This window comes from Sturnira hondurensis, unplaced genomic scaffold (assembly GCF_014824575.4).
Source record: "Sturnira hondurensis isolate 20B ecotype Veracruz unplaced genomic scaffold, ASM1482457v3 Scaffold0020787, whole genome shotgun sequence".
Classification (NCBI taxonomy): domain Eukaryota; kingdom Metazoa; phylum Chordata; class Mammalia; order Chiroptera; family Phyllostomidae; genus Sturnira; species Sturnira hondurensis.
The window spans coordinates 2,773,995-2,843,051 of NW_028093418.1; the positions used below are offsets into that span (position 1 = coordinate 2,773,995).

General features: G+C 54.5%; 3 protein-coding genes across 4 annotated transcripts in view; 2 read left to right on the plus strand and 1 right to left on the minus strand.

The window, feature by feature from the left end:
- Window positions 1-8,247, plus strand: part of ACKR2 (atypical chemokine receptor 2) — a 15,438-nt gene extending 7,191 nt beyond the window's left edge. Inside the window, exons 2-3 of one of the 2 annotated variants that reach the window (XM_037030626.1) lie at window positions 689-798; window positions 6,955-8,247. In XM_037030626.1, coding sequence (XP_036886521.1) covers window positions 6,984-8,234 — 1,251 coding nt within the window. In that variant the 5' untranslated portion in view covers window positions 689-798; window positions 6,955-6,983 and the 3' untranslated portion in view covers window positions 8,235-8,247. Of the gene's footprint in view, window positions 1-688; window positions 799-6,951 lie in introns of those variants that run through there. The other variant, XM_037030624.1, reaches the window with a different exon arrangement.
- A 5,955-nt stretch (window positions 8,248-14,202) lies between these two features.
- On the minus strand, window positions 14,203-16,040 carry CYP8B1 (cytochrome P450 family 8 subfamily B member 1). Its single transcript, XM_037030627.1, has one exon. The coding sequence runs from the start codon at window positions 15,939-15,941 to the stop codon at window positions 14,436-14,438; it is 1,506 nt and encodes a 501-aa protein (XP_036886522.1). The 5' UTR covers window positions 15,942-16,040; the 3' UTR covers window positions 14,203-14,435.
- Window positions 16,041-26,994: 10,954 nt separating this feature from the next.
- On the plus strand, window positions 26,995-58,188 carry GASK1A (golgi associated kinase 1A). Its single transcript, XM_037030606.1, has 5 exons — window positions 26,995-27,336; window positions 48,077-49,321; window positions 54,308-54,430; window positions 56,946-57,049; window positions 57,684-58,188. Exons 1-5 carry the CDS (start codon window positions 27,295-27,297, stop codon window positions 57,892-57,894), a joined length of 1,725 nt encoding a protein of 574 aa, XP_036886501.1. The 5' UTR covers window positions 26,995-27,294; the 3' UTR covers window positions 57,895-58,188.
- The last annotated feature ends 10,869 nt before the right edge of the window (window positions 58,189-69,057 follow it).

The following is a 69,057-nucleotide window of genomic DNA, read 5'->3' on the forward strand; positions in this document are numbered from 1 at the left end:
TCCCTTGGGGCCTTTTGAAAGCCTCCCACTGTAGTCTGCACACAGTTCTTTGGATTCCCCAAAAGTTCAACTACCGAGCTTCATCAGGGGTTGCCTTACTACCTGCTAATTCATACTAGGATGTGAATAACTGATACCTCCATTTGTTCCACCTAAGGTGTTGCTGGGTAAACTTAATGAGTTCAGGCAATTGGAAAAGTGAAAACAAAGCAAAGGAAAAAACCAGAATGGGGCTAGAAGAGCAATTCGGTGTTGGGTGGGGGGTGGGGTGGGTAACAGAGACCTAAGGGCAGGCAGGACCATGGGTTCATGGCTCAGTCCAGCCACTGACTACTCACTGTATGCTTTACATAAGTTGTTCCCCTTCTTTGAGGCTCAGTTTCCTCACATGTCAGTAGAAGGAGGTGGACACTTCCTTGGTCTGAGATGCTTAGGGCACAAAAGGTCACAGCAAGTATATATTACCCATTGCCACTGTATCAAATACCACAAAATCGGTGCCTTAAAACAACCCAAACTGATCATCTTAATGTTCTAGATGTCAGAAGTCTAAAATGGGTCAGCAGGGCTGCATTCCCCTCGAGGGTCAGGGGAAAATCTGTGCCTTGCCTCTCCCAGCTCCTAGAGAACCGTCGTCTTTGACTGCGTTACTCTGACTTCTGTCTCCCTTGTCCCATCTTCGATTCAGGTGTTCCTGCCTCCTTCCCACGAGGTCATCTGTGATTACATTGGACCATCTAGGACACCCTCCCCATCTCAAGGCCATTAACACATCTGTGAAGTCGCTGTTGACACAAGGTAACATGTTCTCAGGTTGCAGGGATTAGGATGTGGACATCTTTGGGAGGCCGTTACCTGTGGACCACAGAGAGGCTGCATTTTGCTTTGCTCAGTAAAGCCTTTGAGGCATTAATGGTGAACTCTATGGAGGCTAGACCAGCCGAGGAGGGCAATGTCCTGGCCAGCTGAGACCTCCTGAGCCCAAACCACACCTCTCTCAGGTGGCCCCTTTCTGTAAGCTGGATGGGTCAGAGCAGAGGCCAAGGATGAGATGAAGGGGAGGGAGGGGACACTGTTCCTGGAGTCTTCAGACCCAAGATTCACCTGGAGCTCAGCCAGTGACTTCCTATGAGGTCATGAAAAAGTCGCTTTGCTCCTGGGTTCAATGGTGCTGCCTATTCCTCCCTGGTTTGCCTTGCAGGGCTGCCATAGTGGGTATGAAGGTGCCTGGCCAGATCCCGGGTCTGCGTGGGGGTGTGGCTGCTGTTGCTGATGAGCATGATGGGAGGGGCTGGTGGCCTCTGTCCCCGAGTGAAAAATCAGGAGGCCCTGAGAGGAAAGGGAGCAGCATGTTCTAGGTGGTATGGTCTAACCTGGGGCCTGCTGCCCTGACAGCCAGCGTTGATCAAAGCAATCATCAAGCTTGGTTGTTTGTTAAAGAAAAAGTCAAAGACTTTGAGAACCCATGTCAGGTTCAAGTTCAGTGCTGACAGACCAGGACTGCCGCTGTTTAATTAGGGACAACTCCTGACTAAGAAATCCTAATCAGGCCCAAGTGCAGAAGAGCAAACCCCAGCAGCTCACAGACTCCCAGCCATATGTTGGGGGTGTCTTTCCTGCTGCTCAGAAAAGGGAGAGGCTTGGGGACAGGAGACCCCGAGGTGCACAGGCAGAATGGAAGACCAAGAAAAGAAGGTATAGAACCAAGTTCCTGAGGCCAGTCAAGAGCACGGCCTGGCCCTGGAGAAAGCCACCCACTCTGAGCTCCTGGGGTGGTGACAGGGTGTGTGTGTGGCTTTCACAAATATCCGGCCCGGGTGCCATGCCAGGAGCCCAGGGTGGGACAAGGAGCGGGAGGGCGTCAGGGTTCCCCTGGGAGAGGCCCCGCCTCCGCAGCATTGCCATCAGCTCTGAGATCACAGTGTCAAGAAAAGTAGAAGCATCAACACTTATTTCAAAATACCACCTGGAAAAAAATAGACAAAACTTCTATCAGGAAGGACTGGGGAAAATGTGAACAACATCTGCGTAAAAAGCTAAAAGTGTTACTGTATAAAACCTTTTGTAAAATGCGAATTCCACTCATTAAAACACTAAATCATTCACAAAAGGAATATAAACTGGCATTGAATGTACTAGATAATTCCATCCTGAGGACTTCTGGCCAAGACGGAGGTGTAGGTAGCTACCCTTTGTTTCCTCACACAGACAAAAGAAAGACAAGGACAAATTTAAAAACAAAAAAAAATAAAAATAACCAGAACTGCCAGAAAATTGAACTGTATGAAAGTCCGACAACCTAGGAGTTAAAGAAGAAACACGAGACCGGTGGGAGGGGTGGAGACGGGCAGCCAGGGAGGAGAGGACGGGTGGCAAGGCGACTGGAGGACCCGGTGGCTGAGGTGGTGGCTGAGGTGGTGGCTGGCAGAGCAGGGAGTCCTACACTTGCGTGTGGATAAACTGGGAGGAACAACTGGGGAGTGAGAGAGACCGTGGAACCCAGGGTCCCAGTGTGGGGAAATGAAGCCTCAGAATGTCTGACTGTGAAAACCTGTGGGGGTTGGGGCGGCAGTGGGGGAAACTCCCAGCCTCTCAGGAGAATGTGCTGGAGAGACCCTAGAATGTCCCACCCACCCAGGAATCAGCACCAGAAGGTGCAAGTTTGCTAGTGGGTAGTGGGATAAGTGACTGAAAGCCAGCCGAGAGCCAAGCAACCGGCATTGTTTCCTCTCTGACCACTTTCCTACATACAGTGCCCCAAGGCAGTGACATGGGTTGCCCCACCCTGGTGAATATCTAAGGCTCCACCCATTACAGCCTAACAGGGGAGCTGAGACAAAAAAATATAGCCCAAATGAAAGAACACATCAAAGCTCCAAAAATAGAACTAAGCAATGAAGAGGTAGCCAACCTATCAGATGCAGAGTTCAAAACACTGGTAATCAGGATGCTCACAGAAATGGTTGAGTAGGGTTGCAAAAGAGAAGAAAAAGTGAAGGCTATGCAAAGTGAAATAAAGAAAAATATACAGGGAACCAACAGTGAAGGGAAGGAAACTGGGACACAAATCAACAGTTTGGAACAGAAGGAGGAAATAAGCCACAGCCCTCTCCTTAGGGACCCAACCAGAATGTGTCCCGCAACATGAGCAGTGCGGGAACTCCCGAGCCTCTCCTGCACCTTATCCTGTTGCTCACTGCTATTATTATAACTGTCCTTGTCCTTTTAGAAGCTCTCTGCATGCCCCAAATGCCCCAAATGATCCACACCTCTCACTTTCCCAGGAGCAGCAAGGATTCCAGGCTAACTGAGCTTCTAAGACCTCTGTCACCTTCTATGGCTTCTATGACCAGGCTAACTGACCTTCTATGACCTCTGTGTAAGCATTCCAGCTGAGGTAGCACCGCAGCACTCCACCGAACAGGACGTACTCCCAGTACGATGGGATGCCTTCCTCCCGGGGGATGTCCAGGACTCTTCCTGGGAACTAGTTTTCACGTGGCTAGAATTAGATCCACCCTAGCTGGCATTTTCTTACTCCTACTCCCTCCTCTCTCTTATTCACCCTTAGCAGACCCCTCTTTCAACACAGCGGTCCATATAGCCCACTGTCTAAAGTTAAGTTACTGCTGCTGGCCTTGCCTCTTCCCCCGCAGCTGGGGGTATGTCCAGCCCCTGCTTCCAGGCCAGTAGGGCAGTGTCTCTTGCAGTCCGGACTCCACAACCACCCACACCGACGTCGGGGGCCTCAGGTTACCAAACGCTACCAAAGTAAGTTACCAGACACCTTTCTGCCCACGACTGGCACTCTCCCAAGGGTCCCCTACTCTTGCGTGTCATCGGTCACTTGCACGCCACCTTTCCCCTCTGCATCATAAGTCAAAGGAGTGAGGGAACCCCGGTCGGCCCACTTAACCCAAACCAGTGCCAACAGAGCTTCATAATCCCACAACTCCCTCTCAGAAACGTCTCCAGGCTCTCCCTAACCTGGGTACCAAACCCTGGGGTCGTTGGAATCCAGAATCCTGGAGATGAAGCTGCTTTCTCACATATTCGCTTTCCAAGACCCGCGACTCTCACTGGCATGATTCCAACACAGACATCCACCTACTGCAACGGCAGGCCAGCCAGAAAAGTTAGCTTCCTCAACCTTCTTTCCCAAGAGGACCAGGACTGTCCTCTCCCCCCCTACTGAGATTGCACTGTGGCGGTTCATTATGGGAAAAAGTAGGGCTCTGTCTGCTCTGCATTTATAGACCAACCCTCCTAAAACCCCACCATTGACCCCTTAGTCACAGCATCCCTAGTTGTACAAGGACTTGAATACTGGGACACCAAATACTCCAGGACTAGGACCCTGGTTAGTGGTAGATGTTTCTATAGAAACCCAGCCCATTCTGCGGACAGGATGCAGAGTTTCTGCAGAAATCCACCTCTGCAGAGTATCCTGGAGAAATGCTCTTCAGGGGTATATTGGGTTTGTGGATCATGGGCCTATTGGACTCTGCCCCCCAAAACGGACAGGGGTCTGCTTCCTGGAGTACCTTCTTCCTGACATATCAATTGAGTGGGAAAATGCCTCACTCCCCTTTCCCCTCACGGGTCAGGGCCACTCATTCAGAAAGGCCGGCCTGTTGATCCCCGTAACAGCGTTGCCAGGAGTCCTCTCCGGGGCTGGGGCTGTGGCGGGTGGCGCCTCCCTAGGTATTCATCACCAATTATCTCTAGAAACAGCAGAGGCACCGACCAAGATGGGGGAACCCTAGCTGCACTCCAGGAACACCTAGACTCCCTAACAGGGGTAGCCCTTCTGAGCCGAAGAGCCCTGGACCCTCTCACAGCATCAGAAGGAGGGACATGTCTATACCTCAGAGATGAGTGCTGTTTCTATGTTACCAAATCAGGTCAGGTCCAGCAAAGCATTCAGGGTACACTGGCGTCTGCTTCTAAAATCAAGAATCTGAGTCCCTCCATAAATCCTGGCTCCCCAGCATGACCTGGGGAAGAGGGGAGCCCCTCCTGGGAAGCCCCTCCTGACTTCCCCGGGGCCCCTCTTCTCAATACTCCTCTCCTGATGCTCAGACCTGTATCTTCAACCTGCTTGTAAAGTTTATATCCTCCGGGCTGGAGCAGTTCAAAAACAAACCGGGGCGGTACTTGTCTGGTAACATTACCAACCAGGGCAAGTGCAAGCACAGCTCATGGAGGTGGCTTAGGGACAGCTCTACATCCCTTCCCAGCGGGAAGCAGTTCCAGAAGACAGACCTTCACCCATTTACCCCCAGCTTTGAAAACATAAGCAAGAGCAGCCTGGGATGAAAGGGTCAGGCCAGTTCCCCAGCCCGCCAGAGTGCTCCTGACCCAGTCAGGCCAGTTTCCAACCCTCGGGGAAACTAGCCTGACCCTTCACCCCAGGCTGCTCGTGACTCAGTTGTCCTGCCTGTGACTCAGTTGTCCTGACTCACTCGGTCGCCGGCGGCTTAATCCAAACTGTCTCCCACTGTGCTCAATAGACACCTGGCGCCAGCCACAACAGCCTGTGACCAACTGACCCTCCTGTACCTGGGAACAGCCTGCCCTTTGCCTAACTTGTTCCAACTCACATCCTGAAACCCTGAGGCACCCGTCTGGAAGAACGAGAGGCTAACCCTCCCCCCCACCCACCGCCACATGCAAACCCCACGCTTTTTCTTTTAAAAACCCCACTCTTGCCTTCTTCCGGTGCTGAAGTCGACCCTGACTCCGCCCGCCTCTCAGCACAGCATCAAATAAAGGCACTTGGATCAGATCAGGCGGTTCCTCCCGCCTCTTTCTCACCCGGGTCCAACCCCTCTCGCTTCTGCCCAGACAGCTGCCATCTTGACTCCTGCGCCTGTCACTCCCTGGCTTTTTCCCTCTCATCTCTTTCGACTCCCGTGTGTATAGTACATTTGTCTTAATTTTATTAAAAGAATATCATGTCCCTATTTTTACAGGACTTTGAGAGACTGGACATTTTCCAGAAGTAGTCAGGGGGCGTGGAGGGTGGTGAGGAAGGAACCTGGGCTGCCACTCACATTTTGGTCGTAGGTGCCTGAGGAGCTGGTGATGCCATTCAGTTAGACCGGCACAGGCGAGGAGGGGAGGCTGGTGGGAAGGTGGTCGACCTGGGTCTGAGTAAAGCAGTAATGCAGACTAGCATGCACTGAGCACCTACTATGTTCTGGGCATTCTTTGTAGCACATGAAGTGCTTCACGTGAAACTTCAGTCCCACAAGAACCCACGAGTAGGCGCGGGTATTGTTATCATTTTGAAGATGGGAAAACGAGGGATGAAAAGTTTAGCTGTTCTGAGTCTGTCAACATAACAGATCACAACTTTCTGCTACAAACCTAAACATGCTGGTTAAAATAAAATGTAAAACGTAGAAGAAAATGTTGATATGAAACAACATTTATAACTAGAAGTCTTTAAATAAAAGCAAGGGAAATTCTCAGGGGAGGGAAGTAAGGAAGGTTCAAAGCCAGAGCGGGCACACCAGACGTTTATAGAGAAAACAAGCCCCAGTGGAGAGAAGCTCTCATTTAAAAAACAAACGTAAGCTACACAAGGAATAATTAAAAGCCACAGGTGAGGAAGAGTATGGAGACAGGATAAATAGGTGAATCGGTAGCCCTACATAATAAGGAAAAATAGGAAAGACAGTGCCAGTCTTTCTAAACGATGAAGGAGAAAAGTTAACCGTAACGAAAGAAGTGGGTACTAAGAGAACCCCTGAGGCCAAGTCGCTTACCCAAGGTGGCACAGAGAGTCAGTGACAGACTCAGCTCCCCGCACTTGTGTTGGTGTTTGCTGGGCTGCAGGTGCGGAGGTGAGGAGCCTATGGGACATCCCAGAGCGGTAGAAATGGGGTTAGGAGAGGTGGGATTGCCCGGCTTCGCCGTCTGTCTCTCACACTCCTCTCTGGTTGGCAGAGCTCCAGGGCTGGGCGTATCCTCCCGGCATGGCCACCACCGCCCCCCCTCAGCCGCTGCTCACCACCAAGGTCGCCAGTTCTGAGAACAGCAGCTCCTTCTATGACTATGAGGACTACCCGGACCTGGAGGCCTTCCTGCTCTGCAGGAAGGACGAGGTGCTGTACTTCAGCAGAGTCTTCCTGCCAGTCTTCTACAGCCTGGTCTTCGTGCTGGGCCTGGGCGGGAACCTCCTCCTTCTAGTGGTCTTGCTCCGGTATGTGCCTCGCAGGCGGATGACAGAGGTCTATCTGTTGAACCTGGCTATCTCCAACCTCCTGTTCGTGGTGACCCTGCCCTTCTGGGTCATCTCCGTGGCCTGGCATTGGGTCTTTGGGAGTTTTTTGTGCAAGGCGGTAAGCATTCTCTATACCATCAACCTCTACAGTGGCATCTTCTTTATTAGCTGCATGAGCCTGGACAAGTATCTGGAGATTGTCCACGCTCAGGCCCACCACAGGCTGAGGACCCACGTCAAGCGCTGGGTCCTTGTTGTCGTGGTCTGGGCTGTGGCCCTGGCTGTCTCCATCCCCGACATGATCTTTGTGCAGATGCATGAAAACCCCAAGGGTGTGTGGAACTGCTATCCAGATTTCGGGGGGCACGGGACCTTCTGGAAGCTCTTTCTGCGCTTCCAGCAGAACATTCTGGGGTTTCTCCTTCCACTCCTTGCCATGATCTTCTTCTATTCCCGCATTGTCTCGGTCCTGGTCAGGCTGAGGCCCCCAGGCCGGGGCCGGGCTCTGAAGATAGCCATCGCCCTGGTGGTGGCTTTCTTCGTGCTGTGGTTCCCGTACAACCTGGTCTTGTTTCTGCACTCGCTGATGGACCTGAAAGTCTTATGGAACTGCAAGGTCAGCCAGTACCTGGATTACGCACTGCAGGTAACAGAGACCATTGCCTTCTTTCACTGCTGCTTCACGCCTGTCCTCTACGCCTTCTCCGTCCGCTGCTTTGGCCAGTACCTGAAGGCTTCCCTGGCCACTGTGTGTGGGCGGCACCACGTACCTTGCCCTCCCCAGGTCCCACTGTCCAGCAGTTGTGAGAGTGGCAACCTCACTGGCCAAGAAGAAATGACCAGCGTGAATGACCTTGGGGAAAGGCAAGCTGAGGACTTCCCCAGCAAGGAGGGTGTGAGGGAAAAGGAAACCCAAGTGGCCATGACACAGTCTGATGAGAGCAGATGGGACCCAGCTCAGTTGGGCATCCACCCAGATTCTTCTCTCCAAGGGCCTTACTGATGGTGTTGCTAAACCCAGCGGTCAGTTTTCAGTTCTCAACCATCACCAGCATCCGCTCACTCCTTCCAGGACATCACTGAACATTACTGACATCACTGACATCACTGACATCACTCCTTCAGGACTCCCTGAACTGCTGCAACAGTTGCCCAGCTGACCTCTGTTTCCTATCGTCATGTCCTCCTATCACTGATTGCGGTGGTCCCCAACCTTTGTGGAACCAGGGACCAGTTTCTGTAACTACCTCTTTTGTACTTCTCGATCCCCTCACCTCTTCATTCATTCCCCCACGCCCACCTTCCATCAAGGAACCATCAAAACGCTCCCTGGGCCCTGGCTGGTGCGGCTCAGTGGATTGAGTGCTGGTCTGCAAACCAAATGGTGGCTGGTTCGATCCCAGCCAGGGCACGTGGCTGGGCTGCAGGCCAGGTCCCCAGTACCGGGCGCATGAGAAGCAACCACACATTGGTGTTTCTCTCCCTCTCTTTCTCCTTCCCTTCCCCTCTCTCTAAAAATAAATAAATTAAATCTTGGAAAAAAAAATGTTCTCTGGGTCCGTGATTTTATTTCTGTTCTTCCTGTTTGCTTAGTCTGATTTTGAGATTCAATTGTTGATACATATGTACTTTTTGCCATTTTATTGTTCATAGTTTTTATCTTCTTTTTTAAAAATAAGTCCCTTTAACATTTCATACAATAATGGTACGATGATGATTAACTCCTTTAGTTTTTTTCTTGTCTAGGAAGCTCTTTCTCTGCCCTTTGATTCTAAATGATAGCTTTGCTGGGTAGAGTAATCTTGGCTGTAGGTCCCTGCTTTTTTCTTACTTTGAATATTTCTTGCCAATCTTGTCTAGCCTGATTTCTTTGGAGAAATCCGCTGACAGTCTGATGGGAACTCCCCTGTGGGTCACTAACTACTTTTCTTCTTGCTGTATTTAAGATTTTCTCTTTATCTTTAACCTGTGGCATTTTAATGATGATGTGTCTTGGAGTGGGCCTCTTTGCATCCATCTTGTTCGGGACTCTCTGTGCTTCCTCAATTGCATGTGAAGTTCCTCCACCACGTTAGGGAAGTTTTCTTTCATTAGTCTTTCAAATAGGTTTCCTTTTATCTTGTTCTTTCTCTTCCCCTTCTGGCATCCCTAGACTGTGAATGTGGGACCTCTCAAGGTTGTCCCAGACGCTGCTTACACTACCCTCATTTTTTTCGGATTCTTGTTTCTTCTCGTTCTTCTGACTGGTTGTTTTTTGTTTCCTTATGTTCCAAATCATTGATTTGATTCTCAGCTTCATCCACTCTACTGTTGTTTCCTTACAAACTGTTCTTTATTTCAATTAGTGTACCCTTTGTTTCTGATTGGATCTTTTTTTATGTGGCTGAGGTCCTCACTAAGTTCCTGGGCATCCTTATAGCCAGCGTTTTGAACTCTGCATGTGACAGATTGCTTATCTCTATTCTATTTAACTCTTTTTCTAGAGTTTCGATTTAGTCTTTCTACAGCTGCTTTGACTCCGTGTCTTGGTAGTGTGGCCTCATATAGTAGGTGTCCCGTAGGGTCCAGTGGCACAGCCTCCCCTGTCACCCAAGATGGGTACTCGAAGTATGCATTTTCTGTGAGCTGAGTACACCCTCTTCTTGTAGTTGAGCCTTGGTTGCTGTTGGCAGATCAATGGGAGGAATTTACCCAGGCCAGTCAGCTGCAAGGACTGGCTATGACTGCTGACCACCAACCTCAGCCCTCTGTGGAGGATCAGCTGTGCAGGGGCAGGGTGGTGGTGCTGTGATGTTGTCTGTAGCTGCCTACTGGTTGTGCAGTCTCTGGGGTTTCCCCAGTGGTGGAGGCCAAGGTCTCCGCCACCTGTGTTGCCTGGCGCCATCCAGTCTGAGCTATAAAGCAATCCGAGAAGGCTGCTACTGGTGCTGGGCTTGATGATTCCCAGAAGAAACCAAGCTGTGACTCTAGGCTGGCTGCTGCTAGTGCTGGTCCTGGGGCTCACAGAGGCCCGTTGTTGCCTGCTTAAAAGGATTGAGGAAGGTGTGAAGCATGAGCCAATACCAGACATTCACATGGAAAAGAAGCTTGTAATTTCACTGGGGTGGAGTCTCGGGGGATCTCCAGGGAGAAGCGCAGTGTGAGCCAGATTGATGGAGTCTCAGATATGGCACCAGCTTGCCAGATCAGTTGTGGGGAAGGCTTAGCAAAGGGACAATGGCCTCTGCTCACCATGATGCCAGACACTTCACTCTCTCCCTGCGTATCACTGGTGCCTTTCAAGTTGCCACCCCGGTGCTGGGGCTCAGAGGGAGGAGTCTGAGTAGGTGAGTCTGTGTGTGGGTTCTTTAAGAGGGACTGCTTGGGGCTCCAGAAGTTTCTGCCACTGACTCAATCGCCCCTGGATTTTGCAGGCAAAGGTTGTAAGGACTGATCTTCCTGGCACTGCAACCTGGGGCCGAGGGGCCTGTGTGGGACTGGGACTCCTCGGTCCTGAGATACGCCTCCCAAATTGGCATCCACCACACATGGATTTGGGACCAACCCTTTCTGCATCTGCGCCCCTCCTGCCAGTCTGGATGGATGTGGTTTCTTTAATTCCGTGGTTGTCAGACTTCCATTCGACTGGATTTCTGGTGGTTCTGAGTGAAGGTTGCTCTATAGTTTAGTTGTAATTTTGATGTGGTAGTAGAAGGAGGTGAACTGTGTCTGTCTTTGCTGTCATCTTGAGTGGAAGTCTTTGTGCGGCCGTTTCAATATTGAAGATGGATGCAAATACACAATTTTTTTGGCATAGTATGCTTTATTATTTCAAGAAAGGTACAGATGCAACTGAAACGCAAGAAAAGACTTGTGCAGTGCATGGAGAAGGCACTGTGACTGATCAAACCTGTCAAAAGTGGTTTGTAAAGTTTCTCGACACTATTGACATTTTGGCCAAATGACCCTTTGCTGTGGGGCTGTCTCAGGCATTGGAAGATGTTCAGCAGCACCCCTGGCTTCTGCTCTCTAGAAGCCAATGGGGGGAGAGAGCCAACATACTCAAAATATCCATCAATGAAGTTATTGGTGAAAATGAAAAACATGTCTTATTTTATGGAAAAAGCAGACTTTTTGGCTAACCCAATACTCTGCACCCAACAGCCAGAGGGAACACAGCCTTCACTCCCATCTTCAGAGAAACCCGAGGCCCGCCCCCACTAGGCTGCTCCTGTCCCTCTAGTTCAGCCGGGGAAACATTGCTGTTATTTTGTCGAATATCACAGCCTTGGTTGGGGCCCCAGGGGTGGGAGGCGTTGGCAACATGCGGCCTGTGGGGCGGCCCGTGGTGAAGGGCAGCAGGGCTCTGTCTGGGGGCAGGGCCGCCCACCCTCCACCCTGTGCAGGGCGGGGAGAGCCTGCAGGGCAAGTTCTGCCTAGGAAATCATCTCTTCTTTCCCAGGTCCTGGAACTCCACCCTCGGCACGGCACGCCTGACATGCTTAGTTATCCGCTGTCCTCAGGGAATACACACGGTGGGCTTTTCTCTGAGGGACAAAAAAGTTGGCTCAGAAATGAGGAAATGGGGACAGAACTGTTGGGTCAAGACAGGAGGTGACGGGGTGCATGCCTGCGGGTCTCAGTCTTCTTGCTGAGGGCAAAGGAAGAGTAGCCCTTGTAGAGGGTGTCTCCAGCCGTCCCCATGCAGGGGCCCTGGAACCACGGGTGCCAGCGGTGGGAACTGGCCTCCATGTGCCCACTCCTGCTCTCTGGGAGGCCTGTTGTCATGGGCAACATCCTTGGCTGTGGGGTGGGACACCTGTGTTCACCCCACACCTGACCCGCTGAGGCTTCTCTGGGTCCCAGGCTCACCCTCAAACTGATCACAGGCTCCACAAAGTTTGCTCACAATTGAGACCTTCTGGCCCTTACTCAGTGGACTTGGGCTGCCAGGCCTTCCCCACCAGCCTGTCCACAGGCCAGACTCCCGGTCCGCATTCCTCTGGGCATAGGGGGAAGGATAGGATGCGGCACCAAGGTCTGGGCAGGGTGGAGGAGGTATGGGAAGGCCTCGCCACTTTGCTCCGCCCCTCAGCTGCTCGCAGGGCCTGGCTCTGTGAGCAGGTGGCTGGGAAGCTCCACGTGGACAACCGCCAGCTTCGCAGGCCCCTTGTCCCTCTCCTGTGCCCTTTGTGGAACAGGATGGGACATCCTGTCTTCTCTTAACCAGTCAAACCTCTATCAGGCTCCAAGCAGAGGCCTGGACAGATGTCCTCAGCCCAGGCCTGTTTTCCTGGCAAAACTCAGTGCAGAACAGGTAACCTCAAAAGAAGGGATGAGGCCGGTCAGAGATGTGGGAGGGGGTAGCAGGGAGAAGCTCCACTGGGTGATGCTGGCAGGGGGTCCATGCCGCAGGGACCCCCGCACCTGCTGCCACAGCCCCAGCCCCGGCCAGGGTCCTGCCATCAGCCCTCTGAGCTCGGAAAGCCACCCCCTCTCATGCTCCCCCAGCCCTGGTAAGCACTCCTGGTGACAGGGATTGTCTCTAGTTCGAGTGCCTGAACGCTGAGGGCAGGCAGGGAGGGGAAGGACATGATTTGAGGGCATAAAGTAAACTAGCCGAGACTGGAAGTCTGCTTTGTATCATTTAATCTGCATCTGGGGAATTGGAGGGTCGGAGATGAAAGAACAAGATTCCAGGTTCTATGGACTCCCCAGCATGGGGAAGGGGCGGGAGGAGGAAACCAGGATGGAGAGCAAGGCTCCTAACAGATGCGCTGACACAGGAGGTGCCAGGGGAGCCGCGGGAGCAGGAGGCCAGGGGATGGGATGGGCCACATCTGAGAAGGCTTTGGGGGGGGGCGGGTAGCCGGCACCGGGTTGGCAGGAAAAGCAAGCAACACGCTTTACAGACATTTCCACCAGAAAAGGCTGGAAAAAAAGTTGGATTGCACTGCGCAGAAAATTTGGGGACCTGCTGTAGCAAACCTTAAATGTTGGGTGTGTGAAGGGAATGGGAAGCTGGGAAATGAAATAGTGCCAGTTGGAGGTGCTTTTGGAAAATGGTGCCTGGCAGCAGGGTGAACTCAGGGCCTGAGGAGGGAACGACGCCCGCGTGGAAGGCAGCCTTTCCGTAGACCGGCTGTTCCCACAGCAGCCGCTGGCTGCAGGCGGCTCTTGCATGCTTTGCACATGGCTGGCCGGAACTGAGGTGTGCCTCAGGGGCAAAAAGGACATGCCAGAGTTTGGAACACACAGATGATGTATTGTAGAACCGTACACCTGAAACCTATATAATTGTATTAACCAATGTCACTCTAATAAATTCAAAATTTTTTAAAGTGCATAACAGATTTTGAAGGCAATTCTAAAAAAGAAATGTAAAACTATTTTTTTAAGATTTTATTTATTTATTTATCTTTAGAGGGGAAGGAGAGAGGGAGGGAAACGTCAATGTATGGTTGCCTTTCGTGTGTCCCCTGCTGGGAGTTGGCCTGCAGGGAACCCGCATGCAACCCAGGCATGTGCCCTGACTGGGAATCGAACCGCGATCCTCTGGTTCGCAGGCCTGCGCTTAATCCACTGAGCTACACCAGCCAGGGCTAAAACTATTTTTTATATTGATGACATGTTGAAACACTAATATTGTAGCTATGTGGGGGTAAGTAAGATATATTATAAAAATGAATTTTACTTGTTTCTTTCACTTTGAAAAAAATGTATCAACTAGGAAATGAATTAAAAATTACCCATGTGGCTTGCCTTATATTGCTATTGAGCAAGTCTATTTGTAGAATATGACTTTCAGAAGACATGGAATGGAATTGAGAAAAATTAAGTGGGGGGCAGTGGGGACTCGTAGCTGGGAGCTGCTGTGCCGCTCATGGGGACCAGCCTCTGTGTCACAGGAGTGGTCGAGGCTGGCGTTATCCTCCAAACGGAGCTCCCGGCACACGGTTCCCCTTCCCATGGATTTCCTATGGAAGGGGGATTCTGCCAAACCCACTGTGAGAGATGGAGTTTTAAAGAGACAACGAGTAGCCTGTGAGGTGTCTGGAAGGAGGCCAGAGAGCAAGGAGGACAGAGGTACCGGGACAGAGGTAGAGGGCGCCACAGAGCCACAGGGAGCCATAGCTGGTGGGGGGTCTGGGGCCTCAGAGGGGTGAGAAGAGGTGGAGACCCCAAGGGCACCCCCTGGCCAGGCTTGCGGCCCCCTTGGCCGCGCTCACTCAGGAGACCGCAGGCGGTACCGGAAGCGCACATCGTGGCTGGGCTGCGTGGTGCCAAAGCCCCAGCGCTGGGGGTCCACGGGCGGTATGGGCGTGCCAGGGTCCACCAGCTCCAGGTGGAAGTGCGTGATCATGAGCAGGACGAAGAGCTTCATCTCGCTCAGAGCCAAGAACCTCCCGGGGCACATGGAGACGCCCGAGCCCCACGGCATGGTGTAGTGGTGGATCTTTCTGCCTGCCTTGTAGAAGTCCACCTTTCGGCTGCCATCAGGGTTCAGGAAGCGGTCATACTTGAAGGCAGTGGGCTGGGGGTGGATGTCAGGGTCCACGTGCACTGAGAGGTAAGGGAAGAGAGCCACGATGTCCCCGCCGCGGAGCTGGTACTCCTCCCCGCTGGCCATCTTCAGGGTGTGGTCGCCATTCACCACCCTGAGGAGGGTGGGTGCTGCCCGCAGGCGTAGCGTCTCCTCCATCACGCTGTCCAGCACCGGGGTGTGCTGCAGGGCACTGACCTCCAAGTTGAAGGGCTGCCCGGCCTCCAGCCTGGCCTCCCCCAGGACCCGGGCCGCCTCCTCTCTCAACGCCTGCATGGCTTCTGGGTGCTTCAGCAGGAACAAGAGGGCCCAGAACGAGGTGGGCCCTGTGTTCCCCTGGGAGGCCCAGAGCATCATGAAGTTGAACTTGTCCTGCATGGCCTGGGCTACTCCCTGCTCCCTCAGAAACTGAAGCATGCAGGCTATCCAGTCGCTGATGCCCTCCTTCTCCAGGCTGCGTTTCACAGAGAAGGTCTTGTGGAAGAGACGCTGGAGCCGGCCCACTTCTAGCCACTCCCGGGGCCCCAGCAAGGAGTAAACGAACCTGGGGAACAGGCAGTCGTACTTGCGGAACTGCACAAACAACTCCTCCGCCTGCAGTAGGTCCTGCTCCGTGTCTTTTGTGTAGCCAAACAGGCTCAGGTAGCCAGCCTGGAACAAGGCCTTGTAGCAGAAGTGAAAGAGGCCATCCTCTTGCCAGCTCCTGGCATCCGGACGCTGGCCCGTGGGCCCCAGTATGACCAAGGACAGGCAGTCCCGCATGGTTTTGTTGAGCTCCTCCAAGCCGCCGCCCATGAGGTGCTTGGTGCTGGCTGAGTGTATCATCTGGTGGTCTCCCGGCCCCGACTGGTACCCAAATACCTTTAGCACCAGTTTTTCAGCATACTCCACAAAGTCTAGCTTCCTCTTCACATCCCTGAGGATGGGGCCGAAGGAGAGGGGGTCCATGAGAAAGGTGAAGTACTGGCCCCCGAGCTGCACCGTGAACACGTCTCCATGCTTGGCCCTCATGTGCTTCAGGAATTCCAGCATATTCTTCCGGAAAGCCATGGCATGGCCCAGCCAAGGCACAGAGCCTTTATCCAGAGGGGGCTCCTTGGGCCTGCGCTGCCGGAGCAGCCCCCGCAAGCACAGGCATCCCACCACGGCCACCAGCAGGGCTCCCAGCACCAGACCACAGAGCACCATGGCTGTGCTCTCCCCGGTTAAGATCTGGACACGCTGCTCTCTGGGTGCTGGCCAGCGGCTGGGAGGCCTTGACTGTGGGAAGGTCTGTCTGTCCACCTGGACCTTGCCCATGTCTGCAAGTTATGATAAATAACCCTGGCAAAACAGCAAGTGGGGGTGGAATGAGCGCTTGCTAGAGCCTGCTGCTCATGTGGGAGACCACTGGGAGCAGGAGACAGCCTCTGGCTTATGGCCACAGCCTCCTTGCCAGCTTCAGACAATGCTCTGGCCTCTTCAGACTCAGTTCCAGCATCTTCTCCACAAAGCCTTCCTTCTCACTCCCACCCCCTTGCTTGCTCACCACCCACAACTTTATTTATTCATGTGCACTAAATAAAGTAATGATTTGCTAATTTGCTATCTGATTTATCAGAAATGCACCAAGCACTCAGTTTCATATCCACCCTTGTTTCCTATGACTTCAGTCTCTGAGCCTCTGGCCTCTGGCCCGCAGGCCCAAGTGGCTTGCACACTTCTCTAACCAGTACAGGCTGGAGATATTGAAACTAGGAAACGCTGGCGATAACAGAGACCTCAAACGGATGGCTTTATTTCACAATAGGGTTCCCGTGAACTGGGGACTTTGACAGCTGCCCTGGCCTGGGTGAGGTGAGTTGGCTATTTACTCAGGGCCTCTGTGACACGTCAGGTCAGGTCCCAAGGAAAAATCTGTGCCATTGACTCTGACGGTTTAGTCTAGCAGCCTCACCCATTGCTGCAATAGGTGAAGTTCAGACTCAACTCAGCCACTTCTGGTCACCCCCCAAGTGACTCTAACTTTCTCAGTGACCTGCAAACAGGGACTCTGTCTCCTCAAATAACCAGAGGATGCCACATGCCCTCTTGAGTGAGTCTCCTTTGCCTTTTGCAGCTCCCTTCCACAGGAGCTGGAAATAGTCACACTACCTCCGTGAAGTCTTCTCTGATTGCTTAGGGCACAGCAAGTACTCAGCCCCATGAACTTTCTCCAGCGTTAGCATCCACTAGGAATCTTTGGGCCAACTCCAATGAGCTGAACTTTGTCCCCCAATTTTTGATGGGTGGCAGCACCACCTTACAGTCATTCTCTCTTTTACTCATTCATTTCCTCACGCCCACTCATTCATTCATTCCCCCCTTCCTCGGAACAGCCCCATCTATCCACCAAACAGACACTCACTTGCCACCTACTGCCAGAATTTTTGCTACAATCCTGAATGAGATAGACACAGTCTCTGCCTCCTTAGAGTTATGGCCTAAGGAGGGGGAAGAGGTATTAAATCACTGCCCAGAGAAATGTGTCATTCCAATCGTGTGAAGTGCTACAAAGGAGAAGAGCAGAGTGGGAAGAGGGTGGGGAGTCGGGAAGACTCCGTTGATCCATTAAGTAAGGGCCTGGAGGATGCCATGGAGGGCAGGACCAATAAACTGGCATTGGTCCCACTGAGACGGTGTGAAGTGTCTAGAACAAAGTGGAGTCGTTCAGGTCAACCAAGATGGCTGCCAGTCAGCCATGACACTTTGGTTCAAGAGGGAAGCTACCCAAGTCAGAGCAGACACATCTGACGAGGAGACACACCTGAGATGTCTGCACATGTGACCAGAACAGCCATATCCACAGAGGGGGACCACCTGTAGATAGGCTCCTGGGAGGATTCCCAGCTTGGCATCAGGGGAGCGAAGACACTTATCAAGAGACCCAGAAGGGTGGAGTCCACCGCTCCCAAGGTACAACTGAGGCAGGGCCAGACCACTGCCGAGACAGCCGAGCTCCACACCCCGGAGGGCTGCTCCACGCCACACTGATCGCCCTTGGCATCGACCGCTGGAGGCTCTGGCCAGCTGGACCGAGGACTTTGCCTGCCCTGCTGCCCACCTGGCTCCGGAGACTTTTTCTTGCAAGACGCCGACAATTCCCTTGCCCACCGCGGTGTCTCCCAGGCCTGCAGACTAAGATTCTGGGACTCAGGTTCATCATGCCCCATTGATTGCTGTGTGCATATGTTATATTTCTCTTAGATTGTGAGAGTGTGAGTAGGATATTAGTGTGTGTTGATGTTCTACTTTGAATGAACCTGCATTTAATAAAAGCTGAGTGAATAGCATGGTTACCGTGTGTGACCTGTGTGTATTCCTTGGTGCCCGGCTGCTCAGCAGGCAGCAAGTGGAGCAGCTGCCTGGTTGACTTACAGGAAAGACTCTGTCATGAACACGCGTGACCAATGCCAGGCCAGGTCGATGGGAGCTGTGTGTGGTGGTGGTGCCCCTAGAGGTAGGTGGGCGGCTCAAAGCATGTGGCAGGGCGGCATTGAGGTACAGGATGTGCACCCACTCGGGCCAGTGTGGCTGCCCCGCGCAGGGAAGAGCCTCCAGCAGGGTACAGACTCCGTAGGCTTGGCGCGGATGTGCGCTCGGCCCATCACGCTGCACAGAACCCTCTCACACCAGCCCGTGGGGCCACCGAGGCATCTGGATCCAGCCCCTAACGGGCCACAGGATGGACAGGCAGTGACTACTGGCTTCTGCGGGCGGAGGCTGGCCTGCCCCAGGGAAATCGGCCCCCGCAGCTGCCGTCCCAGCCCTCCCAACTCTCCCGTGGGGACCGTGGCCACTGATCCACAGAGAGCAGGGAGAAGCCACCGCACGCCTCTGCCTTCCACCCTTCCTCCGACTCCGTGGAAGGGTGGGGGCGAGGTCATGAAAATGCGCCACAGGGTGGCCTTGGAGGAATCAACAACAGGCCAGGTGGCCTCGCAGGTGGCCTCCAAGTGGGCGCGCTAGGGCAGCCACAGGCCCAAGAGCAGGAAGGGCGGCGACCCCTGCGCGACCGCACCTCTGGGCCAGCGCAGCGGGCGAACCTCAGTGCCGAGGCGCCCTCTGCCGGTCGGTGCTGGGGATTTGCACCGACTCGCTGGGAATCTGCTGAGCGGTCAGTAAAGGAGCGGACTGGGGCCGCGGGAAGACTGGCGCCAGGGGCGCCTCCTTCCCTCCCGCCGCCACCGCTGTTGCCAACCTGCGTGATGGCTCACACTCCCGGGAGCTCTCACATGCCACGCCCCGCGGGAGCCTCGTTTCATTGTCCTTCAGCATTTTGTGTGCTTGTTTATCGCCCCATTTGCACATTCCATGGTGGGCAGCGGTGTGGATTGAGTTCTCTGTACAGGGCGCCAGCGAGTCTCTGGTCCCGTCTGCTCTCATCTTGTACTGCCCAGGACTCTGAGCAACTGGGCACTGACCAGAGAGGGGGTTCTGTTGACCTGTCATGGTTCCTACAGTGGGGTTCTCTGTGGGCTCTGTGGTCCAGTCTCACTGTCTGTGCCCCATTCTTGTTGGCCCTTTGTTCCAATTCTAGATGACATCGGCTGCTCCCCCAAGGCCTGCCACTTGTGCGTGCTGTACTCCCCGCCCATGCAATGGTGGCACCGTTGAAATACATAGAGACGCAGGAGAGAATCGTTTCATGCTGCCTACAGATAGGGTGATAGTGTCACTTAACTTAGGGATGGGCTTACTTTCGGTTCCTCCGACTGCCTAGCCTTCAAGGATCCTTCCTTTTTGCAGAAATTGAAGGCAACTTTGTCATGGCAGCCGGGCTCTTGCCTGTCTGGCCCAAGGTCAACCAGCTGCCAGTCGGCATCACCTACACCTGTGTTGACCTAACACTAAAAGCCAAAGTGAGAGGCAGCCAGTGTTTATGTGAGACCACAGGGTGGCTCTTTGGGAAGCTCTGATTCAGGCAGAAACCCAAACAGTGTTCCGATTGTGGGCTAAAGGGGAAGGGGAATGATTGCGTGACTAGAAAGGATGAAATGTACCAACAGATGACGGCCAGACTGTATAGAAAAATAGAAATCTGACCTTCAATCTTCAGTAACCCGTCCAGGAAGCCAAAATAATCCCGTAGCCCACTCCTCCAAAGCCAGAATTTGATGCATGCGGTCCTTTAGCCAATTGCAAGAGATGTTTCGCCTCTAGCTAACCCTCATGCCAACACTCTCCAGCCAGGGTGTACCCGAAGCCTTCCCCTTTTCCTACTATAAACCTTTGCCGCTTCTCTGTCCTACTTGGAGACTCGGCCAGATGCAAGTGAGTGACTGTGGCTGACTCCCTTGCTGTAATAAACTGAATAAATCATGTTTGCTTGTTCTCGTATGAGTGGTCTCCACAACTCTGTTTAAAAGCTTAACTTCCTGATGTGCTGCGTGATGCTGGGCAAGCCATTTCCTCTCTTCGGGCCTTATTTTCTTCAATTGAAAAACTGGTTTGTTTTATTCAACAACTATTCCTTGGCCCGTAGAGAATTTGGGCCCTCAGAGGTGCTAGACATTGGGCGGCCGTCTGAGGCACAAAGATGAACCTATGGAGGAAGTAGGCTGTTCTCTGGGGATGTAAAACCCAGTGAAGGCAGGCAGGTACGTGGACAGGACTAGTCAAGTGGAGTGTGTGCTGCTCTGTGTCAGCATGCACGCTGCAAGGGGAGGTGGAGAAGGGAGGTCGTGGGAAGACCGCCCGGAGAGGATCCCCAGAGGCAGCCTCCCCTCCGGCTGCCAGCTCTCCTACCCACCCCAATCCCTGCAGCGCATGCCCTAAGGATGGGCAGTGTTTCGGTGGCTCCTTCTCTGAGGACGAATAGACCTGCCTGGTCCCACTCAGGGGGCCCCGTACAGGGACGTGATGCTGGAGAATTAGGGGGCGGTGGCTGCCCTGGGTAAGGCCCTTCAGAGTTTCCTGGTTCCTTCATCCTCAGAGAGCCCTTGGCCGAGCAGCAACTTCAGGCTCTTGGATTCTTCATGGCACGACCTCAGTGGTTCCTGGGAAGCAGGAAGTCCTGGTGTTGATTCGGCCTCTCATAGGACCTCCTTGCCTTGGGGTGAGAGCTGCCCACCCCCTAGCCCTGTGTTGTGGGCACAGTGGGAAGAGACCAGATTCCTGGTGCCCCACCGAGGCCTCAGTTCCCCATCCATCAGTTTGGAAGTCCTGGCCCCAAACCAGCCCGGTCTTGCGTATGTGAACTTGAGCGCTCGAAGAGAGGGCGAGAACCAGAAAGCTCCATTGTTCTGCAATCGCCCATTGGCTCACTCACACTCATGGAGCATCTGCTGTCCTGTCTACTTCCTGACCTTTGGAAGCCTCTGACCCCACCGCCCTGGGTCTCTTGCCCATTTCCCTGGTGGTCCTTCTCTTGTTCTCCCCAGTAATGTCCCTTCTTTCCCCTTCTGTTCCTGGAGACACTGGCCTGGGAGGAGCCCTGGGATTACTCTGTGTCCCCCAACTCACCTGCCTGTCCCATTTCCTTCCCCTCGAACAGCATTCCACTTCCCAAACCGGCTGATTTCCCAGCTGCAGCGAGGAGAAGCACCCGGTGCAGCGCTCCTCAGGGGGCGCTGGATGGAGAGGGCCCGAGGGGCACGTCCCCAGGTGAGTGGGGACACCTGTGTCAGTCATCTGAGCAGTTCCCTTGTCTCCATCTTTACAGTCTAATGGGTATGTCAGACACGCATGGGACCGCCTTCTGTCCTCCGTCCCCACGGTTTCCCACCTTCTCGTTTTATTCACCCTGGCTCCTCTGGGTGCCGTCTCCGTTCACCTTTTCTCCTCGTCTCCGCAGCTCTTATCATGGCTGCTGCGTCTTTACCCCCTGAATTTTCTGTTTACTCTGATCTGAGGGGGCCTTTCTACTTTCCTGGCCTGCTCATAACCTCCAGCAGATAGAAGTTATAACCACCCTTCGGAGCATCATGGCCATCTCTGGCGTTAGAAATCAAGACGTTTCAATAGCCCTGGTCGGTGCGGCTCAGTTGGTTGGACCGTTGTCCCATAACTGAAAGGTTGCGGGTTCGATTCTCAGTCAGGGCACACGCCTGGGTTGCTGGTTCGCTCCCTGGTCAGGGTGAACCATACGCACAGATCCCCGGTCCGGGAGGGTACCACAGGCAACCAGTCGACGTTTCTCTCTCACATAGATGTTTCTCTCTTTCCCTTCTTCTCACTTTCTCCAGAAGCAGTGAGAAAATGTCCTCTTGTGAGGATTACACAAAGGAAGAAGAAGTTTTGATAACCCTGAACCAAAAGGTTCTTATTTCTCAGGGATTTCTGGGGGGAAAGCCCCGGCACTCCTGTAGGCCCCGCGCAGGGCTTTGCTGCTCCCGACTTCTCACTGGCCCCGTCCCGTCTTCTTCCCCCAGGGACACTTCCATGGTCACAGTGAGACTCGCACTCTTCCCTCAGCTTCTCCATTCTCACAGTTCCTGGCTTTGGCTGTCAGTCTTTCCATGTAAGAAGCTTCCAGTTCCAACTGGCTTACAGAGTAAAGAGGAATTTATTGCTTCCTGTAACTGGGAAGCCACGGGGAGAGGGGCTGCAGGTAGTTTGAGTGGAATTTCAATCTCTGCTCATCTCTGTCTTTGTGTGTCGGCTTTGCCTGCAGTCTGGCTCCTCTCGGGGTGGGGGGGGGGGGCGAGGTGATTGGTCATTGTGAACCACACCCAGGGGAGCACTGAGACAGGCCTCCTTCAGGCCTTAGCTGCCGCTGCCCAGAGTCCCGAGTGACGCTCCCATGAATCATCTTAAGCCTCGTCCCAGCTCTAAATCAGTTACTGTGGCCAGGGAAAGGCTGCGTGCTGACAGACTAGGCCCTGAATTGATCTCTCAGGTGGTGAACGGGGTGGGACAACTGGCTTAGTTTAGACCAATGAGGGGCCCACACTGGGAGCTGGGGCTGGGATCATTCCCACCCAAAGGGCGTGGCTACTCCGTAATGGGGAGAGGGGCGGGATGGATGGAAGGAGATGACTACCAAGTGAGCTCTGCATTCGCAGGATCTCCGTGCTTCCTCTCCCTGCCACCCCAGGGAATGTCCCATCGGTGCTTCAGGCAGAAAGCCAATAATAGCTAAGTTATTCCTTAGGCCAAACCCGAACTCCCTGACCTGCAGCGGACCCTGGAGCACAGTCTCCCACTCTCCAGCTGGCTTTTGTCTCGGAGAAGCGAATCCTCAGGGAACACATAGTTCCTTGGTTTCGGCAGCAAACGGCAGCATCAGGAGGTCGTCATTTGGAAGGTGCAGAGTTGATTTGTTTCCTGGGAGGCATCAGACGGGAGTTACAAAGAGACGTTTCTGAGCCCAAAGAGTAGTCCGTTGGAGTGGATCGTTGTGCGTAGCGGTGTCCACCGCTGGAGTAAGAAGGGGCCTCTGGAAATGGCTGGGTGAGGGTGTGAGGTCGTTTCTTCCGGCTGCTATAGACGGCCGCACAGTTGACCCTTTGGGGAAAGAGATGGCAATGGATGGACGGCTGGGAAGGAGGGAAACCGGGAGACCGCCATTTCCTGACACAGCCTCCGAGCAGCTCTTTGCAGGCCCACCCTTCCCGCTTCTTTCTCAGGCGCGGGGTGTACGAGACCTTAGTCTTTCCCGCTTCTTCTTGACATCTTACAGTGTGTGATCCGCGTTTACATTTTGGGGAACTGATGGGCTGACAACTTCCCTGTTCCTTTATTTCCTGTCCTTCATATTCCTCTGCCTCTCGAGTTTCGGGTCATCTGTTCCCAGTCTCCCCACCCACCTGCGTGCCCTTCCCCAACTTCCGCCTCTGCTCCTTCCCTCATGGCCCCGCCCCTCCCCCTGAGCCAGCCTTCTGTGTATCTGGGCAGGCTGTCCACTTGGTGGTTGTTGTTGTTGTGTACGTATCACCCTGCCCTGCATCAGAAGGCTCCGCCCGGACACGGTGTTCCCCTCGTGCAGCGGGGCCTGGCATGGAGTCACCCGGCTCACAGCGTGCCCGGTGTACCCCGAACTCCCCAACCAAGAGCCAACCCAACCCCCAAGCTTCCAGCTTCGCCTGGGATTGGCATGGTTAATTCAATTCGGTAGATCTGGGGTCTTGCACTCCGCGTGAACAGATGGGCTACAGTCGAGCAATATTTAAAAGTAAACACTTGTGTTCTACTTATGTGTTAGTTGTCAGGGATCCAAAAATGTAATGTATGGCCCTTGTCCCAGCAGAGCGCACAATCTAATGATAGGACATTATACGGAATTGTCAAATTACAGCAAAAAGTGATGCTGTAGAAGAAGTGTGAAGGAGACCCTGCGAGAAGGAGAACGAAAGGGTAAGGAGGAGGCGGCCTGCCCGGCTCTGCCACAGGCGGTTTGCGGTGCGCTCTTCCTAGCAGCCCCGGGACGGGTTGCAGGAGAAGACGGCACTTCCTTGTGGTGTGAAATGATGAGGCAGATTCATCTTACCGCTCCCCCTCCGTGCGTGACAGGCTCCAAGCTCGGGTTCTGCCAGCGAACCACAGAGGATTCTTGACTTCTGACCAGGTCTGCTGCCCTGAATCCCGGTTTGTTCTTCTCCTGCTATAAACTGGACCACCTGGAAGGAATTCCGACGTGTCCTCGTCAGAGTCAGTGAATTATTTCCCAAAAGCTCCTCTCCCCCCAGGCTTAGTCGGACGCTGGGATCTGCAGCCCTCAGAAATTCTATGCCTGGTAGATGCCTTTTGCTTTTGGTGGCTTGTTGTGTGTTAGCTCTGTCTTTCCATTTCGGCTAGATCAGGGTCTCTGAGACACAGGGGTGGCCCTGGGAGAGGAAAGGATATATTAATACCACTTGGTGACTTTAACCCAAGGCTGAATCAAAGCGTAGAACGGCTTCGCCGTGGAGTGTGGCCACACGGTGGTGCTGTTTACCTCTTCAAGGCCTCATTGTTTAAAACATCCCCCTCTGGCACCCCTGATCTGGGACCACCCGGCTGCATCCAGTCCCGCCAGCCAGCCCTGAAGCTCAGTGCATTCCCTCCTTGGCCTGCCTTCTGAGGGATTACTGTCTGCCATGGCCGAAGCTGTTCAGGGGCCCCATCACCCGAGACCCCTGGATTTGTCCTCAGAGGCAAACCAGTGACTGCCGACCTTGAGAATCAGTGACTGGCGTGTGGAATTGGTGCTGCCCCTCCTTCACCCTCTAGACCAAGGGTCCCCCACCTCCAGGCTCCAGACTGGTACCAGTCCCAGCCAGTTAGGGACTGGGCCACACAGCAGGAGGTGAGCTTGAATCATCCACAAGACATAGCCCCTTTCACCAGGGGCATGAAAAAAAATGGTCTTCCACAGCACAGGTCCCTGACGCCAGAAAGGCTGGGACCTGCTGTCCTAGGCCGCTGCCTGGGTGCGGGAACAGGGTAGGGGCACCACAGCCTCATCGAGGGCTCTGTGGGCACGGCCGTGGCCAGGGTGGCGGAGAAGAGCTGTCCTTTGATGAGCCCCCATAAGGTGTTAAGCTCCTGACATTCACCGTCTGAAACTTTCCAACGCCCATCATGCGGTAGGCGTTACTTCCATTTCATAGACCAGGAAACTGAGGCCGGGTGGGTGTGGGATCTGTCCGAGGCTACACAGCCCAGGGGTGCTCTCCACAGTTCCCAGGTTCTCTTTCTCTGGGCGAGTTGTAAGACAGCGCCCCACCTGGGGAGCATTCCAATTAACTTAGGGAGACCACTTGGGAGACCATCTTAGGGAGACCATCCCTGTAGCATTCCAATTAACTTAGGGAGACCACTTCTAAGAGTACGTTTAATCAGAAAAAGGTGACAGCAACTTCAAATTGATGAAAGAGAGCTGCTTTTATTGAGAGGGAAATGGCCACAGTCTATTGCTAAGTGAGGAAAAGCGAGCTTGAGAATAGCGAGTTGGTCCTCAGTGGGGGCGAACAGTGAGAGGATTGTGCCCGCTGCCCAGATCGGGGAGGCTTCCCCAGCTCCCCACCCCTCACCCTCCTCCAAGGGCGAACCACATCCATTGTGTGCTGCCGGTGAGTGCTGTCTGCTCTGCATACAAAGGAAATGACTGTGCATGGCATTTAGCCTGTGAGATGTTCCATGGTGTTGCATTTAGCAGAGGCCCTTTAAAATCGCGGAGCGCCGTCCCACCGACTGAATACACTGCAGGTTGGTGGACATTTGGGTGTGGATAAAGTTACTATGAACCTCCTTCTACGTGTCTTCTGGCTGACGCCGTCACTCACCTCCTGAATGTTCGGGTTGTTTCCAGTCTGAGACCACATGAATAATGCTGCAATGTGTGTTCTTTACCTGGCTTTCGGTGCCCATCGGCAGGCGATTCTGCTGGGGGCAGGTCGGGGAGCGGCTGTGCTGGGTCAGAGAGCACGTGGATGTTCAGTTTCAGGAGACAGCCAGAGTGTCTGCCAACATGGTGGTAGTCATGCTTGTGATGGACATTCGGTACCGGACGCAGGGTGTGTGGCAACGTTCCCCGGATGAGTACATGGAGAGGGAGGGAGCAGGGGGACAGGGAGCGGGAAAGGACGAGACAGAGATTGTCATCGTTGCAAACATGGTTTGTCACAGAGTCACGGGCACACCTAACACTGATTCTCATTAGTTAGCTTTCATCTTGGAGGGCAATGCTTCAGCCTGGTCCCAGGTGCTTGCAGGGAGCCCAGCTGAAGACCTCTGGTCTCTAACATGTCCAGGCACTTAATGAACATCACTAACTAAGCTATTAACCCAGGTGCCAGCCCCCAATGAACTCCAGGGCTGTGGACTCCACGCCCTGTCCTCTCTCCATCAAGGAGCATGCAGACTCTTCTGTCCTGGGGCACTGTGCACAGCCCACCCGGAGGTGATTCAGGGCACACAGGCTCTGTCTGTGCTTCCCATAATGGAGGGGTTGGTATCAGCCACATACTCCGGCTCCCCAAAGGGGCTGTGGGGTGCCACAAAGAAGAGCTTGTCTTTCTGAGGCTTTGCAGGGGAGAGCAACGGTTTTGGCGACTCTCAGCGGGTCCTTCCACATTGTGGACTCACAGCACACCCACACACCTTGGAGCCGGGATCCGGGCCCTATGCCCAGGCGTCCCTGGCCTCTCGCCTCTGCTCATCAGCGCCCAGCCGGCAGGATGGTTCCTTCCCAGCACCTGAGACCCTGCTTCAGGCAGCTGCAGCTGCCTGAGCCCTGGGCAGGGCTTTTATTGTGAAAGGAGCTCCCCCCTTCCGTGCTTTCGGGGAAGTGGGAAGGCTGGGCCGGGAGCAGCAGGGACTTTGCAAACTCTGCAAATGTCCCTAGCTGATCTCGGTGGCTCCGGGCTGCGGGAGGACTCCCGCAGACCCCCCAGATCCCTAGCACATTCGCCCAGACCTCCTCTAGTAACTCCACCCAGGGAACATCCTGCGTGCATCGCTTGTCCAGGAGTTGTCGTGGGGCAGCTTGGCTGCTGGGAAGCTGTGGACTTGGGTCTGAGAAACCCAAGTCCAGGAAGCCCTGCGAGCCGAGCCCCCGTGCTGGGCGGCCCGGGTGCAGCAGGATGAGCTGGTGAGCCGAATGAGCACCGAGGAGCGGTCCAGCCACACCTCGGGGGACATGGTAGGAGCTGCGGGAGGGGAAGCTCTGCGGAAGGGTGGGGTGGGTGCCCAGTTGGGTGGCCACGGGCAGCACGCAGAGCCCTCAAGGCTTCTGGGGCCAGAGTTGCTCCCCAAGTTTCCACGGGAGCGGTGGCAGCTGTCATTTCTGCGCCCAGGACAGGGGTGGTCCGCTTGAGGTGCTGCTTCCCCTGGCGGGGAGCATGGGGGTTTGGGGCTTTTGTTACGGACCCGCGCGCCCTGGCTGAACTGTAACTCTCTCCCCGCTCCACACGGAACTTGATCCAATCCACAGTGCAGGAGAGGAGAGGATTCTGAGGGGCACTCAGGGCTGCCTCTGATGGGTGAGGCACCTGGAAGTCACTTTATTTACTGGAAAAAGCATGTGAACTTTATATTGTCTTCTACAGCTGAGCCACATTTGAATACTAAAAAGCAATGATCTGCATTTATGACCATAGAACCACATTGGCACTAGTAAGGTGCGGACGCTCAGCTCCCAGTGCCCCGCCCCCCTCCACCTCCCAGGACCACAGGGCCCGTGTGGGGGTGCTGGTCAATCCGCATGTCATTCGGGAAGCTGGGGACCTCGTGAAAGTAGCTCTTCCATCAACTGAGCTCACAGACACCAAGAAGCAGGAAAGATAGACACTTTGAGAAAGTGACCCAGACAGGCAGGCACTGGCTGGAACCAGCCAAGGACGAGGCTGGGGGCCAGGAATCCTCTGGAGGAACTTCAGTTTGCCCATCCGTAAAAGGAGAGGCTGGACCAGACGGTCACGGAGGCTCCATTTGGCTCCAAAAGTAGATGATGGGTAACTGAGGCTGAAGTTGGAGCCCAGCCCTGGTGGTGGCCTCTTCTTAGCATGGACAACTTAGAGAGTGGGAGAAAGAAGGGGTTCTCAGCCCTGGTTCTGACTGCTCCCCAGAAGTATCTGGGGGGGCAGACACAGGATGTTTTTAAGGCTCCCCAGGTGATCGAAGCATGCACCAGGACTGAGAACCCCAGACCCTGAAGGCTGAGGGACCAGGAAAGGTGGGGGGGGGCTCCAATCTGCCCTTCCCCAGGGTCCCTGCCTCTGCAGAGCAGCCGTAACACCTCTCTCTGTCTCAGGTCCTAACAGGGAAGGGTTTGGTGAAATTCACCAGGGAAATGGCACACGCGCCTCTTGGGGGGCCCTCCCACAGAGAAACCTCTTTAAACTCATCAGAACTGGGCTGTGAAAAAACGCGGCCAGCTTCTCTGAAGAGGGAAGCTTTCACACAGTGATTCCTTACCGAGGCCGAATCGTGGATCCAAGGTGCCTAAGGAGGGAAAGCCCGAGTCAGAAATACAAAGCCGATAGTCTGGAATCCTTGAATGTCTTTCCACAAAGTAACCCCAGCGCTGCAGGACCTGAGGGCGTCTCCGATCGTCCTGACGGGGTGCTGGCCTCTGCCAGACTGGGGAGCGGGTTTCTGGAGCTGAGACGGAACCTGCCTTGCTCTTCTTAGGTAATGGCGGGAGGCTTGATGTGTGCTGAACCTCTGAGCTTGGCTGAAAAATAGTGGATGAAGTTAAGACTCTTACTGCCAAATTTTTAAAAAGTTTTCTTTCTGATTCTTGGGGGGTAAGTAATTGACAGCCATCCAGCCAGCTTCTGTCTTCAGGTAACCATGGTTACCATTGTGCCGGACCTCCTACTCTTGAGTACTTTAAAGAGTTGAAATCATACTGAACGTGCAGATTTTCAGCTTGATTGGTTTTATTCGCCTTTTTATCAGACTGTGTCTCCATGACGACCTCTCTGCAAAGAAACTGCGTGACCATACTTTTAACGCTCCATTCCAGGATTTTGATAGCCATCTCCCTGCCTGTGGATGTTCCACTTCGGGGCTGTTTTCAGTGGCACCTGGCCAGCTGCTAACGGTCCCTGGACACAGGGGGTCTGAGGGCCCGGCTAAGTGAGAACCAGGCAAGTTCTTGGGGACAAATTGCTGTATCTCAGGTCCTGCTGCATCCAGGCACCCTCGGGGGCCCAGAGTGCAGGAGGCGTCTGTCTTCACTCTGTGCTGAGGGGAACGGGGGTCCCGGGAGAGCCCATGCATGGGTCAGCTGTCCCGACAGAACCAGGAGCCAAAACCCCTGGAGGTGAGCTCAGAGGGGAGTCTCCGGGTGAAGGAGTTGAGTCAATCAGGAGCTGGCCTGGGCCTTGGTCTCCTAACTCTTCTGCTCCTCCCACCACCAGCATACGGGTCCCGTCACAGACACAGGGGCCTCTTCGCAGCCTGGAGACATTTGGGGCAGCCTGGAGGGGTGGAGAATAGGCAAGGGGTTTGAAATCAGAATGGGGCGTGTGCCAGACGAGGCCGCCCTGCGGCTCTGAGTAAGCCCTGGAGTGCTCTGAACCTCAGGCTCCTTCTCTGTAAAATGGGGGATTAGTAGTGGGTTGTTCTGAGAAGCAAATGGAATCAGAGATGAAAACACTCGAAGCCCTGGAGGTGCTATAGCGATGAGGGTTTCCCACCAAAGCAGGTTTCCTTTTCGTCAGGGCCTGAGGCAAACTGTAAGGAAGTCACCACACGCTCCTTCAGCACCAGCCCAGAGGTGCGTCTGGGACTCCTCTCTAAGTGTGGGCCCGTGCAGGCAGTTTCTTGCTCCTTTAAATCTCTCCCTCCAGCAGGCAGGAAATGCCCAGTCTGTGGGAGACAGCTGCCCGGTCTTTGTTCCCGGGCATCCTTGCTGGGTGGGAAGGCAGCCTGCCTGCGCAAGGCTGGGTGAGCCCCTCAGGAAGCCAAACCGGTTTCCGAATCAGAACTGGGAATCAGAACTGGGAATCCAGGTCTCCCGCTGGCCCTGCCTGCCGGAATCTGACACCCTCTGGGTTGTGGTCACGCCCCTCACCCGCAGCTCCTGCTGCCTACCTGCGCCAGGTGAGTGAGGGCTGGCTGTGAGCACAGGGTTTTGAACAACCCACTGGCCCCAACCACAGCAAGCAGGAGTCGGTCCAAAAACAGTGGGTTGGAAGTGGGGGTGGAAGATGGGTTGCCTCACAGAGAAATGAGTCCCTTAGCTTTTCAGGGGCCAGCAGGAGAAACGGGCTTCAGAGGTGCCTTGACAACCGTCCTCACCAGAGGCCAGGGAGGCCCAGCCCATTCTCTGCAGCCGAGGTACCGGCACGGAAGCAGACTGTGTCAGGCTTCCTCGAGGCCCCCGAGCCACGAGCCGCCTGGGCTGCCTCTCTTTGGACAATTTTGGAGGTGACTGCTGAAGTACTTCCGTCTGCGGCACCTGGGGCGTCAGGGGTGCAACCCCTGTGCTGTCCGACATGTCCACACAGACCTGACTGTGAGGACGCAGCAGTGGTTTGTGGGTGGCCCCGGGCTGCCCTTCTCTGTGTGGGCCCCTGTGACCCCCCCCAAAACACAGACTCATATCCCTGGAAGTGGCCAGAGTCTGGCCATATTCCCAAGGGCCTGGCCTGGTGGTTCCAGAATGCGAAGTGCTTTGACGTAGTGGCTGGCGAGTTTGGGGGTGAAGGAGGTGAGAGTGGAGGGGAGGGGTGGAGGGTGAGGAACTGCGGGGCTTTGTGCTGGTCTCCAGGCCTCGACTAGTTCCAATGACATGTGTCTCCCGTGGGCAGGGTCCGGGCCAGTGGCTTTGGAATTCTTGAGTGGCACACCTAAGAAGGCCACAAAGGGGGAATTCACAAGCTGTGCAAGAGTGTGTTAGTGTTCCCTCTCTCGCCCTGCTGCCTTGGCATTCGTTCGTTCGTTCGTTCGTTCGTTCATCTGTTCATTCATTCAGAAAATGCTTGCTTTAGGGCTACCATGTGGTAGGGCAGAAGGTACAACAGTCAGTAACACAGACGCTGCTCCTGGGGAATATGCGGTCTAGTGAGGCTGCTTGCCTGTGCCTGCGTGTGCACTTTGTGCGGGTGTGCGCATGGGACAGGCAGGTAGTAGGTTCAGGGAAGAGGGAAGCACAGAAAAATGTTTCTTTCTTATGAGCCAAACACTCTGGTGAGGGTGCAAAGAGGTGGGACCCCCCCTGCCGGATGCTCCTAGCCTGAGCAGCAGGGGGCACGGGGGGCTCCAGGGCAGGGGCCGGGAGCATCGAAGGGCAGCCTGGATTCTGTCGAGTGAAGAGAAGAGAAGCCATGACGCATCGGCCAGAATAACCAGAAAACAAGCCTCCCTGACAATGTCAAGGCTGCCCAGGACGCAGAACGACGGAAGCTCAGTGGGAACCCACAGCCACACGGCCACACCGGGAAGCAGTTTGTCAGTCTCCTGAAGTCAAACGCACACACCCCATGGACCCAGAAATCCCGTGTGTTCCCCCGAGAAGAATGACAACTTATGTCTCTACAAGGACCTGGATCCAGCTGTTCACTGTAGCTTTATTTACAATCTCCCCAAACTGGCAACACCCCCGATGCTCCTCGGCTGTAGACTGGGTAAGCACGCAGTGAGTCATGTCTGCCGTGGGCTCGGCAGTGAAGAGGAAGGCGTTGATCTGTGTGGCCATGAGGGTGAGTCCCAAAGGCACTGGGCTGAGGGGAAGACCTCAGTCCCGAAGGTTCCATACCATGGTTTGTACGACATTCTGGAGATGCTGGAACTGTAGGGAGGGAGGACAGGCGAGTGTTGCTAGGGGTGTTGGCTGGAGAGGCTGTGACTCCCCGGGGGCTGTACAGGGGAAGTTTCTGGGGTGACGGACATGTTGGGTGCTGATTGTGGGGGTGGTCACGTGAGTCTATACATGTGTTCAACCTCCTAAAACTGTACATTAAAAATGTTACTTTTATTGTATATACATTTTAAAAAACCGTAGAACGAGAGGAGGGAAAGGCAGCTTAGCAGAAGGAACAGCATGTGCAAAGCCCTGGAGGCAAAAGTGAGCTGTCCAAGTTGGCTGGAAGAGAGTTTGGGGGAACCTCCTAGAAACGGGGCTGGAGGTAGAGCCTGGCTCTGGGGCGTGAGTGGTCCCCACACCCAGCCAGGAATTTGTGTGGTTCCTGGAGACAGAGCTGGCAAGGGAGGGCCTTGAATTTGGAGAGGTGGGGTTGTGTGTGCATTTTGGAGAGCGGTTGGGGGGTGGGGTGCAGGGAGCGGAGTGGAGGGGGAGCGTGGGGGGTGATCTTGATCCTGGCAGATGGTTGTGGTGGCGGTGAGGAGAGGAGTGGGCCCCCCGCTGGCAGAGGGGGCAGCGGGGAGGGAGAGCTGGGCAGGAGAACCTCCAGCCCTTGGCAACCTCCAATGGGGAGCCGGAGGGCAGGTCAAGAGTGACTTCAGGTTCTTGTTCAGGCATCTGGGTACACAGGCCTCTCCTTGCATGCCTGCCTCCCTCCTCCTCATCTTCACTCTTATCGATCCAATGCGTGCTTCAGTCACACTTAGAAGTAATCATGATATAGAAGCACCTTGTTTAAAAATGATTTCATTTTAATTCTAGCAAGCAGATAATTATGTTATATTCTTAAGAGCAATGCTGAAGTTTTGACACTTCCCCCTTAATCCTCTGAACTGGGTGTGGCCTTGATAATCATAAAGATAGGACAGGTCGAGTGGCAATGCTAGATGACGACGGTCATTATGCCACTTCGCCACCTTGCCTTCGGTCCTCCGTGCCCTCTGCCAGCCAGCGCAGCCACACCGGGTCCGTCCTCCTGGCCGCAGGCCCAGCTGGCCGCCCCCGCTGGAGGGTGGGCCGGGCCGCTGCCGTCCCGTCTCACCTGGCCCAGTCTCCCTGACTGCCATGCACTTGGGTTTCTGCTAAGTGGCGGTGGGAAGGGGCTGTGTCACACGCTGTTTACTTGCGGGCAGTTTTTGTTTGGCTTTTGAGGTTGTTTGCTTGCAACGAGCCAACAACCTCTTCAGAACCATCTGGAGAATTCAAATCCTTCTGTCTTGGCTTGGGCAGCAGGTTCGTGGTTCCACGTTTAGGAGCCAAGTTGGGCAGGGATTTTTCCAGATACACCATCAGCCAAAAAGCTGGTCAAAGACAGCGGAGGGGATGGGGCTAGAAAAGAGGAAGGTAAAGAACAAAGAGACTGCTCAGAGTCAGAGCTGTGGATGGGAGATGAGGAGACTGAGGCTGAGACAGGAAGGACCAGCGCAGAGGTCCTCCCACCTGGGGGCACTGGGCTGGAGCAGACTGGAGTGGGAGAACGTGCCCTGGGGCCTGGGGCTGCACTGGACTGGGGTTCCCAGCAGGGCGCCACCGCAGCAGAGCAGGGACGCTTTCCAGTGGCCTGGCCGGTGAGGGCTGACTGCCACCACCTGTGGGCATGTCCCCCCCCCCCGCCCGGGGCAGCCCTGTGCTCCTGCCCGGGAGCACTGTCAGCAGGACCAACGAGGCTTGTCCAGGGCACCGCGAGGCCTGGCCTCTGTCAGGACTGGTTGTGCACCAGCACCATGAGGTGGCTTCTGGTGTACATGGACCAGAGAATTCTCAAGAAACTCTGTCAAGGATTTAAAAAGTGGCTTTAGTACTTCTAGATGCTTGGGGACGTGTTTCAGTGGGAAGGGAAGACCCAAGATAGTCAAACCTGTAACATCGAAGGGTCACGATTTCAAAAAGTGCAGGATCCACAGTGCCTTTCATCCTTTTTCCCAAAGGAGGTGAACGAAGTCCAGCCTCGGGGACATCGATGGCCCCCAGAGCAGCCGCAGGGGGTGGGCCACGGCACCCTGCTCCGAGGCAGGTGTGTTTGCTGGGGGAGGGGCCGGAGCCAGACTCCAGCTGTGCTCGGCCGGAGGTTGGGGGGATGGGGGGGTTGGGGTTGGGGTTGCACTGTGTGGGACGCCTGGGTCCAGTGGAGACGGAGGCAGCAGCCGTCGGTTGGCCTGGAGGCTGGGATGGCCAGTGAACAGGCTGTGTGGACGTCCGTCCCCGCACTGGGAGGGGGTGTGCTGGCCACACAGGCCTCTTTCTCCTGGACTGAGTGGCTCTGTTGTCGGTCCACACAGAAGCTCAGTGTGCAGCTCCTGGGGGACCTGGACCCCAGCTTGGGACCTGGCTGTGGGCAGTGGGTGGCCTCCTAGACAGCACGGGCCTTCCCTGCTGGTTGCCCACACCCCAGCCATGGTCTGCAGGTCCTGGTTGGAGTCGGCTGGCTGAGTCCAGCCACCCCCAGCGACCCTGCACTTTTCCCAGAGCCCTAGAGAGCCCCCTGCAATAACAAAGGTGCTATTGTATCTCCTTCATTCCGGACATGTTTTCTCCTGCAACTCTAGTTAAAATCCCTTTGGGGAGGGGGTGCGATGTGGATGGCTGACTGGGCAGTGCCCCCCCTGCTGGCAGTGGGGAGGGGCTGCAGCTCCTGGTTCACACTCATCTCCCTGGCAGGGGCCCAGCGTGGCAGGCATCACCCGAGACTGCCACAGCTCTGCGCTTGGTGCACCTTTATGGCATGAGGACTTCGGAGCGCGAGGGCAATCAGAAGAGAAATAGAACTCTGCTCAGCACCTTGGCCGAGTTGGAGAACTTTCACCTCTTAGCCCGATTCCCCATGAAGACAGCACTGCCCCCTTGTGGGCTGGTGTGTAGGATGCTGTGATGAGCATACATCACTTGGTGCAATAGCCACCGCGGGCAGTAATATACTCACTCAATGGGAGCGGTGATGACCTTGTCCCCAGGGCAACAGACGGGGCTGGAGGTGCAGCAAGGCCTGGGCACCTGTCCAGGACAGTTAGAAGGACCCTGCAGGGAGCTGCAGGGGCAGTGCGAGTTGGGGGTAGCCTTGGACCCTAGCTTCCATGAGAAGGGGCTCTGGATGGGGGGACCTGTGCTGTGAATGGACCGCCTTCAGGTGAGCCCATGGATCCGCCCCTGTAACAGTGAGTTAGAGAAAGACGCAATCAAGTTCAAGTGGGAGACATAAAAGCAGGCCTAGTTCAAGTTTCCTTTTTTTAAAAAAAAACTAATTTATTTTCCAGTTACAGTTGACATGCAGTGTGATCGTAGCTTCGGGTGTGTGACACAGTGATTAGACATTCACACACCTTACGAAGTGGTCACTCCAGAGCTAGTTAGGGTTTCTTGACCTTAAGATTCAGGGGAGCCCTAAACTTCATTGAAGGAAAGTTCCATCTTTGACTGAGGTGCAGTGCATCCTCAACAATGCGCATAGGCACCAGCCACAGGGGGTCCGCAGAGCCTGTGACTGTCACCAGGAGGAAACAGCTATTTCCCACCATGTGCGTGGAAGCAGATACTTTGAAATATCGCCTTCACTTCTCGCTACTTTGAAATTGCCTTTGTCAGCACATCTCTGTCCCGGGCAGCCCAGAAAGAAAGCACTGAATTCTTTTCAGCAGTCCCCACTCCCCCTACCCCCCCTGCAGCAAAATGTATGGCTGTTAGTCCAAAGGCGAAAGGAGAAAATGTCCAGCCAATGACAGGGGCTCCGAAATTCCGTCTGTCCATGGAGTCCCCACACTGGTGCTCTTGGGAGCTGGAACAAGATGGTAATTCAGCCCTGGCTGGTGTGGCTCCGCGGATCGAGTGCTGCACTGTGAAGTGAAGGGGCACCAGTTCGATTCCCAGTCAAGGCACGTGCCTGGGTTGTGAGCCAGGTCCCCAGCAGGGGGCATGGGAGAGGCAACCGCACATGGATGTTTCTCTCCCTCTCTTTCTCCCTCCCTTCCCATCTCTCTAAAAAAATAAATAAATATAATCATAAAAAACCCCAAATAGTAGTTCAGTTTGGGGCGGGGAGAGGGCCCTCGTGACCGGCAGGGCTGCTGCCGCGAATAATCAACATGGAGACCAGAGCCCCGTGACCAGGAAACGGAGGGAGAGACCAAGAACCTGACGGTTAACTCTTCTCCCGTCCAGGAGCGCCCACAGCGGAGGGAACCTGTGGGGATGGTCAGAAAGCTATCGCCATGGTGACAACAGGGACAATAGCAACCCCATTGAACCCGACTCTGGGCCAGGCTCCGTTTTGACTGCTACAACGGCTCATAAAACTCTCGCAGCGCTTAGTGGAGTGATCTCATGTTCATGAGTGACGAGTCACAGTCTTTTCTGACCAGAACGTTCCCTTGATAAGGGGCGTGGCATTCGTCCGTTTGGTGCTTGACGCGTCCCTTCTGTCAGGAGCAGTGTTGACTCAGGCGTATCTGCCCAATGAACTAACGAGTGAGCCCTCCTTGGAGGGAGGTATTATTCTTGTCACCATTATACAGATGAGGAAACTGAGGCCCAGAGCCACCAGCAAGGACGCAGTGGAGCTGAAATCAACCTCCAGACAGCCTACCTCTGAGCTCGGCATTAAAGGGCTGGGGATGGTAGGGAAGCCTGGTGAGCTGCCACCTTCTCTGGGCCCCAAAATGAAACTTGGCAACCAGCTTGGGGGCTGGAGAAAGGTCGTGGTGAGCAGACTTCTGGGAGCTCATCTTTCAGTCGGGGACTCAGTGGGGCCCTCTGGGAGGGTTTGGATGTGGGTGCTCAGTCCCTTGCTGAGCCAATGCTCTTGGGCCGTGGGCCAACCCCGCTGAGCTTTGAGGACTTGCGGCCTCTCTGGAGAATGTGTGTGAGCCCCAAGAGGCTGTCTTTCTGATGACACGTAGGTTACTCTGTTACTGGAGCAGAGACCAGGCAGCTGGCTGCGCCAGGGACCTTGTACAGAAGTGCACATTCCACACTCCCTCCTCGTGCTGGTGAGTCAGAGCTGGGTTTGGGACGTTGGCTACAGCGCTGCTCCCTCCTGGTGGCCGGGGGCCTGGGAGGGGCGGCCCCACAAGCCAGGGCTCCTTGCTCGGTGCACGTGGTGCAGAAGTTTTTCTTCCTGCCCACTCTCCTCCCTCTGTGACCCAAACCTCGGGTGACAAGCAGAGTCACAGGAAGGTAGTTTTTGTGTGTGGCTGTGTCTGGGGATTGGCCAAGGAGTCTGGGATCCAGTTGCCGGGTCTGAGGGTGGTCAGACCCTGGGCAGGTCCTGTTGGTCCTGCTGCTGGCTCCGCCCCTGCGCTGCAGCAGCGCCCCCTCTTGGCCTGACTGTCCTGTCTCCCAAGTGGCAGGCATTCCGTGGGCAGGCTGCTGTTCTCTGGAGAGAGTGGGAGAGGGCGGGGTCGGCAGATAGGTCTGGGATTCACAGACACGGGGACAATCTTCAGATTGGAAAACAACACATCCTTTTCCAAAAATGCACCCGGGGCTCTCGCCCAGGGCACTCACTGCAGATTCTTCTCTCAGCTGCCCATCACTGGAGCCCATGCAGGAAGGAGCCTCCTCTGCCGCCGCCCCTCCTTCCAGCTGATGTGCGTGCGCGTGCTCTGTGAGTCTGCGGTAGTTGTAAGCGGTCCACAGGTCGGGGAATGGTCGTGTCTTAGGTTGGCTTCCCTGACTTTCCAACAAGGACTCCAGTGCAGGTAGTTGACTTGGAAACTGTCACCAGCAGACACTGGGCCAGGGTGGGGTGGAGCAGGGGGAGGCCCGTTTGGGAGGCACTGAGCCTGCTGCTGCATTTTCAGACCACGCCCCTGGCGGCCAGCATGCCCTCGGTGTCTTGGACCAGCCTGGTGCCCACGGGCGCCTCTCCGCAGCCAGCACCCTCCACCCCAGCCAACCCCACGGTGTCGGAGGGTGGGCATTTCCTTGGTCTAACTCTTGGTCACATTCCCTGTAACACTTCTGGGTAGCTGAGGTTGTCAGGAATGCAAACAGGAAAAGCACGTGCCTGCTTTGTGAATACTTTCCTTCTGACATGTGCTGTTTTAGAGAGCCACGCCCTTGCAGGTAACCTTTAGATCGTCCAACAAGCCACTGAAGTTATGGTCAATTTAGTTTTGACTGTATTAGGGGTAGGATGCGGCACAGAGGAAGACTAATTGCTCCTACTTGGTAGTGTTGCCTTTTAAAGTCTTGCCCTGGCCCTATTTCCCGAACTTCAGGATAGGTCACATTTTCTTGAAGATAGAAAAAACCTCATTCTGTGGGACCCTTGTGGCACCGCCGTGCACTGGTGAGGGACCCAGGAGATGCCTGTCACAGGAGGGCTCGTTACCCCCTTTCCACCTCTGTCCCCCACCCTCTCCGCCCCGGGCCAGCAGATACCCCATTCCAGATGCCCGGGCATCAGATCTGCAGGTTGGCAGAACTCTGTCTCGCCAGGGCTCTGGCATTGTGAACTAGTCCAGAAAGCCTGCCCAGGGTCAGGTGCTGGACCAAACTCTGCTTCATGACCCAGAGGAGCTGAGTGTCACCTTTGCAGCTCCTCTCCTTGGTGGAATTTGGGGATCCACAGTCCAGGGTTAGGCACCCTGCCTTCTAACACTGGATGCAACTTAATTCCAACAGCTGTGGTCTCATCCAGCCTGGGCTGGGTTTGGCCCAGCCAGACTGGGGCAGGAGGCCAGGACGGACGAGAAGGAGCCAGAGTCATGAAATATTGGTCTGTTTCTGTGTGGCTCAGGCAGCCCTTACCAAAAATGTGGACAGGGAGGCAGTGCCTGCTTGTTTATCCAAGGATGCAAAGCTGAGGGGAAATGCTGAGGGGATGACGTCGTCCCTTTCGAAAGAGAAGTGAGATTTAGGGTAGGGCCACCACTAGTTTCCAGGAACACCTCCCATTTCCAGGAGTCTCGGGGAGACACTAGGGGCAGCAGGGAAGGTGAGGGCGCAGGTCGTGAGAGCCCTGGCACTGGGTGCTTTGGGACCCCAATACTTCTCTTTATGCGGCCGGTGAGAGGCAGTCACACTTGCTTTGGATCCTTGGCTGGCCGCCCTTTTCTGCGGGCTCCAGGGACCCGGCCTGCTGCCTCCGGCACCCTCCCTTTTCCCCCCGAAGTCGTGTGTATGTCTTCTTGAGGCGTCCTCCGTGCAGCTACCTGACCCTTTAACCCTCCTTCCCCCTCCGGCTTCGTCTTATGACTGGAAATGACACAACCTGGAAGCTGGGTGGATAAGAAATCTGGGTTGACCATCACCAGTCCCTTCCGAATGGGAACGGGGCCAGGGTGGGTCTGGGATCGGACCTGCTGGGCCACAACCCCTGGGAGGTGGTCTAGTGTGTTTCTCAAGACGGGTGGTCTCAGAGGGTGAGTGTGCTCCCGGAATGTCCCTTCTCTGTGGTTTCATTTTGTTGAGACAAGACTCAGTGTCTGTTCTAAGGTAGGAGGAAAAATGGAGAGTGTCTTCATTTTTTTTTGTTTTAAGGGACTGTCACGGGTACTTTTGATCGGGACTTCGTTTTTGCCTAATCTGCTCCGCAAGAAGCTGACAGCCCGTCAGCTGGCGCCCCACCATGCAGCAGGCCTGTGCTTGCCGTGGTGCTTGTGTTTTCCATCGCACCAGCTCCAGCGGTCTGGAGCCGTTTCTGTTTTAATGTGGCATTTCTCAAACACTGTGTGGGCCCCTGGGGTCCCAGGACCTGTCTGTGCCCTGGCTTAGAGCTGGGCAGCTCAGTGTGGCAGAGCCAGCCTCCTATTGAAAGGTGACCAGTCTGAATTGGAACATGCCTATGTGTGAAATCCGCATTGCATTACAAAGACGTGTTACAGAAAAAATGTAAACTATCTCATTACTACTTTTTATATTGATAACATGTAGAAATAATAATATTTTGGATACATTTAGCTAAGTATGAATATTATTAAAGTCAGTTTCATCTGGCTTCCCTTTCCCCCCTTTGAAACGTGGCTGATGGGACATTTAAAGTCCCACTTGGGGTCGGGAACCCAGTTTCATCGGGCAGCGTGTGGCTGGGTGGACAGAAGTGCGTAGGGGAACTTCCTTCTCCGACACCCCCACCCTCCAAGGTCACACTCGACCACTCCCACGCTCCTGGTTTCCTGACCCCATTCCCTCGCTTTCACCTCTGAATGTGTGGGAACTTCAGGTGCTCATGAGACCCCCATTTTCTTACTGCAATGCCCCTGGTCTCCATGTCCCATGGATTTCTGAGAAGATGCTCTGGCCTCGGGACCTTCATCTTGGTGCTTCTCCTTGATTCACTCAAGAAAACGTTTATTTTATTTGGTCCCATCACCCCTTCAAATTACCTTTAGTTCACCGTGGGTAAGTATGCATTTTTAAGGAATATTAGATGAGCACAGTCAACCCCAGATCACTCCCGCCCAGAGTTGTCCTGGGTGTGAAGAAGGCAGAATGCTTCCGGGTCAGAGGTCTCCAGAGTGGGGCTCCCTCACCTCCACCCCAGACAGTCCACCAGGTTACAGTCTGAAAAAATCAGAGCTTCCAGTTACATTTATTCTACCTAATCCTTATGTGATTTTTTAATTTCTTGTTCACATTTTATAATGAATATATTAACATAGCGCTCCCTGCTTATGACTCGTGAAAACTGGGACGAATCACCTGTAAATGTTTGTGCCAACAGAGATGTCATCGGCAGGTTTTGAGACCTCTGGTTCAAAGAAAGTGGTTGTACCCCCTAGTGTGAATTGAACCCCACCACCGTGTCAGTTTTGAACATGTGCCCTTCATTCTTTCCCTCATTCACTTACACATTTACTGAGGATCTACCAGGCAGTTGCTTCGGTGGCAATTGCTTTGGATTCTGAATCAGTCGTTTTTCTGCCCTCCCCTTGGCTGGAAGAAGTCTTGGTGGGCTTCAGGTGCTTGGGGATGGAGAAGTGAGGAAGGGAGGCCTCTTTTCCGGGGCTGGCCAAGGTGACCTTGAATGCTTAGCAGGACTTCACGAGGTGTCTGGGTCAGGCAGCGAGAGCTGCTCAGGGGGCAGGGAGAGGGTTGGTGGCCCAGAGCGAAGGTTCGCTGCTCCTCACTGAGCTGTGAGCCTCGGGGGACCCCGCACACGCTCTTTCCCCGCAGTCCCCTCAGGCGCCTGGATTCACCTGTCCGACGGTTCGTTAGTTAATTAAGACACAGAACATCAACCAGCTAAAGAGAGATCATCGCAGGGGCACCCACACCCCCTCGGCCACCCTTTCCTTGAGAGAAGATACTTCATTGGATAACTAACCACGGCTCCCCCAGCTTCTTTGTCCTCATCTATCAAACACGAGAGAGCCTCTCAAAGTGGGTGCAGTTTTGATCGTTGCTCATGAACTTCCTCTGCAGAAGATGAGGATGTCGGTCTTTTCCCACTTCCACCACACACACACACACACACACACACACACGCACACCCTTCTCATCGTTCGTCCTCCCAATGTGATTAGATGATAATTTTGGTTAGATCAGTGTTTACATAACTATGACTAACAAATTGCCACGAACTTGATGACTTAAAACAACACAAATTTATTCTCGTGTAGTTCTTGATTCCGGGAGTCTGAAATGAGTCTTGCAGAGCTGGACTCCAGGGCGCTTCTGCCCAGCTCCCAGGTCCTCTGCAGCCCAGGCCTCCCGCCGGAAGGAGCTCTGCTTCCAATCCCCAGACGTAAAAGCACCTCTTCGCATTTATGTTCCAAACGAAATGCGGCCGAGTGGGCTGAGAGGGTTTAAATGTCCATTTCTATTTCTGTTTTTGAAAAATCATTTTTTAAAAATATTTTATTTATTTATTTTTGGAGAGAGGGGAAGGGAAGGAGAAAGTGGGAGAGAAACATCAATGTGTGGTTGCCTCCCAGGCACCCCCTACTGGGGACTTGGCCTGTAACCCAGGCATGTGCCCTGACTGGGAATCGAACCAGCGAAAAAATCATTTTTATTTTGGCTGAGCCTTTGCCAAAGCAATTTCTTGAATTGCTTTTCTCATTTCCACGAGGGTGTGGAGCATGCCTTCGGATCAGATCTCTGCCGTCTCCAAATGTAACATCCTCCTCCTTACTGTGTTCATAGCCCGTATTTTCTGGGGCTCCTCCCCCTGACTGACAGACATCATTCCTCTAAGACATCAGTGGGTCTTTGTCTCCATCCCCAGTGCCAGCGATTGCCATTTTTCCAGCAGGGAGGTCCCCACCATGTCCCCAGGTTGCTGTGTCCCTGAAGCGAGGCCCTGGGAGCGCAGCAGGAGCACTGGGCAGACAGCGGGGAACTCGTGGGCTCGCGGGGCACGCGCTTCAGGAGGACTTGCCATAACCACCCGCCCCAGCCCTGGGCGGTCAGCCCCGTCTGTGCTGAAAACCTCCAAGGGCCTTTGCCTGTCGAAACGCTTTCCTCCCGATGTGCCAAGGAGAGCCTTTGTGTGGGGCAGTTAAGGCAAGGTGAGGAGGAGGTGAAAAGGGATTTTCATTTTCGAGGACTGTTTTCTGTCCTTAAGAGCCTGCTGTGTGGACCACACCTGACGAGCCTGGGCTGTCTCCTTGACTCGGCAAGTCAAGACTCTGCAGCCACAGGCAGCAGAATCCCAGGTTCCTTTCCCACGCTCAGCCTTTCCCTAAACTCCCCTCTGTTTCCAAAGCTCTGGAATCTTCCTTCCTCCCTCCATCTTGAATCTTCTGTGATGGAATGATGGGCTCTGGGGAGAAGTCACGTCCTGCCTGCCGAGGACTCACTAGGTGACCTTGAGTGAGGCACTTCTCTAAATCCTAATCTCCATAGTTGTAAAACCACCAGGTCAGTTCGTACCTTGCAGGGACTTGAGATGCCCGGCCCGTGGAACGTGCTCGGGGAGTGGCTCCTGTTCATAGGATCTGCTGAAGTCCCCTCTCCAGTCAGATCTGCTCGGTTTCCTGGCCACGGTCTGGAGAAGGCTTGAGTCTGGTTCTGGAAGGAGCGGGAGGCGTGGAAACCTGCCTGGTTTTGAGATCAAGCCCGAGATCTGATTTGAGGATGACAGATGATTGGGAACCTGCTTCTGATGTCACCTCTCGAGGGGCCCAGAGTTGAGCTGACCAGATGGTGGCATTTCTCGCTGATATTCTTCTATTTCATAACTTCGTTGTGGAGACACAACGAAGTTATTTTCATTTTGGGAGAAAACCGAAGGTAGTCTGAAAACATGCTTATTTTCCATCAACTTGTGCAAACTGGTTGCCACCTCCCCTGAGCTCATTCAAGCGTCATTTTACAGAGGACCTGCCCGGTCCCAAAGAGGTGACCCTCCTTTGAGAGCAGGGCCCACCCCGGAGACCCAGCGCAGTCTTCCAGAATCAGGGCTGCAGCTGCCCCTCCCCGAGGTGGCCCAGCGACTAGGCCACCGGCTCTGGAGACAGACCGCCTGGCTTCGTGTCCTGGTGGTGTCCTTGCTGGCTCTGGGGACTTCAGGTCACCCCGATTCTCCATGCCTTGTTTTTCTCACCTGTAAAATGGGATAATATATGTGAATACCTACTTTGTAAGACCGGCATGCAGCTTCAATGAGCCAACAGAAGCAAAATTCCCCCACTAGCCCCAGGCACACAGTGAACACTGTATAAATGCCAGTTATCATTCTTTAGGGTTTTTTTCCCCCTTCTTCTTTTTCCTGGGAGTTGGCCAGGCCAGAAATTACAGGGACAAAAGTTCTTTCTTGTCTTGAAGTTGCTGATGTGGAAGGGAAATCACAGCCCTCCAGTGATGCTGAGTGAAGTGGCCTGGCCTGGTGGCGGCTGAGGAGACAGGCAGCCCGGGGCCCTGGCCGCAACGGAGCAGGCAGCTCCAGCCTCCCAGGGCCCAGCAGACGGGACTTGGAGAGGGACGCCGCGTGCCTGGAGATTCCCACGGGCTGTGCCTGTCGCCGTCGCCCACAGAGGCCTGTGCCAGCCCGGCTGCCCCTGCCTGGGCCTGACTCTGGGTTCAGCCGAGGGAAGCAGGGTGTGACGAGGTCGGGTCTGCGGCAGCACTCACAGGGCTGACACGTGCTCTCAATCCCGCCCTCTGACAATATGATCACGTGTCACCTCTTACTCTGGCCACGGCTGTGAAAATTATGTCACTGACTTTTAAAAATGGAACAGAAACTGCATTTCCAAAATCTTTGTCAGTCTCACTGAGGGTCTGAGTGGTGATGGATTGGGGATCAGCCTGTGGGGCTGTTTAGAAGAGGGCAGAGGTCAGGGAAGGGCACAGAAGGGACTGTCACGTCTTTAGTGATGACTCCAGAACCAGAGCCAACCTTGGTTTTTATTGCACACACACACAACCATCATCACCACCATCCCCACCACCACCCACCACCACCACCACCCCCTCCATCACCACCACTACCATCCCATCCCCACCAATATCCCCACCAACACCACCATCATCACCATATGGCTCCCCTCAGCCTTTTCTCTCACCCAGGAAACCCCCACCAAGACATCCCTGCTGTCAATTCTCTTCGGCAGCCGGCGGGTGTCAGGGTTTAGAGCAGGGTGTTTGGGGGGTGGTCTTGGGAAGAGGCAGCTAATGCTCCAAAGTGAGAGGCCCAGTCCTGGCTGGATGTCCCCACAGCAGGGGACCATTCCTTTCCCTGTGACCCTGAAGAAGCGAGACAAGGTCTCCTGCTGGCCGTTGCAATGCAGACTATAATTGAGTCCTTTCCTCCAAGTGTCCTTGTTTCCCAGACTGTCTCTACGCAAAGGCCACCAGCGTGTGTTGGAACTGTTTTTAAAGTCCTTCTCAAAAGACCTCACTGGTTTCCTCGTTACCATCTGTCATCACAGAATCAAACCACCTTATTGCCATCTGACCAAGGGCCCGCGTTGAGCCCAACAGAAATCACCCAGGGGTCTGCGTTCGCTGGGTTCTGCTGCGATGAGGCTGCGTAACAAACTACCCCAACATCTCGGTGACCTGCAACCACCTACACCTTTATCTTGGCTCCAGGGCTCGGGGGTGAGTTCTGGTCTGCCCCAGATGCCTCACCTGGGACTCACTCCTCTCTTGGTGGAGCACAGGTTTGCCAGGAGGCCGGTCTCCCTGCACAAGCAGATTTAAAGCCTCCGCTGGACGCGGCATATGTTACGTCTACTCCCATTCTGTCGGTAAATCAAGTCACATCACCCAGTCAAGGACCGAGGGTGGGGGTGTGCTCCACCCTCAGTGAGACATGGCGAGGGGAGAAGGAAGGGAGAGCGGTGACAGATAATCCCATCACTGACACTGCCCTTCCCTTCATGTCTAAGACCTGCCCTCCTACCCAGTGCAGAGGTGACAACAGGGAGTAGGGTGGTGGCTCCTGTCCCCAGCCCAGCACAGTCCCCGGCTCCTCAGGGGCCCTGGCTCTTTACCACTCTCCTGGCTGGCCCCCTTCCCTCCGTTGCTAGGGAACCAAAACACGCTCTTGTCAACTCTCAGTCTTCCCTTGGGTGCCCCCACTTACTTCCCCTGGCTCCCACCCTTCCTGTCCTCTCCTGCCTGCATGCCTTTAAGCCCAGGGGTCCCTTCCTGTGCCATCCTGGGTACCTCTGGACGTTTCTCACGGCCGAGGCGGCCTCCCCCTGGCGGACACTTGTGGTTTAATGATGAAAGAGTTTCTCTTTCTGACTACCTTGAGTCACGCTCTCAAATATCTCTACTTTTTGACTCTGACATCATTACAATGTGCCCAAACCCGGGAAGGGGTGTGGGTTGATTTTCAGATCCCGGGAAGACGGGGGGTTCAGAAAGTGAAGGCAGAAGAGGGCCGATCCCACCCCCCATTTAAATGTACCAAACCACGCGGTGGACCCTTAACCTACTTTGGTGCGTGTATTTCCCACCCCAACCCTTGGAGGGAGGAACAACCTCCTTCTCCCCAACTCTGGGACTGAGGAAATGGGACAGAGAGGCTGTGTAACTCGCTATCGTGACACAGCTCAGGAAGGCAGGAGCTGGTCGAGAACTCCGCTGCATCTTCCCCAAAGCCACGTCCTCTGCAGCTGGGGTGGATGTGATGGCTGGGCCTGTGGGCATCTTCTCTGAGGGACTAGGGGGCCGCCTTGGTACACGGGTGGGAGGCGGGATTTGAGGAGGAAGAAGAAGAGGATCCCTTGTAGAGCCAGACAGTGAAGGCTCCCCGTCCCTCTTTCCCTCCTGCCCCGGTCATTGTGGGGCCGTGTGGGCACGAACTGGGGAGGTAGGGCGGGGTCAGCTGGGGCCTGGGCAGCCCTGGGGCCCCCTGGGTTCCACCAGCAAACTTTCTAGTGTATTGGGTGTCCCCCCCCACCTTGCGCTTTTCCTTTCTCTAACGTATTCTTTACCATTCAGCTGAATAGTTAGTTCTCTTCAAAGGGTTTTTTTTTTTTTTCATTTCGATCAAAAGCTGCTTTTCTTTTCCCGGAGCCTTACTTGGGTGGCCCGCGGGGACGTCTGCTCAGGGCCATTTGGAACCCCTGTCTCCGCACAGCCCACACTCACCAGCTTCCCCAGGTTGTCTGAAGCCAAGGGAGGCTGAGAGCAAGATCAAAACATTCTGTCTCCTTGAAGCGTTTTAAAAAGAGGGTTTATTTTTCCCCAATGGGATCCAAACGTTCGAGAATCCAGACGATGACTCCGACGTGAATACATATTTTTCTTTTTAGAAGGAAGGAAGGAAAAAAGAAATCCAAACCCCAAACAGAGTCTTTGTCCATGGCCATTTCTCCTTTTAGTTTTAATTGAAAACACGGGCTTTCTCACCAGCTGTGTGAGCCCAGGCAAACCTCAGCACTCCGGACTTTTTGTTTTCCTCATCTGTCAGGTAGGAACGCTGAGATTCCCATCTCTGTATGTTCTGGAGGATCGAAGGAGAAACCAACTGATGGGCAGTGAAAAGTTAACACCAAGGAGAAGGAGTGGGACCCGACACTTCATCTTTTGGGGCAGCCCCTGTAGAAACCCTCACTGCGTCCCCCAGAACTGCATGCACAGCACTACTTGCTCAAATAAAAACTGGAAGCGACCTGAATAGCCTTCCCATGGAGGGACGGGAAAGGCGCTCCGGCAAGTTCCCCGGTGAAGGAGTGTGCGGCCCTTCAGCAGGGCTCCATTGACACAGACAGCTGTGGAAAAGGCCTCAGGGCGCCCTGCCAGGCCACCCAAAGCCAGGCGTGGACCCGTCGCCTCCTTTGTGCTGCAAACAGTCACCATGTGTAGCGGACTGAAAAACCGGTATAGTCGCTAAGGGCGACAGGGTGGAGGTTTCTCACTATGTTCCAGATAGAACGACCATACCTTGTAAGTTGAAAGGGTTACAAGATGAATCAGTTCTGACTCCAAAGCCCAGTGGCCCCGACAGCTCGTGGCAGCCCTGGTTGCTCCCGCAGGCTCCCAAGCTTCCTTCCCTTGTTCTGATTGAGTCGTTGTCCTGGCCTTTCTGACCAGTTCCTGAGTGATGCTGATGGTCCTGGCGCCACGTGCTGGAAAAACTCACTGCCCCAGGGTGTGTCCTTGCCAGCACCTGCAGAGCTGGTGGCCAAGAAGCCAACTTCCTCCTGAGCAAGAGGGGCAGGCAAAAGTGGGGGGCTCCTGCCACCGGCCAGGACTTAGTCGTGTGGCCTCGAGTCTCCCCTGCCTGTGAGGGAGGCAGGTGGTGCCACCCGCAGCTGAGCAGCAGCTGTGTGCCCCTGCTAAGGGGAAGAGTATTTGTGGGAGATGACAGAGTGGCCCGGGGAGGCACAGGGAGATCAAGAGAAAGCCAGCACCCAGCGGTGGGGACAGATATGGAAGAGACCCTTATAGTGCGTGGTGAACAGGGTCGTTTGGTGGTTTGTTCAAAGGGGGAGCCCCAGTCTGCCTGCAGGGATCAGCAGAGCTCCCCGGATGCACGCCAGCTGGGCTCTGAGGCAGGAGCGCTGCCCGCGGTGCTGGCCTCCCTCGAAGGCAGTGGGGTATCCTCCACCTGGCTCGGTCCTCTCCCCTCTGCAGACGTCAGAGAAGGGACTTCCTTCACCATCCCCACTGCTTGGTGAGCTGGGGCTGACATTTTCCCAGGTCTCAGATTTCCTTTTTCTTTCTCCAGGCATCTTGGCTCTGGAGAAAGCTACGTGGCAAGAGGCGGTTGGTGGTGGCATTCTGCCTCCTGATGACCCTGTCTGTGATGGCTGTCACCTGCTTCCCTGCACAGCCTCAGGATGCCATGCAGCCCCAGGGGGTGACCGGCACCCCTGCCCCCCACAGCCTGCAGGCTCTGGGCTCCCGCTGGAGGCTGCAGACAAGAAGCCTGCGTTTCTGGAGAGACTGGGCCCTGCCCAGGACTTCCGTCCCTGAGTGTGCCGAGGAGCAAGGCCACCGAAGAAGGGGAATGGACAGCAGCAGGTCCCCGGCAGGGGCAAGCCAGCATGTAGGGCGGGTCCAAAGGGACACTGCTTTGGCATCTGTAGGAGAAGTGAGACTCAGCACTCAGCGTCTCGCGCGCCTGAGGGGGGATGAGGTCAAGGGTCCAGGAGCCAAAGACCTGCAACCCCCTTGGAAGGATGGTCCCATCCGGGAGGTGCAGAGTGAGACAGGCACCATGGCCAATGCCCTCCCAGGACACCGGAGAGCTGCTGCTGGACCACCCCTCCAGCCCCATCCAGCCCAGGGCAGGGACCTGCCAGGAGCTGGGAACAGAGCTTTGACTGGTGGGCACAGAGCGGGGGGTCCCACCTCAGTCACAGGCACTGGTCGGTGGCCTGGCTCTGTCAGGGAGCTGCAAGGGTCCACCTGGTGTGCTGCTGAGACCCCTGGCCTGGGGGCCAGTGGGCAGGTGCCTCCGTGGCTCACAGAGCACGATGTGCGGACCCTCCAGCTGCTGGCCCAGGGGGAGGTGGTGGGCAAAGCCAGGCTCCCCGGCCACGGGCAGGTGCTGCAGGTAGGCTTCTCCACAGAGAACGCCCTTCGGGACATGTCTCCAGGGCTCAGTGGACTCTGCTCCCAGGGGCTCTGCGGCCTGATCAAGAGGCCTGGAGACCTGTCCGAGGTGCTGTCCTTCCACGTGGACCGAGTGCTGGGGCTGCGCCGGAGCCTTCCCGCTGTGGCCCGGCGCTTCCACAGCCCCCTGCTGCCCTATCGCTACACGGACGGTGGCGCGAGGCCCGTCATCTGGTGGGCACCCGACGTGCAGCACCTGGGCGACCCAGACGACGACCAGAACTCTCTGACCTTGGGCTGGCTGCAGTACCAGGCCCTGCTGGCCCGTGGCTGCAGCGGGCCCGGCCGGGCGTCGTGCCTGGGCATCCACCGCGCTGAGTGGGCGCGCCTGGCCCTCTTCGACTTCCTGCTCCAGGTATGAGGGCTGGGCTGGGTGGGGCTGGGGAGCCGCGGGAGTGGGGGACAGCTGGGGACTCTTCCCCCGAGGCCTGTGTTTTGGCCACCAAACCCCACGTGGTCAGCCTCTGTGGTTATTTTTCCAGTCACTGTGAGCTAGAATAGTTTGCTCACCAGAGCTGATGCTTAAAATTTTCAGGAATTTTGTGGCCTGATTGTGAAACACAGGTGTTTAAAAAAATTAAATTATATAAACCAAATATATAATAATTCTATTAGCAACAAAGGTAAGAAACATTCAGAACGCATTACTTCCTAATTCTTTCACTGCATTTTTCTTATTACCCGTGCTGTCGAGGTTAGTCCCATCTATCTCATGAACACTGTGTAATGGTGGCTACTCACCTCCTGCCGGCTCCTGCCCAGCCGTGGTGGTGGCTTGGAACCAGCCTGGGCGGGGCGATTCCACGAAAACCAGCACAGGCTACGTATGGGGACTCCCCCAGCCCCGGGGAGTGGAATATTTATCAGCACAGCGCTGTTTATAACGTGCATCCGTGACTCAGCAGAGACTCAAGGTGGTTGTGTAGTTTATAAATGAGAGAGGGAGAAAGAGGGTGAGAGAGACGGAGAGAGAGAGGTGGTATCGGTCCAGTCCAGACACTGAAGAGTGGGAAGGAAGCCACGGGGCAGCGGAGGTCCCTACTGCGCCGGGAAGTAACCTAGAGTTTCTGGGGACCCCGGGGAAGGGGCTGGAGTTTCCAGGACCGCCAGTCCGGGCAGAGGGGTATCTGGGGGACTGCAGGCACCAGCCATGTGTGGACTGGCCCCCGGCTGCTCTGTGGTGCACATGCATGAGCCTCTCTGAGTGCCCCACCGGCACGGAGCCCAGACCCCCACAGTGGGGACCGCCGGCCCCTCCTGTGTCGTGCCCCTTGCTTATGTGTTGGGATTAGCTCACAGATAAACCACGTTGGCTTGAATCCTCATCTCGAGGTATGTCTCTGGGGGAACTGGGTCCGGGGGTCACCTTGACCTAGTGTAGCTTCTGTACACCAGACCCTTCATGGAATGCACCTGAGACAGTGCCTGGTGAGTGGCACGTGCTCCATGATAAGCAGGCTCTGTCCCCAACACTCGACATGAATTAACTCGTTCAATCTTCACGGCAAACCTATGAGTGAGGCCCAGCATTTACCTCTGTTGCAAACTTTACCACTGAGGCCCAGAGTGGTAAGGTTACTTGCCCAAGGTCATGGCTGGTAGAGCAGAGACGCAGCCTGGATGGTCTGACTCGAGAGCTGGCCCTCTCCATCACAGTCACCATTCACCTGGCCATGACTGAAGACAGGAAGAGGGGACCTTCTCAGGGAAGCCTGGGACCGTGAGATCAGAGTCACCTTCACTCCTTGCAAAGCCCCATCCCGCTGATGTGCACACAGTGGCTTTCTGCTCCACACAGAGGCCCTCTGTCTGTCTCCTGGGGCTGAGGTGTGGGGCCCGCCCCCGCTGCCTGGGTCTGCTGCGGGATGGAAGCCCACACGGGTTGGGCGTGCGGTCAGACGCGACTCAGCTGGCCTCGTGCCAGCCCCTCCCTGGACTGCAGCAGGCTGGTCAAGTCGCACTCCTGTCTGGCTGCCGCTGCCTTCCTAGAAACCACTGGCAAGCAGGAGAGGCAGGGCTGTGGGCTTCCCAGCACAGGAACTGGAGGTACCTGCTGACTGGGAGCTGGGTACAAACCCCACACACAGCCCACTCTGGTAGGCTTGCTCCTTTGTTCTGTGTGATCCAGACGAACCCTTGTTCTCCTGTGTGTGTGTATGTGTATGTGTATCACGATGTACCACTTACCTGGACACAAAATATACAGGCACTATACACATATACCTTCCTCATACCCCTGCACACCCTATGCTTTGCAAACCCTGCATGGCACTCTGTACTAGTTAGTGATTGTGGAGATGATGCTGCGTAACAAGCCTCTCCAACACTCAGCAGCTTCAAACACCTACAGTTTCAAGGAATGGTTTCTGCCAACAACATGGAATGAGTGTAGGAGGGGACCCTGAGCAACAACAGAGAGGCGGCCCCCCACCAACCCCTTGCATTCAGTCTGGTGAGATCCTGAGCAGAGAGCCTGGCAAACATGTAACAGGTTCCTGACCCACAGAAACTGTGAGATGACGTATGTGTTCCCTTAAGGCACTGACCTCCTGGGAATTTGTTACCCAGCAGCAGGACAGGACTGCACGAGGCAGGGGAGGGCCCAAGGTGCGAACACAGTGGGGGGCCCTCGTAGGCCACAGCCCTGCACTGCACGGCCCTGAGAGTGGGGCGCCCCGCCATCCCTTCCTCCTCGCCCCGGTCTCGTCTCTGTTGAGACATTTTTAAAACTGTTTGGCCATATCTCTGCCCCATTTTCTGTCGGGTTGTTGGTCTTTTTCTTACTTGTTCCAAGAGCTTTGTAGAGTTTGGGGAAATTATTCTTTTGTTTCCACTGCACTATTTCTCTCGGGTTCAATTGTCATTAAGCTCTCTTTACAGTCTCCTTGCTGTGCGAATATTTAAAAACATTTTATGTTAAAATTATCAAGCTTTTCTTTTACACCTTCTAGGTTAGTATATTTTATTTTAAGAGGCCATCCTCAGTTCAGGGTTATTTTTAAAACTCTCCCATGTGTTTTTATATATTTTTGATCCATCTGGATGTTTTTTTAAGAGATAAGGTGCAAAATAATGATTTTTTTTTCTCAAATGGCAACCCAAATGTTCCGGCACTGTTTGTTAAATAATCATTCTTTACCCGAGTCTGAAATTCTGCCAGTTTCCATGTGTATGTGGGTCTATTTCCAGGCTCTTTTCTGTTCCAGTAAAGGCTCTATTTATATGCCAGAATCACACTGTTTTAATTACTGTGCTTGTATTTTATGCTAATAGCCAGCAGGGTGTGGTCTCTCTCACTGCTCTTTCTTAGGATTTCCCTGATATCCTTGCATGCTGTTCTCATGAAACGTAGTCAGCTCATCACCTCCTTCTCCTTCTCATTACCTCCTTCTCCTTCCCAAGTCCCTTTGGGGTTTTATTGGAATCCGATTAAATTTGTATGGACTTAGATAGAGAGAGTTTATACCCTAAAACGTAGCGTCTTCTAGCCAAGAATGGGATGCAGCCCTCCAGGTACTCACGCCCCTGGAAGCATCGTGACATCCCCTCATCTGGATCCTCGAGTTCGTCTTGGATTATTCCCGGGAATTTCATCTCCTGCGGCTGCTGAACATGGGGCCTTTCTCCTCCTCTGTGTGTTCTGGCCGGTAGCGCTCGGTCTGAGTGAAGGCCCTCATCTCTGTGTATTTCGTTACCAGCCACCTGCTAACTTCGCTTTACTTCATCTGTTGCTCGGTTTGCCCTCCGTTTTCCAAGTTCACGCTCATTTCATCTGTAATGCTAGTTCCGTCTTCTCACCGCCTCTTCCCTCTTTCTCTTACCTCACGGCATTGCTGGTGCCTCCAGAGCAATGGTCAGTACTAATGGCGTGGTGGGCGTGACTTGCTTCTGCAGACTTGGGGCAATTTCTAGTGTTTTTGCTGTGGAAGATTCATTTTTTTCAAGATTTTATTTATTTATTTTAGAGAGGGGAAGGGAGGGAGAAAGATGGGAGAGAGAAAGAGGGAGAGAAACATCAACGTGTGGTTGCCTCTTATGTGCCCCTTGTTGGGGACCTGGCCTGCAACCCAGGCATGTGCCCTGATGGGGAATCGAACCGGCAACCCTTTGGTTTGCAGGCCAGCACTTAATCCACTGAGCCACGCCAGCCGGGGCGGATTCATCTTTTAATAGCTGCTGGGTTTTGTGTTGATATTTAAAATTTGGAGTGATCTACACACATCTTTTCAGATAACATCTAGTTCTCCTCCACCATCTGCTCCAAGCCCGCCAGCTATTCATCCAGATCCTAAGCTGGTGTCTCAACCTCTTCCTCAGGCTCAGTGCCGATGGGGCGTCCTGATGTGCCTCCCTGGAGCCTCTGGGGAGATCGCCCTCTGTCAGGAGGGCCCAGAGGAGAGTGAGAGTTTGTGCAAGTTACCCCCACCCCCCGCCACCGCCCTGACCTCCCCGAAGCCTCATACAATCTTTGATAGCCAGCCAGTCTTGTGGGACCAGCCCCCTGCCCTCCCAGGAGAGGGAAGCTGTGACCCTACCGTGATCTGACCCCAGGCTGCAAGCCAGCCCAGCCCAGAGCCACCCTTTCCACTTGAAAGGGCCCCGTGGCTGCCCCCACGTTGAGGGAGGGCTCCTGTCTGGTGGGGTGGGAGTTGGGGGTGGTGGGGGGATGGGCCACCAGGGACCACCAACGGCTCTTCTGGAATCCATTGATCCAGGTCATTTTTTTGAAAATGGGGAAAAGAATCCAATTCTAAAGGGCTGTGGGAATGCAGTTTGCACTTGGTCTGGTTTGGTTGCTAGTCTGCTGTTGTTTAAAGGGCATTTCTCTTAAGTAGAGAGAATAGCCAGAGGGTGTGGCACAGGAATCGAACCGGAAACAGGGCCCCCGTCAGACCCTTTTTGTTAGACATTCAAATGGGTGAAGAATTTTGGAAGCCAGCGATGCATGTGCTATAGGGGCCAAAATCCCTTGTAGCTTTCTCTGGAAACAAACCTGGCTGCAGGTTGAAATCGGCCCAGAATGGCCTGTGTGGTCTCCTAGTAGACACACGGTCAGCATCAAAGCCCAGGCCTCAGGCCAGAGCTCTGCAGCAGCTGTAGATGAAGCGGAGGGTGTGGCTGGAAACCCCTGCCGGCCTGAGGCGTGAGCAAACAGCTCTTGGTGTGCAGGGTGGGCTGCCGGCCAGGGAAGTGGAGCAGAAGTCCCAGGAGGAGCCGGAGACCACCTTCAGAGCCAGTGAGGACTGTCCCCAGAGTGTGGCCCAGGGGCCAGGCCTGGGTGCTGGGCCTGGTGGAGACTCACTCTGTACCACCCACCCTCAGAAGATGGGTGTCCCCACAGGTCCATGACCGCCTGGATCGCTACTGCTGCGGCTTCGAGCCCGATCCCTCGGAGCCCTGTGTGGAAGAGGGTCTCCGGGAGAAGTGCGGGAACCCCGGCGAGCTGCGGCTGGTCCACATCCTGGTATGTGCCCTCGTCACCCAGACTCCCGTCTTCCTTTCTCCTTCAGAAGATGCTGTGAGCGAGTACAGAGATTGTGTAGCCCTGCGGGTTCCCAGCCCTGTTCCTTTTAGCAGCAGAACCCTGTGTTTGACTAACACATACAACTTAGAAAATTGCAGCTTTGAGAATACGGTCGAGGTGTTGGGTGGGTCGGGAGCCTTTTTCACCGACTCCACTGTCCCCAAGAGATGCCAGGGAGCCCCAAGGGCCCCTGGATGCAGTGTGTCAGAACTGTGCATTTGGTCGGACAGACTCCTTGTGCTAGTCAACATGCAGATTGCGGCCTGGGATGGGGAGGGCGTTTCCAGGGCCATCAGGCTGGTTGGTGGCAGCGACGGAGCTCTCTCCTAGGGCCTGATGACTCTGCGAGGCAGGCTGATCAGAGGAACACTGATTTGCTGCCCCTGTTGAAAGTGGCACTCGGGGTGGCAAGCGCTGTGTCAAGGCCATCAGAGAGAGGCGCTGGGGGGCAGGATGGCCGCTCGTCCCGCACAAGGAGTCAGGGGCCCCTGGGCAGGAAGGGCCTCTCCCCCAGTGAGGCCTGGTGTCTGTGCAGCCTCACCAGACCAGCTGCTTTGGGTGGGTGGCCATCAGCATGACGACCCAGGCTGAGCTTTAGGCAGGACACACCAGCCTGGCAGCCAGGGCTGCTGCAGAGTTGCTGGGTGTTGGGACTGCTCCATCCCCGGCCCCCAGAGCAGATCGCTCCTTCCTCAGTCAAAGGTAAGGCTGTCTGTCCATCATTCGCCCTGATGGGCAGTCATTGAACTGATCCTTTAGTCTTCAGAGGGAGGAGCCACCGGGCTTCGAGAGACAAAGGAGCTGTGCTCTGGGGAGAGGGGTGGGGAGGGAAAAGAGGCGGGGGGGGGGGGGGGGGGGGGNGGGGGGGTCCTGGAGACAAATGTTCATACTTTGAACGGAGACCACTGGAGAGAATTACGGGAAATTGCCATGACATCCTGGAGAACGTGCGGGCATGGGGTGGTGCACAGGGTGGGGGGAGGAGCCGGAAGAGATGGCCTTTCATTCTCCCAAATGCCCCAGGGTTGGGAGGTGCGGAGGAATTCCCCACCGCTGCGTTTAGGTTTGAGGAGGATTAGGAGACGCTAAACTCTTCTCCGGTCGAGATGGTGCTGGGTCGGTGCTCCCCAAGGAGGAGGGTGTTGTGCGTTCTCAGTGACGCTCAGGGACAGGCCCAGGTGTGCTGGGCACAGGTGTGGGGGGCGTAGGGGTCAGTGTGCACGTGCGCCTTCCACCCTGCAGTCNTCAGGGGCCCCTGGGCAGGAAGGGCCTCTCCCCCAGTGAGGCCTGGTGTCTGTGCAGCCTCACCAGACCGGCTGCTTTGGGTGGGTGGCCATCAGCATGACGACCCAGGCTGAGCTTTAGGCAGGACACACCAGCCTGGCACCCAGGGCTGCTGCAGAGTTGCTGGGTGTTGGGACTGCTCCATCCCCGGCCCCCAGAGCAGATCGCTCCTTCCTCAGTCAAAGGTAAGGCTGTCTGTCCATCATTCGCCCTGATGGGCAGTCATTGAACTGACCCTTTAGTCTTCAGAGGGAGGAGCCACCGGGCTTCGAGAGACAAAGGAGCTGTGCTCTGGGGAGAGGGGTGGGGAGGGAAAAGAGGCGGGGGGGGGGGCGGGGGTCCTGGAGACAAATGTTCATACTTTGAACGGAGGCCACTGGAGAGAATTACGGGAAATTGCCATGACATCCTGGAGAACGTGCGGGCATGGGGTGGTGCACAGGGTGGGGGGAGGGGCCGGAAGAGATGGCCTTTCATTTTCCCAAACGCACCAGGGTTGGGAGGTGCGGAAGAATTCCCCACCGCTGCGTTTAGGTTTGAGGAGGATTAGGAGACGCTAAACTCTTCTCCCGTCGAGATGGTGCTGGGTCGGTGCTCCCCAAGGAGGAGGGTGTTGTGCGTTCTCAGTGACGCTCAGGGACAGGCCCAGGTGTGCTGGGCACAGGTGTGGGGGGCGTAGGGGTCAGTGTGCACGTGCGCCTTCCACACTGCAGTTCTGCTGGGCAGTGTCACCTCTGCACCTGCCGCTTCTCACCGTGCTCCTCACCCCTCTGGTCACCAGGGCAGGACTCAGCCCCTCTGCCTGGCAGTTCAGCGGGATGGCACCATGGCTCGGGCCCGGTTTGAACCAGCCCACTACTTATTAGCAGTGGGATCTGGTGCGAATTACTTCTTTGTGCCTTGTTTCTGGAAAATGGGGCTCACACGAGGGGCCCCCTTCTAAGGGTGCTGGGAAGGCTCACTGGGGTGATGCCTGGAAGACTGAGCAGTGTTAGCACCAGGCCAGCTGTCAGCTCAGCACCTGGGGGCCATTGGGACAAGCAGCAGGGTGGATGGTGAGACCGGCAGCTCAGGGCCCCCAAGCCCCTCCATCTGCCCCGAGAGTGTCCATGGGCACCAGCTAGGCTGCACCCTCACCCCCTCTGTCTCTGCCCCGCTCCTCTTCCCCGAGGTCCGGAGCAGTGACCCGTCTCGTCTGGTCTACATCGACAATGCCGGCCACCTTCAGAGGCCCGAGGACAAGCTGAACTTCCGGCTGCTGGAGGGCATTGATGGGTGAGTGCCGAGGGGACTGGGCGGGGGTTCAGGGACTGAGGCTTGACGGCCCTGCTGTGCACTGTGGGACCTTAAACCGTGGCTCCCGAGAGGTCCTCCATCCATCCTCAGACAAAAGCCACTAGATCTGGGCCCTGGGAAAGCCGAGGGGATAGAGCCAGCAGGCCCCCACCCCAATATTCTGAGGGCCTCCTGGCCCCACAGACATGGGATGCCTGCCGGGCTATGGGCAGGCTAACCCTTCCCTTGTCCTGATGGAGGCCTGGCTAGCCTGGTGGCCTGTCCTCCTTGCCCAGTCCTGGCAGGCAGCTCAGCCTTCCTGGGACTCTTCCTGGCATTTGCAAGGCAGAGCAGCGGGCGTAGCACTGGGAGGGCAGAGCTGATTCGCCGGGCAGCTCCGTGGGATGGGACCCGCCCTCAGGCTTTATCCCCTGCCTGCTACCACCGCTGAGCTGGCGGGAGAGTCCCGGGTCTGATCCTGCGTGAGTCAGCGAGGGCGGGCGGTCCTGGGGACTCTGCAGGCTGGCCGATCCAGCTGTGCCCCATCTAGACAGCTGGCTTCGCCTTTCACCAAAAGGCTCTAAAATCACGTTTGCTTTTCCTTTCCGCTCTGATGTCTGGGATGTTCGTCCAGGTTTCCTGAGTCCGTGGTGAATGTTCTCCTGTCGGGGTGCCTACAGAACATGCTGCTCAGGTCGCTGAAGAGGGATCCGGTGTTCTGGGAGAGCCAGGGCGGGCGGCAGGGGCTGAGGCAGGCTCTGCAGGCCCTGGAGTGGCGCGGACAGGCCCTTCTGCGACACATCCGGGAGCACAACCTGACAGTCTTCAGGGACGAGGACCCGTGAGCCCCGCCTGCCCAGGCAGGGCTCCTGCCTCGCTGCTGGGATGCTCACGATATGACTGGAGTGGACAAGCCCCCAAGCTGATGGCCATGCTGCTCTGGGCTCACTCATCTGAAGACAAATGGGAAAAGCCAGAGCCAGGAGGGCACCACGGGTGTCATGGGGTGTGTCACCTCCTTGGGACAATGCACGGGATGGGTGGTGGGTTCTCACTGTCACCACGTTCGTTTCTGCCCTCTTGGCTCTAGTCATTTACTTCCTTGCACCAATAAACACATTAGAGGATGTTCTATGGACTGTTCTGTGTACTGTAAAATTGTGCATCCCACATGCCTATGCAGAGCTGGACAACTGTGTGTGGAGACATATATGTGACATGTGTACATGCCCACGCATGTACACAAGATGAGCCTAACTAAGGGTCTTCACAGCATTGTCCTCATGGCCCAGAACTGCTTGGGCTGAAAGCCGACTCAGGTCTGAGAAAGGAAACACCAAGCACTTTGTCTTTATAGACTTTAGATGTTCAATTCTCATTCAGCTATGTTTTTAGTTTAAGAATTATAAACTAAAAATGCATACTCACCAATAACAAATTTCATAAATAATAGAAGCACAGAAGATAAAATGTCAGGAAGTCCCAGAAACTTCCTGGAGATTATTTATGCTGACACTACATGCAAGTTAAACTGTAATAAAAGTAGCATCATTTATGTTTCTCCACTCCTTCCCTTTACGTGACTGTTTTCTATATTCTGGGTCGGCCACCTGGGTTGACCCAGTTCTTTTTCTTTTTTAATAGGGAAAGTTTTGTTTTTCAAGATTTTATTGATTTATTTATTTTTAGAGAGAGAGGAAGGGAGGAAGAGAGGAAGAGAGACATCAATGGGAGAGAGAAACATTTGCCTCTTGCAGGCGCCCCAACCAGGGGCTGAACCTGCCACCCAGGCACGTGCCCTGATGACATATAGAACCAGCTGCCTTCTGCTTTACAGGACAACGCCCAACCAATGGAGCCACATGGGTCGGGGGACCCAATTCTTTTTTTTAAATATATTTTATTGATTATACCATTACAGTTGTTCTATTCCCCCCCTTCATTCCCCTCTACCCTGCACACCCCCTCCCCTACCCTTCCCCCCTTTAGTTTATGACCACGTGTCTCAAGTACTTTAGATTCTATATTTCCCCTGCTATTCTTGCCCTCCCCCCATCTATTTTCTACCTACTATCTATGCTATTTTCTGTAGCTTCTCCCCCCTTCTCCTCCTCCCACTCCCCTGTTGCTAACCCTCCATGTGATCTTCATTTCTATGGTTCCACTCCTGATCTAGCTGTCCTCTTGGTTTGCTTTTGTTTTAGGTGTGGTTGTTAATAACTGTGTGTTTGCTGTCCTTTCACTGTTCATATTTTTCATCTTCTTTTTCTTATATAAGTCCCTTTAGCATTTCATATAATAAGGGCTTGGTGATGATGAACTCCTTGAACTTGACCTTATCTGAGAAGCACTTTATCTGTCCTTCCATTCTAAATGAAAGTTTTGCTGGATAAAGCAATCTTGGCTGTAGGTCTTTGGATTTCATGACTTGGAATACTTCTTTCCAGCCCCTTCTTGCCTGTAAGGTCTCTTTTGAGAAATCCGCTGACAGTCTGATGGGTACTCCTTTGTAGGTGACTGTCCCCTTATCCCTTGATGCTTCTAGGATTCTCTCCTTCATTTTGGTCTTGGCTAATGTAATTATGATGTGCCTTGGTGTGTTCCTTCTTGGGTCCAACTTCTTTGGGACTCTCTGAGCTTCCTGGATTTCCTGGAAGTCTATTTCCTTTGCCAGACTGGGGAAGTTCTCCTTTATTATTTGTTCAAATACGTTTTCCACTCGTGGCTGTTTCTTTCCCCCTTCTGGTACCCCTATAATTCGGATGTTGGAATGTTTAAAGATGTCCTGGAGGTTCCTAAGCCTCTCCTCACTTTTTTGAATTCTTGTTTCTTCATTCCTTTCTGGTGGGACGTTTTGTTCTTCCTTCTGGTCCATTCCATTGATTTGAGTCCCAGTTTCCTTTCCATCACTATTGGTTTCCTGTGCATTTCCCTTCATTTCAATTAGTTTAGCCTTCATATGTTCCTCTAATTTGTGACTATAATCAACCAGTTCTGTGAGCATCCTGATGACTAGTATTTTGAACTGTGCATCTGAGAGGCTAGCTATTTCTCAGTCGCTTAGAGTTATCTGCTCTGGGGCTTTGAGTTCTTCTTGTGCCATCTTTTGGGCTGTTTGTGCCTGTTATGTATCAGGATCGGAGCCCTAGGTTTTCACCAGAGCAGGGCAACTCAGTCGCTGGGTTGTGACGCTGTATGTGGGGGCGGGGTCAAAGGAAAGCAATGGCGATCTCCTCTGCCTCCTCCCGCCACCAGGGTCTCTCGGTCCATCTCACTGCTCACTCCTTTGCTGGTTTATCTGCGCGCAAATGTGTGACCGTGGTCAGCCTGCCCCACACCCTCACTGGGTTTGCCTCTGGGGCCTGTGCGGTTCACCGGGGCCTGCGGGGGTCCGTCTCACTGTTCACAGCTCTGCTGGTTTATCTGCGCGCAAATGTGTGACCGCGCTCAGCCTGCCCCACACCCTCACTCGGTCCACGATGCTACCCCAGCTGTCTGCGCGCCTGGGTTGCCTGGGTCGCCTGGGTCAGGGGATCCTTCCTGCCAGAGGAAGGATCCAGGGTCCAGAGCAGGGGACCCTGCTCTGCTGCTGGCTCCGCCCCGCTTACCGGTCTCAGTTGAATGGTTCGTTGTTGTCGGACTTCCGTATAGTTCAATTTTCTGTTCTTTGGCTGCATCTTTGTTCTTCAAACCTTTGTTGTATTCACACTTGGTTGTGGGAGAAGGCACAGTGTTTCCACCTACGCCTCCATCTTGGCGGAAGTCCCCAATTCTTATTGATTACTATGCAGAATTGGAAGGCGGGGACATGATGCCATGCTTTATTTAGTTATTCTCATCACGATGAACACTAGGTGGCCCCAACTTTTCACCAGTTGGAAACGATGCTGCCATGAACATCTTTGCGTGGTGTGCAGTTATTTCTGTTAGCTATGTTTGCATAAGTGGATTTACGCATCAAAGGGTATGTATGAGTATTTATTGTTTTTGAGAGAAACTGTCAAATTGCCCTCCAAAATGGGGGTGTCAGGTTATGCCCCAACCAAGAGGGAGGGGCCTGACTGTCTTCCCACCACCTGTCGGCACTTGCTATGTTTGAACTTTCCCTTTTTACTCAACAAATAGGACACTTAATTTAAAAACTGTATTTCTGTCATCATTGATGAGGTTATCTTTTCAATGACTCACCAGTCCTTTGTATTTGATTTTTTGTGTGTTGTCTTTTTCTCTTGAGATGTTTGTTCTTTCCTTGTTAATTTGGTAGAGATATTTGAATCTAATTAGTGTAATCAGTCTTTTTCCTGGTGGTTGTGTTGTAAATATTTTCTTCCAGCCTGTCATTTGTCTCTTGATTTTGTTTATGGTGTCGTTTGCCAAGTAGAAAATTTCAATTTCCATCAGGTCAGATCTGTTTTACTTTCCTTTTAAGTCTTCTTCAGAGCTTCATGTCTTCTTATTTCCAGATTATTGAAACAATTTCCTCTGCTTTATTCTAGTATTTACCTAGAATTTCTTTGACATAATTTTCAAATAATAATCTCACTTTTATTTCACAAATATGTGTGTGAACGCGTGTGCTTTATGAAGACCTTTACTTGTTTTTGCTGTCTTACTACCTTGGCTGGGATCTCTGGGTAAACTTGAACGAAAGCGGCAGTCACAGGCATTCTCACCTTACTCCTGACTTTAATGGGAATACCTGCAGAATCTTGCCATTGAGTATTTTCAGGTTCAAAGAGATAGTTTCTGGCAAGTACCTTTTATTAATTGTAAAACGTTTATTTTTATACTCAGCTGACTTTTTCAAATCAAGAATGGGGATTGGATTTTGTTAAATGCTCTCTCAACGTCTTGGGGAGTGTAGTTTTCTTCATTGCTTTTTAATGCTGAAATACCTTTACATTTGGCTGAGGTATATTAGTCTTTTGGGAACTACAGGATTTAATTTGCCAACTTACAATCTCTGCATATATATGTGTGTGTGTGTGTGTGTGTGTGTGTATTCACATGTGGCCTAACATTTCCCTTTCCTGTGCAGTCCACAACCCACTTACTATTAGAGTTAAGTGGGCCTCAGAAACAGATTCAGAATTTTTCACCTCTTTAGGAGCAATTTAAACAGAAATCATCTGTTTTTGCAAAAGTTTGATAGCACTCTCCCATAAAACCATCTGGGCCTGGTGCCTTTCTCCAGATCTTTTACATCCTGTTCAAGGCCCCTCTGAACTGATGTGGGAGAGGCAGTTTGGGGGCAGGGGGTGGTTACGAACAAACAACTCTTATGCCAGCGTATTCAGTGGGCACAGGATGCGGCAGTGTCCTGGGCAAGATCTAGGCCTCTGGTAGGAGGCGTTTGGCTTCAGAAGGTTCAGGTATTTCTCTTAAGAGCATCACTACATTTGTCTTCCTTTGACTTCTTCTATTTTCTCCTCTCCCTTTGTTCCTCCGTTCTTTCCTGGGACACCCTTCTCAGGGGATGTTGCCCTTCCTGGACTCAACCAGGGTTCACTTAACAGCCCCCGCTCAGCCTCTGCCTGGAGTCACCCTGCCCTCCCTCTGGCCTGATGACCCACCCTCAGCCAGAGCTGGGAGCAAGACCCTTGTCACCCCAGAAAACGTTAGGAGAGAGGAACATGGAGAAATGTTCCATCACGGAGGCAGTCAGGGCTCTCCCATCGATACGTGGGTGCTTTTTATTTTAAAGGAAAGTAAAACAGAACTCTTTTGTCACATTGCTTGACCCCGAGTCTTAGAGGGTGATCTAGGGAGGCAGCTGGTCAGCATCCCCCAGGGGCGACCCAAGCCGCCCCCTAGAGCAGGTTTCCTCAGCATGGAAACAGGTCTGGGTGGCTGCGGGGGACAGGCAGGGAGTCCCCCCAGTCTTCGTGGGGGTGTGTGGTTTGGTGTGTGTGCACTCGTGTGGAGTTTCTCTCCAAAGATACCACGCCAGGACCTTCCTGTCAGCAAGCAAGGGCCCAAGCTTCCAGAAAGGACTTCTGTGTCCTGATGTGAGCAGGTCTGCTCAGCCAGAGACAGAGGCCATGGGCGGACAGTGGATGGCCCCTCCTGGGCTGCCCAGGGCCTGTGGACTGCCTGAGGCACTGGTGGGGGGGGGGCCAGCTGCCCCTGCTGAGTCCACCCGGCAAAGACACTGTCCCCTGGCGCACTCCCCTTAATCAACACTGACCTCTTCCTCTGGGGAAGGGGGAGGGGGTGCTCCAAGGCCAGCTCTGCCCAAGTCCCCAGAAACCCAGGATTCAGCCCCAGCTCCTGCCTTGGCCACTCATCAGCTGAGAATGGCTGTGATTTCGGGGCACAGGCCTCTCAATGTGCACTTGCCTAACAGGTGCCCCTGGAGTTCCTACCTTCTGCTTCAGAAAGACTTTAAATATATACCCATATATCTATACCTACCCTTGATCTGTTTTCTAGCTTTGCCTTTCAGAGGACCGGACTTGAATGCAGGAGCTGTGGGTTCAGATCTGAGGTGAGCTCTTGACCAAGAGTACCTGCTGTAAAAACCACTAACCTTTAGTCCTGGCTGGTGTTGGTCAGTGGACTGAGAGCTGGCCTGTCAACCAAAGAGTTGCCAGTTCGATTCCCAGTCAGGGCACATGCCTGGGTTCTGGGACAGGTCCCCAGTACGGGGTGTGAGAGGCAACCACACATGGATGTTTCTTTCCCTTTCACCTTCCCTTCCCCTCTGTCTAAAAATGAATACAATCTTTTTAAAAATTAGAAAAGAAACCCCACTAGCATTTCATGACTGGTGGCTGTGTACTAGGCACGGTGACGGTGGCTCACATGATTTGAAGCACTGCCTCACCACAGCCTGACAGGTAGACGTCATTAATTATTGTCTCCACTTTACAGACTCGGCACAGAGGGGTTAAATAACTTGTTCAACGTCACCCAGCCTGCAGGTGGAAGGGCCAGAATTCACACCCAGGCGGGAGCTGAGCTAACTCCTCCTGGCAGCCCAGGGCCACCAGTGAAAGACGCTCCCACCACCTTCCCCTGCCCACCTCGCCTCCTCCTCCAACCCCCCTGGATTCAGAGCTGATGGCAGCCGTTCCCTGGAATGTGGAGCTGCAGGCCGAGACTCTCCAGCCAAGCTCAGTCACATGCGCTTGGCTCCCCGCCCATTGCTCCTTGCTGGAAAGTCTGCTCAGTCTATGAACTGTGTCTTTCCTGCAAACTTGAAACTTCATCCTTTTCAAAAAGCACGCTCAGCCTCCCTGTGCACGCTGCTTGCTCTGTGCCTCTCCTGCCATTACCTCTGGAACGAGGAGGACGTGCCAAGGGAGGCGAACCGCCAGGGGTGGGGATGAGGGCATGCCCACCAGTGCCAGATGCTTCCAGGGCAGGAGCTGCCTGGGTCTGCAGGGCAGGGGGCGGGGGTAGGAAGGGTGTCTGCTCCGCTTCATGCGGACTGGCCTTCGGTGAGAGCCTTGACAGAGCACGCCAATGAGGCCATCGCAGCTGCTGGCCACTCAGCTGGCCACTCTGGCCCCGCCTAGGCCTGACCCTGTTCCTTTGCACCTTGCCCCCAAAAGGCCATTCCAAGGAAAATGATGGCGTTTCCAAGCAGCAGAGGCTGATGGCAGGAGCAGAGGTTCGTGACTCCCTAGGTGCAACTCCAGCAGTCCCCCAAGCTCTGCAAATAGAAAGCCTTTTCAGCCGCTGGCCCCAGAACTCCGATCCCATGCTGTGTGGACATTCGTGTTTCACTGCAGACACCTCTGTGGGCAGCTACCGGGTGGAACCTCAGCCCCTGCAGGAAGATTGCGTACCTGGCACCTTTCTCCATCTGAAAGGTTCAGGCTTCTGGGTCATCTGGCCTCCAGGGCTCAGGTAAGGCATTCCGGAGCAGTTGGGACTCATTTATTACAAGCCAGGTGTGGTGCTTTACCCAGAGGACTTCCTGAACACCTACAGCCACCCCAGCTGCAGATCTTCACTGCAGATGAAGATGCTCAGCTGGGCAGGGAGTGCGTTGCCCTTGGCCACACACAGAGAGATGGCAGAGTCTGCCCGTGAACTTAGGGGGTAGCACCTGGGGTGAGCTGAACACGGACAGTGGCCTCCATGCCGAGGGCTTTACCTATGCTCCTTATTGCAAACTTCAAAACAACTCCAAGAAGGCTTTACTGCTCCCATTTGACAGCCAAGGAAACTGAGGCTCAGAGAGGTCGAGTCACTTGCCCAAGGTCACTGAGCAGATAACTGGTGGAGCTGGGATTTGAAACAGGCTCGTTCGACTCCATAGCCTCTGCTCGTACCACCCACGCTTCTCTCTCTCCCCCACCTCTTTCCCTCCCTTCCCTCGGTTCATTCTAAAAATCTTACTGAGAACATTTCCCCAGAGAACACACAATTTGGAAAGAGTCAGAGGCCACGTGCTGTGGTGGCGGCATGTTCCAGGTGTGTGGGGGCAGGCCCAGGTTTGCTCCATCTGGTCGTCAGAGCGCGTGCCTTGGCCTTCTGTTTGGAAAGCAGGTCCCTGTTGCCAAGGATGCAGCTGCAGACGCTAGGAAGTTAGAGGAGGCCACAGGAGGCGTGGGAGGGGACAGTGACCTCCATGAACATCCCAAGATGTTCCCCTGGGGCCTGGGCTTTCGGACGTCCCACCAGAGTGCCCGAGGCTCACCAGCCAGCTCAGGTGAGACCCTTTCTGCAGGCCCACTGCTGACCACCTGCAGGCAAGGGCTGTCTCTCTGGTTTGGGGCTTTTCCATGGACGCTGGCGTTTCTCCCCCTTGAAACTGCCTGCACTCTGCTCCAAGGCAGGGGGAAGGCAGATTTCTGATGACCCCTTGGAGGGACAGTGAGGAGTGCCCCCTTGACTGGGCATCACCGGCCCTTCTGCCCCAGGCCAGCCTGGGTTTCTGGGGAGCGCTGCTCCAGGGATGCTCCTTTGGGGTTGGGGTCTGGTAGGGCATTTGGGAACAGGGGCCGGAGGCTTCCTTAGGGTGAGTGGGGGAGCTGGGATGACCTTTGGTTTTGCCCAGCCGATGAGTCACCAGGTCTCTGAGGAAGTTATCCAGGGAGGAAGGCATCTCTAGGTGGAAACTCAGGTTTCACTCAACAGCGGAGACAGAGTTCCGTTTTGGTCCTAGAAACGTGGGAGGTGACGGGCTGGGGACTCTCCCCCGGAAGGCCTTGGGGAGGAGACGGAGGTGTCAGGCAGAGCAACAGGTGGCAGACGGAAGCCCCAGGGGACCCCAGAGGTGGAGGGATATGAGTGAGGGGTGCCAAGACGGGACAACCACTGGCTGCCTTGTCGATGGAGGAGGCGGCCCACGGGAGGCGGGGTCTGAGGGGTCTCCTGAGCAGCCAGCTCCCCGCCTCACCGATGCGGGGGCCAGAGCGTTCAGCTGAGTCGCTCACCGATGGGCCGTTGTGTTTAAGGGGCAGGTTTAGAGCAAACAGCCTCGAGAAACAATGCCCTTAATGGTAAACACACTTTAATAATTCCTATATAGTAACAAGGAAACCTCGCCTTGTTATTTCTAAATTTCTGGAGTGTAAAAAAGTGCAAATACGGAGATGATGGCAGCCATCCACACGGCGGAGGGGTGGGGCATGGGTGGGCAGATGGGTTTGTCCAAGTCTCAGATTTTTACACCGAAGACCTGTGTATTTCACAAGTTAATGAAACATCAATTAAAAAATATGTTTAAAAAGGTGCAAAAGAAGAGCCAGCAACACTCAGTGCTATCAAAAGGCGGGACTCGGGGAAAGGACACCAATTTCTTAGGCCACACACTGGGTCAAAGTTCAGCCATCCAGAGCCTTGTGTTCAAAGAATCACGTTTGGTGACGTGGTAAAGCGTTCATGTTCTAATGTTAAGAGGAAAGAGTACCAGGACGAGGCTTCAAGTAGGGCAGGATTTCAGGTTCGGAGAAAGTGACTTGGACCAGGCAGAAACTCACTGGTTCACGGAACCCAGGAACACAGACTCAAACCCCCTCACGGAGCGGTGGGCGCCCCCTTGTGGGGGCAAAGTGCCTTCCCGGAGGACCCACGGGCAGCGGAGCTGGGGCTGGGGGCACGCGGCAGGCCTATTCACCAGGGAGCAGGAGGGGACAGACACAGGGTTCCCCAACACCTTGAGCTGAGTTTTCCCATTGTCACCGAGGTGCAACGTGCATATATACAGCGTGTGAAGCACACTAACGTCCAGTGTAAGCTGATACTTGCTTACACAGCCAGCCAGCCACACCATATAACTCCGAGTTACAATAACCCTGTTAACTCAAGATTTTTCCCACCTCCTAGGCCCTGTGCTCCCACCCCCTGTCCATCCAGGCCTTCCTAGCAACCTCTGTTCTGACCTCCATGGCCACAGACCGGTTTCTTGTACTAGGATTTCACATGAATGGATCTACACAGTATATATTTTGGGTCTGTGAGATTTACCTCGTTGCAGGAGCCTGAAGCTCTCTTTTCTCATTGTCGTGTGCTTTGCGTGAATTTACCTGCCCCTGGACATCTGGGCTGTCTGCAGCTTCTGCCTATTCAGAGCTGGGACTGGTTTTGTGCTCGTCCTTTGGGGACACCAGCACTCACTTCCCGGGTGTGTATCTAGACGCAGAGTCACTGAGAGGAGTGGTAGCTGAGACGTGTCTTTAGTGGACTGCCGAGTGGTTGTGCCACCCCTGCCCCGGCAGGGTCGGAGACTTCCGACTGCGTGGACGTGTCCTGGTGGCTTCCTGTGGCAGTCTGGGATGGTGGCAGGTGGAGGGCACAGTAGGGAGACAGATATCATGGGTAAAATGTCATGGAGGCACACGCCGACCACGAAAACATGCCCCTCAGGTCCCCTGCCATGAACCCACACCAGCACTGTGACCCTGTCCCACGGCGTCTCACAGCCAGGGACTAGACACATATGGGACAGACAACCCCGGCTAAGGGACCCTATTATCCTGGTGCACACCTCTCAGAGCTAGGACTCCCTCCTTGACCCCCTCTCCCTCTGTCCCCAGAGGGAGTTGGACCGGCAGCAGTCTCCCCTTGAAGGAGAGGTGAAGACTCTTTCTCCTGTAAGGACAAATGTGACCTGGGGTTGGCTCTCCAGCCCTGTGTGTGTAGAAGCCAGGTAAAGGCAGAGTGTCAGGTGTTTGTTGGGTGACACTGCCGACCGTGAAGTTTACCTCTGCGAGATGAGCCACGTCTGGATGGAGAGACTCCAAAGGGATGAACTGAACTCCTGGGAAGAACCAGAGCTCAGGCTCCCTGTGGGCAGGGACCCTTACACGGGGTATGTCCCGTGAGGGGCCCTGGGGACTATGACTGTGAGTTGTGTGACAGTGGCTCCGGTGGGGCTTCCGAGCCAAAGCGTCCCACACAGCTACCACTGTGGGTCTTCTCCTCATCCTTGAGTAGTCACTTTCAGGGGCGGGGGTAAGAGAATGAACCCTGGACTGGCGTGAGGACCCCTCTACTGTGGAAGACAAGAGCCTGACACTGCCCTGCCACCCTACCAAGTGCTCTGTTCTATGTCCTTCTGAGTGGACCCCATGCCAGGGATGTCTGTCTTGGCCTCGTGAGTGCAGATGTCCAGCTGACCCTGAGAACCGCGGGTGGTGACTGCTTTCCTCAGCACGCCCTCTCCCACCCACTCCCAGGCTTCCATCCCACCTGGGTGGAATGGTGACCTTGACCTGGCAGTCAAGGTGAAATCCAATCAGCAGCCTGGCTTCCCAGTCCTTGACGCTCTCCCTCTGCTGCACCCCTGTGGCTGGTAATCAGGACTAGAGGGCATCTCCCAGTCCTGCTTCCTACTGCCCAATGAAAACTTGACAAAGACGTCGAGAAGCATTTAATGCATGTCCCTTCACGGGTGAATTCACCCTACAGGTGAATTTTATGGTGATGGGAGCTGATGACCCGCCTGCCCAAACCATTACTTGTAGTTTCCAGAAACCTGGGTACCAGCCAGAAAGTCCTGGTAGGGACCAACATGATCGCCCAGAAACAGGTGCCGTTAAATTCTTACCTTC

Coding starts and splice junctions, on each gene's coding strand:
- CYP8B1 (XM_037030627.1), bottom strand. CDS start 15,941: ATGGTGCTCTGTGGTCTGGTGCTGGGAGCCCTGCTGGTGGCCGTGGTG.
- GASK1A (XM_037030606.1), top strand. CDS start 27,295: ATGAGCACCGAGGAGCGGTCCAGCCACACCTCGGGGGACATG. Junction 54,431..56,945: donor TGCGGCTGGTCCACATCCTG/GTATGTGCCCTC, acceptor CTCTTCCCCGAG/GTCCGGAGCAGTGACCCGTC. Junction 57,050..57,683: donor CTGCTGGAGGGCATTGATGG/GTGAGTGCCGAG, acceptor ATGTTCGTCCAG/GTTTCCTGAGTCCGTGGTGA.